Source organism: Tamandua tetradactyla, chromosome X, assembly GCF_023851605.1.
Source record: "Tamandua tetradactyla isolate mTamTet1 chromosome X, mTamTet1.pri, whole genome shotgun sequence".
Taxonomy (NCBI): domain Eukaryota; kingdom Metazoa; phylum Chordata; class Mammalia; order Pilosa; family Myrmecophagidae; genus Tamandua; species Tamandua tetradactyla.
Window position 1 is genome coordinate 111,827,264 of NC_135353.1, and position 72,089 is coordinate 111,899,352.

A 72,089-nucleotide genomic window follows, 5' to 3' on the forward strand; every position below is an offset into this window, starting at 1 on the left:
CAGCCACTATGGAAGACTGTTTGGCAGTTCCTTAGGAAACTAAATATGGAGTTGCCCTATGACCCAGAAATAGCACTACTTGGTATATACCCAAAGGAGCTGAAAGCAATGACACAAACAGACATTTGCACACTGATGTTCTTAGCAGTATGATTCACAATTGCCAAAAGTAGGAAGCAAACCAAATGCCCATCAATAGATGAGTGGATCAACAAAATGTGTTATATACATGCAATGGAATATTATGCAGCAGCAAGACAAAATGACGTCCTGAAGCACATGACAAGATGGATATAATGCTGAGCATAATTAGCCAGACACAAAAGGATAGATACTGTATGATTTCAGTTTTATGACTAACATAAAGGTATAATCAGAGACTTATACTACAGAATATAGGGGACTTAGAAGCTAGAGATGAGGTTGCACTCTAATGTAAGGGAATAGATAAGAGTGTAGGTGGTTCTCTAGTGGGTCTATAGGTAATATTATCATATTGAAGATGAACAAGATTGAAAGTGTTGTATAAACCTACATGTCCCACTGCTTAATACTAGAAATATGAATTCGTTCCGGCAAGAATTACTTCAAATATATGATTCTTGTGCAAAGAGTATTTAAGTCCAGGGTATGGGGGAAAACTGCTATTGCATGCTATGAGCTATGTTTAAAAGGAAACCATCAGCACCACCACAGCAACAGTAGAGGTAAATAATGGGGAGAGGGACAAGAGTTAAGAGAAGGTTTAGATTTCCTATTTGGCAAGGGTGTGTTTATTGGTTTTCTTTCTCTTGAGAACAATGAAATTATCTAAAATTGAGCATGTTGATAGACTGTGGGCTTTGGGCCCTCTACATGATGCCCGATGAGTGCAGGTGGCTGAAGTGTACACTGATGGAGAAGAAGATTGGTGAACAATGGTATGTACTTATGAACGAAGGTTGTGTTGCTACAAAAAGGAACAAGGTTCTGAGGCATGCATTGGTATCAATGAACATGTGGAACACTTGGTGAGACAAAATAAGCCATAAACAAAAAAACAACAATGGTATGGTCACCTTTAGAAAATGCTTAGAAAGCAGGGGCCTAGATTGTAAGCTTTTAGAGAAGACACATTAAGTCCGGAGTGGTGATTATTATTTCTGGATTTTGAGAGGCTGTTTTATATATATAACCTGATCTTTAAAGATAAGAACAAAGAACAGGTTGGGGTTCAAGTAATTCAGAACATAAGGGTAAGGAAGACAGTGTCCATATTTTAGAACCACACATACTCTTTGAGACCAAAGGAAGAAAGGTTTATTTAGTTTGGAACTGAAATTTCTGTAGTGCATAATCTAATTCAGCCTATCTCTATAGCTCATTTGAACAAGTGAAACATAGGGAGCACAGACTAAGAAAGAGGTCTTTTAATCGAGTGTAGATTATTGCAATGCCTGGATACATCATAGAGTATATTAAGAAGATAATCAAAAAGTATTGGCAATGTTCCCTGAGGGATGGGAGAAAGAATATGGAATTATTAAACCTTACCATCAGGGAATCCCCTGATACTGTGTTAAACTTTAAGGAAACTGAAGTCAATAGGCCATGCCCTTGATCATGAGGTTTACTCTTGGGAAGCTTATGTAGGTAACGGAGAAGCTTAGACTACCTATAGGCATGCTTAAGAGTTACATCTGGAAGACCTCTTTTGCTGCTCAGATGTGGCCTGTCTCTGTAAGTCCAACTCTGTGAATGGAATCATTGCCCTTACCATGGGACATGACATCCAGGGGTGAAATTCTCCCTGGCGACATGGGAGATGACTCCCAGGAATGACGCCAGACCTCACACCATGGGGATAAATGATTCTATCCTGACTAAAATGGGGGAAAGAAGTGTAATTCATTAAGTATCAGTGGCAAACAGAGGTCAAATAGAGTTGATAAACTACGCTGAAAGTTGCTTTTAAGTAAGGTTCAGTTAGACCTTGTTACTTATAACCAGCCAACTGCCAACCAGGACCATTCCAGCCAATCATAAAGAACACCTAAGGCAATATATAAGATTCCACAAGGGTTCCATGTACTAGAGTAACTTTCCAGAAACCTACAACCTCTAGATGGGTCTCTGGTCCAGATAAGTCCTGAAACCTAGCCCGTCCTCCCCAGAACATCAAATAGTTCCATCATCTCCCTACCCCATATTAGTGATGAGCCCTTCCAATATGAAAAATTTAGAATTACCATAGCCCAAACAGTCCTAAAGAGAGGGATGGAAAGATCAAAGGTGATAGTGGAATTATACAGAGAAGATAGGATTTAACAAATGAGTATGAATGTTGAATCATTAAATTGGTATCTCTTTTAGTCTCCAGTATTTTAGAACAGCTAGAAGCAAAAACTTAAAATTGTGGAATTGTAGCTGATGTCAAAGTCTGAAATATTTTCTACAACTAATTGTGGTGGTGTGCTTCTGAATTTGTAGCTTTTCTGAGTATGTTATTTTTCACAAAAAAGAAGGAAAAAAGGTCAATTGTGATAATAAAAAAAATATTTAAGCCCTCTAGCCTCCTAAATTATGGAACAGCTAGAAAGAAAAATATGAAAGAATCATATGGTAGCCCACGACAAAGTCTGGGATCTGTCCTGTAACTACTTGTTGAAGAGTGCTTTGAATACTATGACTTTTTTATTTCTTTAGTTTGTATATATGTTATACTACACAATAAAAAAAAGTAAAAAATAAAAAAGAAATGATAGGCTAAGCTTGGGGTGTGAGTGTAGTTCAGTGGTAGAACTCTTGCCTGTCATGCAGGTGACCTGAGTTCGATTCCTGGCCCATGCACTTCCCAAACCAAGACAAACAAGTGAAACAAACCAACAATAACCCAAACCAAACAAAAATTCAACAAATGGTGCTCCAATAAGGGGATTCTCATATGGAAAAAGAATGAAATGTGACTCTGGCCTACAGTATACAAAAGAAAAGAAAATAGGCTAAGCATACTTAAAATGATGCCTAAGAGTCACTCCCAGAGAACCTCTTGCCCAGATGTGGCCTTTCTCTCTAAGCCAACTCAGCAGGTCAACTCACTGCCCTCCCCCCTCTATGTGGGACATGACTTCCAGGGGTGTAAGTTTCCCCTGCAACATGGGACAGAATTCCCGGGATTCACTGGACCCAGCTTCATGCGATTGAGAAAGCCTTCTTGACCAAAAAGAGGAAGAGAGAAACGTGACAAAATAAAATTTCAGTGGCTGAGAGATTTCAAACAGAGATGAGAGGTTATCCTGGAGGTTATTCTTATGCATTACATAGGTATCCCTTTTTAGTATGGTATATTGGAGTGGCTGGAGGGATGCACCTGAAACTGTTGAGCTGTGTTCCAGTAGCCTTGATTCTTGAAGATGATTGTATAGCAATATAACGTTTACAAAGTGACTGTGTGATAATGAAAAACTTGTGTCTACTGATCTTTTTATCGAAAATATATGGATAATAAATAAATAATAATATGGGGGATAAGGGATAAAATACTGGTGGTCAGTGAGAGGGAGGGTAAGGTGTATGGTATGTATGAGTTTTTTTCTTTTTCCTTTTTATTTCTTTTTCTGGATTGATGCAACTGTTCTAAAAATGATCATGGTGATGAGTACACAACTATGTGGTGATACTGTGAGCCATTAATTGTACACCACGTATGAGCTGTGTGTGAAGATCTGTCAATAAAAAAATTAAAAAAATATGAAACTTAGGAATAAACTTAAACAAGGAAGTGCAAGACTTATATGCTGAAAACTATAAAACATTGTTGAAAGAAATTATCAAGAATAAAAGAAATTATCAAAAAGACAAATAAATGGACAGACATCCTGTGTTTATGAATTGAAAGACTAAACATTGTTAAGATATGAAAATTACCCCCAAATGAACTACTGATTCAATGCAATTCCTATCAAACTCCCAACTGACTTCCTTGTGAAAACTGACATGCTTATCATCAAATTCATTTAGAAATTCAAGGTACTCAGACTAGCAAAATAATTTTGAAAATGAAACACAAAGCTGGAGGACTCATGCTTTCCAATTTCAAAACCTACTACAAAGCTACAATGTGTTACTGGCATAAACGTCACATTTATGGTCAATTGATTTTGAACAAGGAATGTGAGATAATTAAATGGGGTAAGAATCAAATGTTGCTGTGGTAACTAGATATCCACATGCAAAAGAATGAATTTAGATCCCTACATAATGCCATGAACAAAATTAACTCAAAATGAATCAATGAGTTAAACGTAAGAGCTGAAACTATAAAACTTGGAAGAAAACATATGTGTGAACCTTTATGACCTTTGATTAGACAGTGTTTTCTTAGATATAGAACCAAAACGAAAAAAAAATAAACTGGGTGTCATCAAATTAAAATGTTGTACTTAAAAGAATACTATCAAAAAAGTGAAAAGATAGCCACAGAATGAGAGGAAATTTTTGAAAATTATAGGGGACTTTTATCTAGAATATATAAATAACTCTTAAAATTAAATAATAAAAATACAAAGAATCCAATTAAAAATGCACAAATGCTCTGAATAGACATTTCTCCAAGGAAGATATACTAATGACCAATAAGCACATGAAAAGATACACAACGTTTTTTGTCATCAGAGAAATGCAAATCAGTACCACAATGAGCTACCACTTCACACCCCACTAGGATGGTTATAAATCAAAATGACAGAAAATAACAAGTATGTCGATGAGGAGTGGAGAAATTGGAAACTTCCATACACTGGTGGTGGGAATGTGAAATGATGTAGCCACTTTGGGAAATAGTTTGGCAGTTTCTTAAAAGGTTAAATATTGAGGTCTGATACAACCCAGCAATTCCACTCTTCTATGCATGCCCAAAACAACTGCAGACAGGTTTTCAAGCAAAAATTTGTACATCAATGTTAATAACAGCACTATTTACAATAGCCAAAAGATGAAAACAACCTAAATGTCGATCAACTTATGAATGGATAAACAAAATATGCTATATCCCTATAGTGAAGTACTATTTGACTATGAAAAGGATTGAAGTACTGATACATGCTGCAACATGGATGAACCGTGAAATCATTATGCTTAATGAAAGAAGTCAACCACAAAACAGCAATATTTTATGGTTCCATTGATATGAAATGTTTAGAAGAGACAAATCCATAGAAACAGAAAGTAGATGGGTGATTGCCTCAGTTTGCAGTGCAAGAGATTATAACGGAATGATGACTAACTAGTGTGGGGATGCATTTTGGGATGATGAGATGTTATATATATATATATATATAAACTTGTATTCTTTAAATAGGTGAATTTTATGGTATGTGAATGATATCTTAATAAAGCTTTACAATAAACACAAATTTATTACTTTGTTATTTTGGAGGCCAGAAATCCTGAAATCAAGGTGTTGCCAGAACTGCATTCTTTCTGGACCGTCTAGGGAAGAGCCATTTCCTTGCCTTTTCTACATTGATGAGGCTACCTGAATTCCTAGTCTCATGACCCCTTTCTCTATCTTCAAGTCTAGAGGTGTAGCATCTTCAAATCTCTCTCTCTGATCTCTACTTTCATCTTTACCTCTTTTCTCTGACTCTGACCCTCCTGACTCCCTCTTCTAAGGACTCTTGTGATTATATGGGGCCTCCCTGGATAACCCAGAATAATATCCCCATCTTAAAATCCTTAACTTAATCACAACTTCAGTGTCATTTTGCCTTTCAAGGCAACAAACTCACAAGTCCAGGGAATGGGGATAATCATTCTATGACACCAGACTTAGATCAGAAATTCTGGGGTGGGCCATGGTAATCTGTTTAACAGGCTCTTCTCATGATTATGCTGCACACTAAAGTTTGAAAACTATTACTTTCTAGGAACCAAATAAAGGCCTGTCATTCAGTCATGACAGGCTATTTACAAGACAGACAGACTTTTATATAAGAAAGATCTTAAATTCAGAGTTAAAAACAGGTATTGAGGGCAGGTGATGGTGGTGCAGTGGCAGAGTTCTTGCCTGCCATGCCAGAGACACAGGTTGAATTCTAGGTGCCTGCTCATGCAAAAAAAACAAAAGGTATTGAACCCCAGTGATGGAATATAACAACCTGTGACCTAGCATTATCATCATCTCCATTTTACAGCTGAGGAAACAGACTGAACAGAAAAATGACTTGTTTAGTCATATATCTGAGGACCAAAGAAGCCTGGTTTCACAGCAAATCCTCCAGTGGTAAATTGCTCTTTTCATTGTGTCATACTTCTTTTTAGTTTACATATATTATAACATATAGAATAACAATGATAACAATTACAAATGAAAATTTGGACTAATAAGCACTAATATTTTCACTATATTTAACAATACTTTAATTTTGAAACTAAATTCATAGACAGCAACTGTAACCCAGCCTTCAACAATATTTCACATGCAATTGTCTCACAGCTTTAATGAAAGAATAACCAAGCATTTCCCTAAACTATTACTACCAGGTACACAATAAACCATACTCTGTCCATTCTCACTCAAGTCTACCTCACATCTGTGTTTTACTGTTACCGAGGCACCCACATGTGGCCTTAAAGATGATCCTCACAATTTATAGGACAGCTCTGTTTACAACGTCACAAATATTTCCACACTCTTATTCTGAATCCTAACCAATACCTGTGAAGTACTCAAGGTAGATATTGTTTCCACCCGGCACACATATATAATAATGATTTTGAGGAGAAGTTTGGCATTAGCTAGTACAATTGAAGATGTTCTTTCCTTATGAGCTAGCAATTCAAGGCATATGCATCAGAGAAACTCACATGTGAAGGAGACATATGGAAGGATAGTTATTGCAGCATTTCATAGCTAAAAAAAAAACCCTCAACCTGAAAATGATCTAAATATCTAGCCTTTCAGAATACATAAATTGTAGTGTGCCTATACTATCCAATGCCATGGAACCTTCTATATCCACATGGAAAGGACACAAAAATTAGTTTAAAAAGCAGAATACATAAGAATCGATAGAGTACACAATTTAGGTAAAGTTTTAAAACATAAAAAAACAATTTTATAATATACGGGGGACACGTGGTGAAACTATAAACATGAGTAGGAAGGACAAACAATCCAGGAGCAAAGGGGAAAATAAGAAACAGATACAATAATGGTTACAAATGTATCTTTAACATTTTATTTCCTTAAAAAAATGAAGGAAAATGGGAGATGGAGTGTAGGTTGGTCTTGGAGTATGGAAATATTGGTTTAAGGCTTGATTCCTGTGGAAACTTACTATGTTACATTAAATTCCTTTCTCTCTTTGTACCTGCTTCATACTCTGTATGAATGAGGAGGTGAACTAGGTAATCCCCAAAGCCCATGCAGTTTTGGAATTCTATTCCTATTTTCTCACCCATGGCACTTATTTGTATGTGCTTAAAACCCTAATCAACCATGAATCCAGTTAACAATTTTCTATTTCTTGAATTAGCAAACTGACATTTCACCTACTGGTTCATAAGGCGTCAGGGAATTAAAGAGAAAGCTAAAAGAAAATACTTTACTCAAAATCTTTTTGTTTGTAAGTGATAGAAAAAATCACGACTTATTGGTTAACACAGTTGAACAAAGGAAGAAGGGGTCTAGATCCATAGATCCACATCTCTCAATCCACATATTCAAATGATATAATCAGTATATAGATTTATTGTTTTCATTTTGTGACTTTGTTTTCCTTTGTGGTGCTTTCACTCTCATGCATGCATTCTCAGCATACCTTCAAAGGTGACCAGTTACAAGTTCAGGTTTTAAAAATATTAATGAACTTAAACTACCAATGGATAAAAAGGCCCACCCCCACAAATGCTAATCAAAACCGCAGTGAGATATCATCTCACACTTGTAAGAATGGTTGTAATTAAGCAAACGTGAAACTAAAAATGTTGAAGATGTAGAGATATTGGAACATGTAATCACTGTTGTTGGGAATGCAAAATGGTACAGCCACTGTGGAAGAGATTGGTTGTTCCGCAGAAAATGAAATATTGAGGTACTCTATCACCCAGCAATTCTGCTATTCAGTATATTCCCAGAATATCTGAAAGCAGTGACATGAGTAGACATTTGCACACTAATGTTCACAGCGGCATTATTCACAATTGCCAAAAGATAGAAACAATCCAAGTGTCTATCAACAGAGAATTGGATAAACAAAATGTGGTATATACACATGATGGAATATTATGCAGCAGTGAATAGGGATGAGGTCCTGAAGCATGCGAAAACACGGATGAGCCCTGAGGACATAATGCTGAGTGAAATAAAGCAGGCACAAAGGACAGATATTGTATGATTTCACTAATAAGAACCACCTAGAAAGTGTAAACTCAGAATCTTAATATGTAGAATATAGGGGACCTAGAGATAAGTTTCTGCTAGAAAAGGGGGAACAGTTACTTAATATGTACACAATTGTTAACGAGGCTGAACTTAAGTCTTTGGAAATGGATAGAGGTGATGCTAGTTTATTATTGGGATTATAAGTATTGTATTGAAGAGGAATCTAATTGAAAGTGGTTGAAGTCATGTTTCTCATCAATTAACACTACAAACAAATAAGTTCTTGCATGAACTACTACAAATGTATGACACTTGTATGAAGAGTTAATAATAGATTGGTTTATGGGAAAAATTACCTATTGCATGCTATGGACTATATTTAACAGCAATATCTTATTATTACCACACCAAAACTAGGGGTAAATAATTGGGGGGAGGATAGGAATATGGGGTCTTTTGGGTTTTCTTTTCTGTGTCTGTATATGTATGTCTGATATTTTTCTCTTTGGAGCAACGAAAATTGTCTAAAATCAATGATGATTAGACAACTAAGTAATGATACTGTGAGACATTGCTTACATTGGATAGAATATATGGTATGCAAATATATTGTAACAAAATCTTCAGATTCAAATAACAAATAAACAGAAAGACACAAGTGTTGGAGAAGATATGGAACAAGGTATACCTATTCAGTGTTGGTAGTGAAGTAGAATGGTGCAGCCTTTCTGGAGGGTAGTGTGGCAGATCCACAGGAGGCTAAATACAGGGTCTCCATTTGATCATACAATCCTGTTACTAGGAATACATTCAGAAGAAGTGAAAGCAGGTACATGAATAAAGATTTGTACACTGATGTTTAAGGCAGCATTGTTCATGATTACCAATGGATGGAGGAGGCCATAGGGTCCATGGACTGATGAGTGGAAGGATGAACTGTGGTTTATATATACAATGGAAGATTGTGCAGCTACTGAAAGGAATGAATTCATGAGGCATCAAGGTCTATGAACCCTGGGGTCATTATGTTGAATGAAATAAATAAGCCAAAACAAAAGAACAAATATTGTATGATATCCTTTAGAAAAGAGTTATACAAAAATTAAGGCCCAAATAGTAACCTCTTACAGCAGTCACATTTATTCCTGAGTTTTAACTGTTATTTCTAAATTCTGAGATGTTGCACTCTATGTGTATAACCTGGTAGTTCCTTGGAACTTCTGAGTACTCGTGTGACATCTAAAACTCAGAGTTAAAGTTCTACAGCTCTGAAAGTCAGCATTACTCCATACAGCGACTGTTAAAGAAGATGAAAAGGAGAACAGACTTTAATTAGGGATATGAATGAAGCCAATCTGGTTAGGACAAAGGGAAATCTAAATATAGGGGAAAGCATAATATTGTCTGTATTTTAAAACTTCAACTTCTGTGTGAGACCAAAGGAAGAAATGTCCAAAATTTACATTTAAATCTTGTCCAAAATTTAAATTTTCTGTAGCATAGTATCTAATTTAATCACTCTGGTCAGTTTATTTAAACAACTTAATTTTAATTACATGGAGCCTAGAATAGGGAATGAGATTTGTGATTTTGTATAGCTTAATGTAATACCCTGGCACATTCTAAAGTATTTTGGGCAAAAAATTAAAAGAGTATCTGCAAAGTCCTTTGAGGGAATGGAGAAAAAAATATAGAACTTTAAAATTTCCCCACCTGGAATTCCTGATATTCTTTCAAGCAATAATAACTTCCATTTTAATAAGCCAAGCCCTCAATCTTGAGGCTTGCATTTATGAAACTCATTTCTATAATAGCAAAGCTAAACCTACTTATAGTTATGCCCAAGAGTCACCCCCAGAGAGCTTCTTTTGCCGCTCAGATGTGGTCTCTCTCTCTAGTCAACTCTTCAAATAAACTCACTATCTTTCCCTCTACATGGGACATGGCTCCTGGGGGTGTAAGTCTCCTTGCCAACATGGGTCATGACTCCCAGGTATGAACCTGGCCCTGGCATTATGGAATGGAGAATGCTTTCTTGACAAAAAGGGGGAAAAGGAATGAAACAAAATAAAGTTTCAGTAGCTAAGAGATTTCAAATAGAATCAAAAGGTGATCCTGTAACCAGATATTGCAAATTGCCATGGTGTGCCAAGGCCCAACTAACAGTATTCCTGAAAACCCTAGTGAATACCTTGGATTCTAGCTAAGACTCTATGAAAGTTTTACTTATTAAGTTTATTTTTTTCAGAAACCAACAACCTGCAGATTGTTCCTATGCCAGATAAGCTGTGAAACCTAGAGGTACCAATCTCTCCAAGAACATCAACCAGTTTATTCCCCTTCCCATAATGTTGACACTCTTTACAGCATGAAGAAATTAGAATGGTCATTGCCCAAATATCTCTGAGAAAAGAAGTTGTGATCAGAAACAGATACAAGAGGCTTCTATGGTGTCAGCAATGTTGTACCTTAGACAAGTGTTTGCTCTGTAATTATTTGTTAAACAATAATTTAAAATTTGTTCTTCAAGTGCTTGCTAAACTGTATTTTGAAATTTATCACTTTTCTGCATTTGTTGTATTTCACAATAAAAATATATTTAAAAAAGGCCCACCCCCAAAATACAGCACTAAACTCTCTTAAAATTCATATCACAGCATGGACAAGCTTATTGGACAGCTGCAATATCTGCAAATATTAAACCTGTTTCTGACTTTTACACTTAATATTATTTCTGATCTGCATTTTCTTGCAACAGTAACATTTACTTGCTGATTTATAATAACCTATTTACACTTTCATATCCCATTATACTTAACAAGTATTCCTTTGCCCATTGTGTGATTAGAGCATTATGAAAAGTCTATAAGTTGCATAGCACATGGGTACTACATACCACCATTACCTCCCTGTGCCTTTAAGTTTGTTTCAAAAATGAGGGGTCCAGAAGAAAGAGAATCTTATCCACTTCCCTCAATTCCCACAAGTAATTGTTAATAAAACTGGAATAAGAAGGCTTCCCAGCACCTGTTGCTCCTCTAAGGGTTTCCCCCGGATATGTTAAAAAAAATACAGCTCATTGACAAGAGAGAAATCCTACTCATTGTCCTGAGACTGATTAGAGACAAATGCTTGAATCCTAGGAGAGTCTTGTTCTTTTTACCATATCCTCTCAAGGTCAATAGGCTCATGCTGGACAACACCTAAGGCCATGATTTGGACCCTGACAGCTTGAAGCAACATCTGGAGAAACCTCTGATCTTTCTGTGTTCAGGTCAGGCCTGAGCTGCAATTATTATTCAAATTTAAAGTACAATGTGGAGGGCAGGGGGAATGTGGCTAGAAGTTCAGCGTCTTGTATCAGGAGCACAGATCCAATGTTGATTGGCTGTGGACCTAAGGGGACCTACCACTTCCCTTCTCAGGTTCCTCTTGTAGACAATGGGAGGCAAACTCCTGACCTCACTAAGGCATTAGCCAAATCATCTGAGTAAATGGTGATAAGAGTGAACTGCTCCTATCCTCTCCTGTGCTTCTGTAGACCAAACTGATAGCTCCCTCTCTTCCTGGTTTGTGAGGAAAAGACCCAGGCCCACACTGCCTCTCTAAGTCACCCAGTCAGTTGACAAACACTTCTTGTTGCCCAAGAAGTAATCTCATCTGTGCTGGGCAAAGTATAGGACAAAGTGAAGACACTTCTGAGGGCATCTGCATCAGAAATATTCTGTATTCCATGACTAAATACTGGTAAGAAGACTGAAATCACTGAAAGATGGCATATGAGAAGGGTTTGGCTGTGTGTATGTAACATAGGGGAGTGATGTAATAGAACCCCTACTGAACTACAGCTCTTCTTTCACTGGCCTTGACTTTCTTCATGCTTAGTCAACTGAGTTTTGAGCTGGGCTCTGACTGCCAACTTCTCCACTCACTTTGTGACACTTACCAAACCTATCCTATTTTCACATGCTGTGTCCTTTCTGCTATCTGCTGTGCTGAGGGGTGGGAAGATAAAACATAAAAAAATAAACCTCTTACCTTCTAGGTGTTTCCTGTCAGACTGCTGGTCACATTCATAATATTGGGGCAGGTTGAGTGAAACTACATTGTCCCTGAAAAGCTTTCCACCTTTAGAGTTTCTGAGGAAGGAGTGAGATTAGGGTACTCAGTTCAGTGGACATATTAATTTAGTACAATGAAAAGTAGGTCGAAAAAGGACAAATTCCACTTACTTTGAATTTTGAATGATGAAACAGGCTGGAGAACAATGCCACAAATGCTGAATTGAAGAAACAGAAAAATCTCAGGTAGGAGAAGTCCATCTCATACCACCAGTTAGTTTCCACTTCCCCTTATCCTCACTCAGTCTTGCATGGCTCAGGAGCCACACAGAGGTAGCATGGACTCAGGTTCCTCTCACTGCAGACCGAGACTCTAGACTGAATCACAGAAGTCAGTTAGAACTCCACACATACCCAGGCACAGGGTCCTACGTCCCCAGAGACTCAAGGAAGAATACATGTGACTGAGTAGTGCTGTGTAAAAAGAGCCCTAACGTATGTGCATGTGTGGGTGGTGGTGGTGTTGGTGCAAATGCCATAAAAAGTCTGGTAAGAACTGTTATGACCAATCCAGTTTCAGTTGGCTAGACCACTTAAATGCAAAATGGAATTTTCCGAACTGAACCCCCTTTTCTGGATTGACTCCATCAGGTTCACTGAGGCAGGATAATATAATGGGAAAAAAAACTGAGGCAAGAAAGCCTCACAGAGGGTAAAAGCATGGATGTGGGTAAAATCACTACCATGAGATAAGACAGGCCTCAGAAACGAAAAGTGTAAAGAAAATAGGACACTGAGTGAGGGAGAGAATTTAAACAAATCATAGAGGCTGGAGAGAAAAGTCTGCATATAACATATAACAAATGAAGATTCCCTCTAGAAGGAACAGAGAAAAGGAAGCTCTATCAAGGATGTGAAACAACTGCACAAAAAGTGCAATCTGAAAAGTTGCACCACATATCCAGGGTAAGAATCAGATGAAGAAGAGTTGAGAAACCTGAACAGTTAAATATGTGTTATTCTAAAGGTCTAGGATAGATTAGTCCAAGCATCAAAGAAGAGCTTTAAGACAAAGTCAATCTAAAAGAAAATCCTAGACAAGAGAGAGAAACCAAACTTCACCAAGAGGATCAGATGCCTAGACATCAGCAAAAAAATCATATCACACTAATAAACAGGAAGATATAGCACAGCCAAAGAACAAGCTAAAACTATAGAGGAGACCAAAAGATGGAGCAACTAATCAAAGATGTTCAACTAAATCTCCTAAATCAATTTAAGGAGAAAAAGGTACGTATGCATAAAGAAATAAAGGACATTAACAAGACAATGTATGAGCATAAAGAAATTATTCTTTGAAAGTATAAAAGTATAAAAAGTAAAAAGCATAAAACTATAAAAGTATAAAAAGAAACATAACAGAAAATATGGAGATGAAAGACAATAGTAGAGAATAAAAATACACTAGGTACCTCATTCAGCAATTGTTAAAAAAGTTGAAAAAGTGATCAGACTTCGGCCAGAGACATAAATGAAGTTTATCTAGTCAGGACTAAAGTAAATCAAAATACAGGGTAAATGATGATATGGTCCATATTTTAAAACTTCAACTTCTGTGTGAGATCAAATGGAGAGATGTTTATTTGTTGCAAAATTTATGTTTTGGGTAGCACATTATCTAATTTAACTTGTATGGCCAGTTTATTTGCGCACCATAATTACATGGAATTTCGAATAAGGCGTGTGATCATCTTAGTTTGTACAGGTTAGTATGATGCCCCAATATATACCAGAGTAATTTGGGCAGAGAATAATTCTTGATATCCTCACAAGCAGTAGGAATAAACAAATCAATAGGTTGAGCCCTTGATCTTGGGGTTTGACCCTATGAAACTTACTCATAGAAAAAGCTAAGTCTACTCATAATTATGCCTAAGAGTAACCCCAGAGAGTCTCTTTTGTTTCTTAGATATGGACTCTCTCTCTATGCCAACTTAGCAGGTGAACTCACTACTCTCCCCACCTACATGGGTCATGACCCCAAGGGTTGTAAATCTTTCTGCCAACATGGGACAGGACTCCCAGAATAAGCCAGGACCCAGCATTATGAGAACAAGAAAGCCTTCTTGACCAAAGGGGGTAAGAAAGAAATGAAACAAAATAAAATTTCAGTGGCTGAGAAATTCAACAGTGGAGAGGTTATCCTGGAGGCTATTCTTATGCCTTATAAAGATTTCCCTTTTTAGTTTATGGTGTATTTGGAGTGGCTAGAGGGAAGTACCTGAAACTGTTGAACTGTGTTCTAGTAGCCTTGATTCTTGAAGATGATTGTATAACTATATAGCTTTTACAATGTATCCATGTGATCATGAAAAAAATGAAATACTAATAGTCAATGAGAGAGAGGGATAAGGGGACATGGGATGTATGAGGTTTTTTTTATTTCTTTTCTGGAGTGATACAAATGTTCTAAAATTGATCGTGGTGATGAATACACAACTATATGATGATGTTGTGAGCTACTGACTGTATACTTTGTACGGACTGTATGTGTGGGATGATATCTCAATAAAAATATTTAAAAAAATACACTAGAGGTATGTAAGAGCAGATTTCAACAGACAGAATAATTAGTGAGCTAGAAGACACTGCAATTGAAATTGGACATTCAGAAGAACTAAAATAGAGAAAAGAATAAAAAAATTGAGCAGTAACTCAGTAATTTCAGTGACAGCAAGAAGGCACAACCATAAGTATCATGCATGTCCCAGAAGGAGAAGAGAAAGGAAAAGGAGCAGATAGAATGCTTGAGAAAATAATGATTGAACACTACCCAACTCTTATGAAAGACATAAGTTTACATGGTCAATAACCTACAACATATTCCAAACAATAAATTGCAATAGACCTATTCCAAGACACATAAAAACAGAATGTCAAATGCCAAAGATAAAGAGAGAATTCTGAAAGCAGAAAGAGAAAAGTGATTCAACACATACAAAAGATCCTCAGTATGACTGCCAATTTCTCATCAGAAACCAAGGAAGCAAGAAGGCAATTATGTGATATATTTAAGGTACTGAAGGACAAAAATTGCAAGTAAAATTCCATATGTGGCAAAACTGTTCTTCATAATGAGAAAGAGAGTTTATAGTACTCACAGATAAACAGAAACTGAGAGTTTGTCAACTAGAGACCTACCCTACAAAATTACTAAAGGTATTTCTGCAGGTTGAAAAGAAAAGATAGGAGAGAGTGGCTTGGAGTAGTATGAAGAAATGAAGATCATCAGTATGGGTAACTAACAGGGTAAAGGCAAAACCCAGTAGTATTGTATCCTCAAAATAAAACACTACTCTTTATTCATATAATAATCTTAATGCAATTGAATAAGAAAAAAGTTTCTTGGTAATGGACAAGCAGAATACAAAGTGGGAAAGTGGGAAAAAAACAATACAGAGAGGGGAAACATAGGGATATGGAAGCATAGAACATGTATGCTACTGAAGCTTAAGTTGGTATATTTTCAAAATGGTAGATTACAGATTTAGGTAGTATAATATAAACCCCAGAGTAACCATAAAGAAAGCATTTAAAAAAAATAAAGACACAAAAATGAGAAAGGGACACCCAGATACATCACAAAATATCAACCATGGAGAAAAAGAAGTTGCAATAAAGGAAAAGAGAGACTAAAAAACATATTGCATATAAAAACCAAGGGACAAAATGACTGAAGTACTGCATTTACAGAAATAACATTGAATTTTAATGGATTAAATTCCCAACACAAGCTTGCAGAGTGAATAAAAATACATGATCCAAATACATATTGTTTACAAGTAACTCACCTTTAATCCAGAGACACAAACAGGTTGAATGCCAAAAGATGGAAAAATGTTCCATGTAATAGAAAATGAGCTGGGGTAGGTATACTAATACTGGACTAAACAAACTTTAAGTCTGTTATAGGGAGGCAGGGCAAGATGGCGGCACAAGGAAGTGTGAAATTTAGATAATCCTGTAGGACAATCAGTCAAGAACTGTCTGGAACAACTGTGTGGGGGACTTCTGTGACTGGACACACATCATAAACCAGTCTGGACTGGGTGGATGGGCTGAAGACACAGCACAGAACTGTAAGTAAAGTCTCCCAAACCATGGAGACTAGCACCCCTCCCCCACTGGCATGGCAGGCTGCTTTGGAGACACTTCTTATTGGGAAAAATGGGCGGCAGTCTCTAGTAGGAGCAAAGCAAGGAGAGTTTAAGCAAGCTCCAACTGCAGATTTAATTAACAAATTCAGACTGGGGAATACAAGCTCTGAGCATAGATAAACCCAAAGCAAGCACAAAAGGAACCATAAGTTCTCCCCTGGTGTAGAGGAGGTGGGACTGTTGGAATCAGCTGAACTGGAATACAGGAAAAGGGCTGTGTCCCAAGAAAAGGGGAACATAGACCTGGGTGCCAACTCTGGCTCTTGACCGGAGAACTGGGGATACTAGGGACCAGTGCTGAAGAGAATGTTTTCTTTTTTCTTTATTTAACTTTCTTTAGCAGCTTGTTAAGAAAAAGCCTCTTATATAAATAAGATTCTATGCACTAGGGTAACTTTCCAGAAACCTACAACCTCCAGATGGGTCCCTGGACCAGATAAGTTCTGAAATGTAAAGGGACCAGCCTCTCCAGAACATCAGCTAGTTCCATCCCCCATCCCTCATTATCAACAGCCCTTCCAACATGAAAAAGTTAGAATGGGCATAGCCCAAATACCCTAAAGAGTGGGAGAAAGATCAAAAGAAATGGTGGAGTTATATAGAGTAGGCAGGGTTTAACAAATGAGTATGAGTGCTGAATCATTATGTTGATACTTCTTTTAGTCTCCAGTATCTTAGAGCAGCTAGAAGTGAAAACCTAAAATTGTGGAATTGTAACCCATACAAACTCTGAAATCTGTTCTACAACTAATTATTGCAATGTACTTTGAAATTTATTCCTTTTTTGTATATGTGTTATTTTTCACAAAAAAGTTTATTGTGATGACGAATGCAAAGCTATATGATGATATTGTGAACCACTGATTGTACACACGAGATGATTACAGGTATGTGAATATATAATATACATCAGTAAAAATAAAAACTTTTCAGGAGACAAAATAAAGCCTCAGGCATTTTCAATTGTCAACACTGACACAAGCAAGGGCATAGTTAAGGTATATCTGAAAGACAAAATAACAAGTCAAGTGAAGGAGATAATTCCTTAAAGGATATATCTTCCCCCCCCAAAATGGGGGGGGAGGGGCAGAGCCCAGCAGAAGTGGTGGCTTACATTCAAAGAACTCAAACCCCAGGGGCTGAAAAACAGAAAAAAGCTTAAACTTGTTTCTATGTCAGCTCTTTCTTAAGCACACCCCTGACAGGGTCACAATCTGCTGAGAATTAAAGATACCACTTTACCTCAGAGGATAGCTGTGACAAGCACCATCTGCTGAGTGTGATAGGAAAAACAGAGTCAAGAGCTTCTCAGAAAAGACTGGCAACCTACAGATTTCATCCTCAAGGAATCTTGACACTTACACCTTCTCCCAGAGAACTGCACCTGCCTGGCCTGGAAAAATGTGATTGGGATTGATCATATCTGGGAAGACTCTCCTCAGATAAAAAAAAGTTCCATAAGCAGAGCAAAAACCAGAAAAATAAGAGCTGAGAAATCCTGATCAGTTGGACAGAAGCTACACAAGGAGACAAGAATAAGTTGAACTGAATACCAACAAAGACAGAGGACAAAGGAAACGAAGAAGAAAACCCTAAGTGTAAAGCAGAAAATGATTTCCAGAATAAATTAATCAAGGAAATTAGATGCCCAGAAATCAGCAAAAAATCATGAGTCACACCAGGAGAAACTGAGATATATCCCAGTCAAAGGAACAAAGTAATACATCAAAGGAGATACAGGAGTTGAAACAATTAATTAAAGATAACCAACAAATCTTCTAAATCAGATAAAAAGTCAAATCAACGAGGTGAAGGAAAATATGACAAAAGAGTTGAAGTATATAAAGAAGACACTGTGTGACCATACAGAAGAACTCAAAAGCTTGAAAAAACAAATGGCAGAACTTATGGGAATAAGAGGCACAATAGAAGAGATGAAAAACACAATGGAGGCATACAACAGCAGATTTGAAGAGGCAGAGGAAAGGATAGAGCATCTGAAATCATATACACTAAAGAATAGATTAAAAAAAGAATGGCAAAATATGAGCAGGGTCTCAGGGAATTGAATGTCAACAAGAAGTTCATGAATATACATGTTATGGGTGTTCCAAAGGAGAAGAGAAGGGAAAAGGGCAGAATGAATAATAGAGGAGATAATTACTGAAAATTTCTCACTTTGAATGAAAGACATAAAATTACAGATCAAAGAAATGCAGTGTACCCCAAACAAAATAGATCTAAATAGACTTACTCCAAAACACTTACTAATCAGATGGTCAAATGCAGAGACAAAGAGAGAATTCTGAAAGCAACAAGAGAAAAGCAATCCATCACATACAAGGGAAGCTTGATAAAACTAAGTGTGAATTTCTCAGCAGACACTGTGAAAACAAGAAGGCAGTGGTATGATATATTTAAGATAATGAAAGAGAAAAACTGCCAACCAAGAATGCTATATTGAGCAAATCTGTCCATCAAAAACTAGGGGGAGTTTAAAATATTTTCAGACAAACAGACATTGAGAGGGTATATGAACAAGAGACCTGCTCTGCAAGAAATACTAATGGAGAACTACAGGCATATGGGAAAAGACAGGAGAGAGAAGTTTGGAGAAGAGTGTAGAAATGAAGATCATTAGGAAGGGTAAATAGAAATAAGACATGACATAAAAAATCTTATAGGCAAAATGTAGAAGAAAATACTGACTTTACAGTAATAACACTAAATGACAATAGATTAAACTCCTCAATCAATAGACATAGACTGGCAGAATGGAATAAAACACAGGACCTACCTATACGCTATCTATAAGAGACTTACTTTAGGGTCAAGGATGAAAATAGATTGAAATTTAAGGTTGGAAAAAGATATTTCATGCAACAACAACTAGAGAATAGAGAGGGTAACTATACTAATTTCAGACAAAAGGCTTCAAACAACAAACAATTTAAGATAAAATGAAGAACACTATATATTAATAAAAGGGACAATTCATCAAGAAAACATAACAATCATAAATATTAATGCACCAAGCCAGAGTGCCACAAAATTCATGAGGAAAACACTGACAATGCTGAAGGGAGAAGTAGATATTTTCACAATGATAGTTGGACACTTCAGTATACCACTAGATGACAGAACATTAGACAGATGATCAATAAGGAAATAGAGATTTTGATTAGTATGATAAATGAGCTAGACTTAACAGACATTTACAGAACATTATACCACACAACAGCAGGATTCACATTTTTTCAAGTGCTCATGGGTCATCCTTCAAGATAAACTAATGTTGAGTCAAAAAGCATGTATCAATAAATTTTAAAAAATGGAAAATACACAAAACACTTTCTCGCATCATAATGGAATGATGGTGGAAATCAATAACAGGAAGAAGGCTAGAAAATTCTAAGTTATAAGGACACTAAATAACACACTTTTAAACAGCCAGTGGATCAAGGAAGGAATTAAAAGAGAAATCAGTAAATATCTCAAGGAAATGTAAATGAGGGCACAACATATCAAAACATATGGGATCCAGCAAAGGCAGTTCTGAGAGGGAGATTTTTGCCATAAGTGCATATATTTTAAAAAGAAGAAAAAGCAAAAATCAAAGAAATAACTACTCTCCTGGAGAAAATAGAGAAAAAGCAGTAAACTAACCCCAAAACAAACAGAAGGAAAGAAATAACAAAGATTAGAGCAGAAATAAATGAAATTTAGAACATGAAGATAATAGAGAGAATTAACAAAACCAGAAGTTGATTCTTTGATTAAAATCAATGGATCCTTTGCTAAACTGACAAAAAAGAAAGAGAGGATGCAAATAAATAAGTGTAAGTCTCTTGTAAAGGGTGCACAGGTGGTTCCCTGGTAGAATGTGGGAGACATGGGTTCAATTCCTGGACCATGCACTCAAAAAGTATCAAGCTAGTGCAAACAGCCTAAGGTGCCCCCTTTCCAAATGGAGGCCTGGAGTCCTCAGGAGTGCATTTACAGGAAGACGGGGACAAGGAAGTAAACCAATCTGTGTTCCTGGAACATGCTACTCTCAAGCGTGCCTCCCCCACCCCAAGACTCCCCCCACATCCCACACACCTGAACCCCATCATCCACCCACCTCCACTGTGCTCCAAGCATCCTCACCCAACCTGGTTCTCCATGTATCCCCACCCCATACCTCCACATTGCACATGAACACAAGCCTGTCCCAGCCCAACCCACCTCTCCCATGCAATCACCCACAAGTCCATGCATTGACCTTGTGACCCCTGCACCCACCCCCCCTTCTCCATAAGGTACACAGACTTGCCCCACTCCCCAGCCCAAGCACATTTCTCCCACACCTGGCAGGTGCTCTCGTGCACATCTGTGTCACATAGCCCCCACCCTGAACATGCAGGGCAACCTTGCCTCACCCCACACCTGCACCAGTGCACCAGTTCCAGGGCCCCACCCACCTGAAATCACCCACAACAGATACATATCCCACAACCTCTGTGACCTGTGCCCTGCCCCTTTACACTCAGGCATCTACATCCCGGCCTCCCTAGACTCCTTCCCTTGCACAAGGACACACTTGCACCCTGCCCTCCCTGTGCCCTAACTTCTGTGCCCTGTAATCCACGCCCTGACACCCACGACACACACACTGCACGTGCACACTTGTATCCTGCCCACATACGAGCAGCACATCTGTACAGTCCCCCATCCACTTCCTGCCAAACCCTACTCCTGTACCCCCCTCTGCTCCTGCACTTCAAGGCCTGCCTGAGCTGCACCTTCCCCCCTGGACCCTGCACTGTACCTCCATGACCCTGCAACCTGCACCCCATACTGACAGGCACCAGCATAAAGTCCCAGATCTGTGTATATACTTGTGCTGCTACCTGTCACTGTGCTGTTGTGCCCCTCCTCACGCCCCACATCCTGCTCCACATTCATCCCATAAATACAAAGATTTAGATTATTGAAGGAAAGAACTTCCAAAGAAACCCTAACAAGTACTTACATGTGCAAAGACAACAGAAGATCACTAACCATATGAAGATACAAAAAGATATAGCCCAGTCTAATTACCAAATTAAAACACTAGGAGAAACAGACTTTGAAACAACTCCTCAAAGATGTTCATATAACTCTACTATATAAAATCAGTGGGATGCCTAATGACATAAAGTAGATCAAGAAGACAGAAGATCCTAGAGGGCCATAAAGAAGAATTTGAAAGAATAAATAGAAAAATAGCAGATATCACATAGATTAAAGATGCTGTAGATGAAATAAAAAAATATACTAGAGATACAGAACAGCAGATTTGAAGAGGCGGAAGAAAGAATAAGAGAAATAGAGGACAGGACAATTGATTTTGAACACATAAAAGAGCAAATGACAAAAAAGATGGAAAAATTTGAATTGGCCTCAGGGAAATATGGACAAAACAAAGCACTTAAAAAGAGAAATCTTCGGTGTCCCACAGGAGAAGAGAAGAGTAAAGGGCTAGGAAAAACAGTGGACGATATAATGGGGAAAACTTCCCAACCTTTATGAAGGACATAAATATGCAAATTAAAGAAGATCAACAAACTCCAAATAGAATAAATCCAAATTGGCCTTCCCCAAGAGACATACTAATCAGTCTGTCAAAAGTTGAAGAGAAGCAGAAAATCCTGAAGAGGCATGAGAAAAACAATGTACTACTTACAAGGGAAACCACATAAGACTGAATTCAGACTACTTAACTGGCACTGTGGAGGTGAGGAGGCAGTGGTACGATATATTTAAGATCCTGAAAGAGAAAGACTTCCAGCTAAGAATTCCGTACCCAGCCAAGTTTTCTTTCAAAACTGAGGAAGAGATTAAAATTTTCACAGACAAATAAAGACTGAAAGAATATGTCAACAACAGACTGGCTCTACAAGAAATACTAAAGGGAGATGTGCAGGATGAAAAAAAAATAGAAGAGGGAGATCTGGAGGAGGGTACAGAACTGAAGAGTACAGTAAGGGCAACTTAAAGGATAAAAACAGAAAGAGGGAAAAGAATATGTAGATCCGATAAATAAAAATCAAAGGATAAAACAGTGGATTCAAGAAATGCCTTTACAGTAATAACCTTGAATGTTAATGGACTAAACTTACCAATTAAAAAATATAGATTGGCAGAATGGATTAAGAAATGTAATCCAGCTATATTCTGCTTATAATAGGCTCATCTTAGACACAAGGATACAAATAGATTGAAAATGAAAGGATGGAAAAAGATGTTCTGAACGAGCTATAACCAAATGAAGGCAGGAGTAGTGATACTAATATCATGCAAAATAGGTTTATATGTAAAGACATCATAACAGACAAAGAAGGGCAATATATGTTAGTAAAAGGGACAATTAATCAAGAAGAAATAACAATCACAAATGTTTATGCTCCCAATAAAGGAACTCCAAAGTATATGAGGCAGACATCAACAAAATAGAATAGAGCAAATAGACATTTCAACAATAATAGTAAGAGACTTCAGTACATCACTCCCTTCTATAGATAGAATAGCCAGACACAGGATCAACAAAGAAATAGAAAACTTAAACAATTTGTTAAATGAATTAGCCTTAACAGACACATATATATTGTTACACCCAAAACACCAGGATATACATTCTTCTGTAGTTTTCATAGAACATTCTCCAGGATAGAACATATGCTGAGTCACAAAACAGGTCTTTATAAATTTTAAAACATTGAAATTATTCAAAGCACTTTGACCACAATGGAATGAAGTTGGAAAGTGATAACAACCAAAGAATGAGAACTTTCACAAATATGTGGAGATTAAATAACGCACTCTTAAACAACCATTGGGTCAAAGAAGAAATTGATAAAGAGCAATCAGTATCTATCTGGAGATAAACAAAAATAAGAATACAATATATCAGAACTTATGGAATACAGCAAAGGCTATGTTGAGAGGGACAATAATTGCCTTAAATGCCTATATTGAAAAAGAAAGAGTGAAAATTGAGGAATTAACTGTTCAACTGGAGGAACTTGAGAAAGAAAAGCAAGCTAACCCCAAAGCAAATAGAGGAAGAGGAATAACAAAGATTAAAGCAGAGTTAAATGAATGGAAGAACAAAAGGACAATAGAAGGAATAAATAAAACCAAAAGTTGGTTCTTCGAGAAAATCAATAAAATTTATAGACTACTAGCAAGTCTGATAAAGGAAAAAGAGAAAGGATGCAAATAAACAAGATCAGAAATGTCAGGGAAATCATTACCACAGACCCTGAGAAAATTAAAAAAATCATAAGAGTATACTATAAACAAATATGCCAACAAACTAGATGACTTAGATGAAATAGACAAATTTATAGAAATGCACAAATAAGCTACACCAACTCAAGAAGAAATAGAAAATCTCAACAAACCAATCACATGTAAAGAGATTCAATCAGTTATAAAAAATTTTCCTACAAAGGAAAGCCCAAGGTTAGATGGCTTCATAGAGCAGTTCTATCAAATGTCACACAAAAAACTAAGACCAATCCTACTCAAACTTTCCCAAAAAATTGAGGAAAAAGAACCACTACCTAACTCATTTTACGAAGCTAACTTCACTTTAATACCAAAACTGAGTAAAGATGTTACAAGAATGTAAAACTACAAACCAGGGGCGGGCCGCGGTGGCTCAGCGGGCAAAGTGCTTGCCTGCTATGCCGGAGGACCTCGGTTCGATTCCCGGCCCCAGCCCATGTAACAAAAACGGAGAAACTGAATACAATAAAACAAGAAAATGTTTAAAAATGTTTCCCTTTCTTCCTTCCTTCCTTCCTTCTATCCTTCCTTCCTTCTCTCTGTCTTTCCTTTAAAAAAAAAAAAAAAAAAAAAAAAAAAAAAACTACAAACCAGTCTCCCTAATGAACATAGATGCAAAATTCTTAACAAAATATTAGCAAATCGAATTCAACAGCACACTAAAAGAATTATACACCCGACCAAGTGGAGTTTATACCAGGAATGGAAGGATGGTTCAACACAAGAAAACTGGTTAATGTTATATAACAAAAGAAAACCAGTTAATGTAATACAAACATTAATGAGTCGAAAGGAAAAAATCATATGATCATCACGACTGATGCTGAAAAAGCATTTGACAAAATTCAGCATCCTTTTCTGATAAGACACTTCAAAAGGTAGGAATCAAAGGTAAGTTCCTCAGTATGATAAAGGGCATATATGAGAAACCCATAGCCAGCATCATACTCGATGAGAAACTAAAAGTGTCTCCCCCTAAAATCAAGAATGATACAAGGATGCCCTCTTCTCAAAACTACTGCTCAACATTGTACTAGAAGTTCTGCCAAGAGCAATCAGGCAAGAAGAAGAAAGAAAAGGCATCCAAATTGGAAAGGAAGAAGTAAAACTTTCATTATTTGCAGACGACATGATACTATACTTGGAAAATCCTGAGAAATCTACAACAAAGTTACTTGAATTAATAAACAAATTCAACAAGGTGGCAGGTTTTAAAATTAATATGCATAAATTAGTCATGTTTCTATACACAAGCAATGACCTAACAAAGAAATCAATTAAGGAAAAATTTCCATTCACTATAGGCGCTAAAAGGATCAAGATCTAGGAATGAACTTAAATAGGTATGTGAAGGACTTGTATACAGAAAACTACACAATGATGCTAAAGAAATAAGAGAAGATCTAAATAGGTGGAAAGACATTTCCTGCTCATGGATAGGAAGGTTAAATGTAGTTAAGATGTCAGTTCTACCCAAATTGACACAAGGCAGTACCAATAAAAATTCGATTAATCTACTTTGAAGACTTGGAAAAGCTAGTTATCAAATTCATCTGGAAGGGAAAGAGACCCTGAATACCTAAAAGCATCCTAAAAAAGAAGAATGAAGTGGGAGGATTAACACTCCTTGATTTAAAAACTTATTATAAAGCCACAGTGGTCAAAACAGCATGGTACTAGCATAGAGAGAATCATTGACCAATGGAATCGAATCTGGAGTGCAGAAATAGATCATGAAATATATGGTCAAATGATCTTCAACAAGGCCTCCAAATCCACTGAACTGGGACAAAAACAGTCTTTTCAATAAATGGACATGGAAGAACTGGATATCATTAGCCAGAAGAATGAAAGATGACCCTTACCTTACATCCTAAATAAAAATTACCTCAAAGTGCATCAAACAACTAAATATAAAAATCAGTACCATAAAGCTCCAAGAAGAAAACGTAGGGAAACATCTTAAAGACCTAGTAATAGGACATAACTTCCTAAACTTTACACCCAAAGCACAAGCAAGAAAAGAAAAAATAGATAAATAAGAACTCCTCAAAATCAAATGCTTTTGCACTTCAAAAGACTTTGCCAAAAAGGTGAAGAGGCATCCAACCTAATGGGAGAAAATACTTGGAAATCACGCATCAGATAAAGGTTTGACATCCTGTAAACATAAAGAAAACATACAACTCAACAACAAAGAACAAGCAACCCAATTATGAAATTGGCTAAAGATATGAATAGACATTTTTCTGAAGAGCAAACACAGATGGCTAAAAAGTGCATGAAGAGATGCATATTTTCATTAGCTATAAGGGTAATGCAGATCAAGACTACAATGAGATACCACCTCACACCTATAAGAATGGTTGCTATTAAAGAAACAGGAAACTAAAAATGTTGGAGAGGATGTGGAGAAATTGGGACACTTAAGCACTGGTGGTGGGACTGTATAACAGTACAGCCACTATGGAAGACAGTCTGGTGGTTCCTCAGAAAAACAAAAATCAGGTTGCCCTATGACCCAGCAATAGCATTACTCAGTATATATCCAGAAGAGCTGAAAGCAATGACACAAACAGACATTTGCACACCAATGTTCATTGCAGCATTGTTCACAATTGCCAAAAGATGAACCTTGAACCCACACCATATACAAAAGTTTACTCAAACTGAATCAAAGGCCTTAATGTAAGAGTCAGGACTATACAACTCTTAGAAGAAAATGTAAGGAAGCATCTTGAGGCTCTTGTATTGGAAACTGTTTCTTAGACTTTATACCCAAAGCACAAGTAATGAAAGAAAAATTCAATAAATGGGTCCTCCTCAAAATTAAGAGGTTTTGAACATGACTCTGCCTGCTCATCTTTCAAAACATATCTAAAGTCTAAATACTTCTCATCACCTCCATTGTTACAATTCAGATATCATCTCTCAACTGTTTTCAAAATACCCTAACTGGTCTCCCTGCTTCTGACATTTTCCTACTATAGCACATGCTCAGTAAAACACAGAGCTTCTTTAAATACATTAGTCAGATGAATCCTTTGCTCAAATTCTGCAATAGCTTAATAGACACAGAGGTTTCCCTTCACGACAGACTTAACGCCCACCTTCAACGGTCATCCTCTTTCATACCCTTTAGGGATTGCCTCAACTGCAGAGATCAGTTTCATTCAAATTCAGAACCTTTCCATGGGCATCCCACATCTAATGGCTGATTAGTATAGGAGTTTAAAGGGCAGTCCATCTTGCTCCAACTTTGAAGTACCATTCTTGCTCCAGAGCTCCCAGTGGGTATGGCTGACACCGTTACTGAGTCTATCAGATTGACCTCTCCCTTAACATGCTTCTGTTTCTTTTCCAATTTCTTCCACATGTATAACCTCAAGAACACTGCTTAATATGCATTCTGCATGCTTAACTTTGTTTCAGATTTTGCTTTTTGGTGAACCCAACTTGTAACAGTCTCCCCACTTCATTCAGTAAATGCCGAAGTCTCTACAATGTCTTAAAAGGCCTTATATGATTTGGCCCCTTATTACTTCTCTGATTAGTCTTATATCTCCTCTCCCTTACTATGAAGCTTCAGTCAAACTTGCCTCCTGGGTGGTCTTTGAACATGCCAAGGATATACTCATCTTAGGGCCTTTCCTCTAGCAGTTCCTCTTCCCCGGAATTCTCTTTCTCTAGAATTTAGAGATTTGGCTAAATCCATTCTGCGATTCCCTCATTCCTTTACTTAAATCTCACCTTCATGAAGTCTACCTTAATCTCCACTAACCCATCCCCCTTACCCTGCTGTAATTTTCATTTTTTCATAAAATTTATTGCTTGTTGATATCCTATATAATTTACTTACCTATTTTGTTTATTGTTGATTGTCCATCTCCCTTTGCTAAAATATAATCTCAATGTAGGCAAGGATCATTAATTGTTTTGTTCACTGAAATATTACAAGTGCTTAGTTTCAGTGTTTGGAAAAAAATAACCACTAAATAAATTTGTTGAACTACTAAATGAAGTAGCTTTAACAGTAAGACCAAAGTGTGTGTTGGGGAGGGTGATAGAAAAGGAAGGAAATAAGTTAGGGGGAAGATCACAACTGTGAATCATTTTGAAATAGTAAACATTTTATGCAAATGTTAGTAAAAACAATAATTACAGTAGCATTTGTCATCAGTAGACCTAGGTTCATGTCCAGTTCTCTTACTTAGCTGTGTGATCATGGTTTCCTTTTTTTCTTGAAGCCCGATTTACTTATCTATAAAGTGGTAATGCTCAGCTCCTAGTGTTATAATCGGCCTGGCACATACTAGGTGCTCCACAAATGCTGACTGTCATCACACCACCATCCAGAGATGAATGATATAAATTAAGTAGCAGAAATGTCTTATAGTCTGTGCTTGAAAATGTTACCACAAAAATAGACATACACATTCATTATATCATGTATGGGCTTTTCAATTCCATGTTGTGTACCTGTTTCATGGATTTGGGTTAGGGGCAGAAATTTGCTCCATTTCTGTTTAATCAGTGACTTCTCTTAGTTCTTTCATTTACTATCTAGAATCTGAATAGCAACTGCAAAAAAGCGGATTATTTGTTATGTCTTCTGACTTTCAAATAAGAACAAGACAAAGTGGGCCTGCTGAACAGATCAGTTAGAGAAGAATCATGAGCTATGGGTCTCGGTGATAAACAGATGTCTGAGTTAATAACCATGATTAAGTGACTTCAGCTATCCAAGACTTTCAGCTTGTTATTCTCTAGAACACTTCTCCCACAAATCATTGCATGTGTTTGTTGGCTTTCTCACCTTTCAATTATCTGCTCAAATATCAACTCAGATAGACCATTCTCTGACAACCCCTAGCTGAAGTAGCCCCCTATTTCATTTACTCTCTATTCCATTGCTTTGGGTTTTTCTTCATAAAATGTATCACTCTGAAATTATACAGGTCAATTATTTACATCTTTATTGTCTTTCTTTTACCTACGAGAATTCAAGGTCTCTACGAGTTATAGGCCTTATTTATCTCTTTCATCAGTTATTGGCCAAAACATCAAAAAGGCCTTGGCTTATAGTAGTTGAATGAATGATTGAATCTACAAAATATCCTGTCCTCCTCATCACCCTTGAATGTTATGAAGACTAATGAGCTCCCTGGGACAGTGTTCTCAGTTTCATAAGGAAAGGTAGAAGCTATGTACATCCAAAGATTTAAAGTCATGTTTCAGTAATAATAGAACTCATGGAACTATATTAACTAGTTAAATGTCCACTGGAGCATTGCTAAATCTTAGATATGGATATAAAGGTCAACCAAAATGACATGGGCTCTATTCCCTAGGGTAATTCCTCTATACTAAAGGGAATTCATCTTTATTAAGTACCTGTACTGCACCATGTTATGTGCTAAAGATATAGTTTCTCATTTAGTTTTCAACAGAACCCAATAAAACAAGGATTATTACCCTCATCATCAAGATGATAAAATAGCCTTGGAAAGATTAAGTCACTTGCCCAAAGTCATAGAACTAGTGGAGTCTAGAATTAATGCCAAATCTGCTAACCTGTCTCTTTCTTATTGCATAATCCCTTGGGGAACATGCCGTCCCTGAATCTAGTTTTTTTAGGCCAAGGCCAAGCATACTATCTCCATTGTTGAAACTAGCCTATCTGAAAACAGTGAGTGAATAAAATAGAGCTTTGCTAGTTTAGTTACAAGTAGCCTGAAATCCTAGTTGAAACAGATCTGTATAATCTGGAGCCTCGTAAGATTGGAAAGCCTAAATTCTTACCGCAAACTAAGCTTAGTGACAGCAAGAACAAGGAGATGGGAAACTTATCACAAGATAAGTTTGGGAGCAAGAAAAGCCTAATCACCTAGATCAGTGTTTCCCAATCATTCCTGATGGTAAGAATCACCTGGGGTGTTTGATACTGCTTTGCCAGGTCCCTTCCTAGGAGATTTTGATTCATTAAGTCTAGGGTAAGGCTCAGGAATTCATATTTTAACAAGTACTCCTGGTAAATCATATCAGATAAATTTATGAAATAATGACTCTGGCCTCACTCAATTGACACCCACAAGTCTGTGATTCTCAATGTGGAGCCCCTACCCAGCGGCATCAGTTTCATGTGGGAACTTGTTATAAATATAAATCCTTAGGCCTCCCCTAGACCTTTCTCAGAATCAGAATCTTTCTCAGTGGAGGCCAGCAATTTGTACCTAAGTTCACCAGTTGATTCTGATGTATGCTAAAATTTGAGTGCCTCAATATTAAAGAAACTCCAAGCCTGGCAAACAACAACAATCAAACTGTGATTGTTAAATCCCCAGAACAATCCCCAGGCACAAGAAATGGCATAAAATGAAGCAGACTGGTAAAGTTGTACAGCCCTCAGAAAGAGAGACCTTCCCAGAGAACAAAAAGAGGCTGGCTGACCAGAGTGCCCACTCCATTGCCAGGGGCATAGAGTTTTTGTCTAACAGGACATGATATATGCTTTCAACCAGAAACTACTGTATATTGTTTTCTATTTCCTCCTCTGTCCAAATAGCAGTTTTTATTACGGTTCTTCAATCACCTCTACGCCAGTGTATATAAGATGTTTTGGGGTACTGGGTAGTCTATAATTTTATAATTTAACTATAGATCACCAGAAGATGCATCAATCTGAAGATGACTGCCTATCAACTAAAGATCCTGAATTTGCTAGATGCAGTCACTGGATAATAATTAGATTTTGTACCTATGGGAACATTAAATCCATTACGGTGTAGGTGTGGGCATTTTTGAAAGTGGATGTTTGGGAAGAAAGATGTCCATGGATGCCAGGTATAATAGCCATTGGTTCATGGCATTCCCTCTTCATTTCTCTCAAGCCCTTGACTTTACTAGGAATCCATTTGGTTCAAGGGAAATAATTCCCAGAGTTCAGGGATGGAACATATGCCCCAGGCTAAACTTAATATCTGCAGATATTATAGCTGTCCAATAAGCTTGTCCATGCTGTGATAAGAATTATGAGAGCTTAGTGCTGTATTTTGAGGGTGGGCCTTTTTAAAATATATTTTTTCTATTATTGAATATAACACAAATGCAGAAAAGTGATAAATTTCAAAGTACAGTTTAGCAAGCACTTTTAAGAAGATTTTACATTATAGTTTAACAAATAGTATTTTATTCATGGGACTTCAATGATTGGTCCAGGAGTAGGTATGTGAACTAAGCCATTTCAGAGTATGTTACAGGACGTAGGCTCTCTATCCTTCTCTGGATTGGAACTGCTAAAGCCTGTTACTTTTAGTCCAATATTGCTCCCAGGAGGAAGTATGGCCTGAGCATGAAACTGAAGAAGAGAAGATCTTTAAGAATTGAAGACACTGAACCTGAGCACTAATCAAACTGTGCCTGGAACCTACATGACCGCTGAATGTTTTTAGTTACTTGAATCAATGATATTCGGTAACTGTTTAAGTTTGTTTGAAATGGGGTTCCTGTTAAATGCCGAAAGGCATTCTGTTAGAAAAAGCAAATCCAAACTGTATGTATTTGCATGTGGCAGTACAAAATGAATAGAAAAAATAAACGTTCATTTCATTTGTGGAATATTGATTATATAATTTAACATTTTCTCACACTTTAATTTATAGCTGATTTTCCATTTAACTTCCGTCAACAAAAATTATTGGCTTCTCTCAAGGAGTTCCTCCCACAAAATAAGTCATTTTCACATGCATTCCACATTCTACTATTCAGAAAATTTTTGCTGGCAGAAATGGTGGGTTTGCAAGGTCATTTAAGTTCTCATTAAACTGGGTTGGAGTTTGAAAGTTTGAATTAATCACATACCCTTTCCTTCCATTTCTGAACTAATTAAAATATACACAGGAATCAAATAAGGATTAAAATATGAGCTTTAATATATTGTTAAGTAAAAAAAAGCAAGCTTCAGAACAGCATTTATAATATCCCACCATTTGCATAAAAAACTGATACACACAGATACCCGCACACATATATGCTTTTAAATACTATGGAATATCTCTGTAAGGATATGTAAGTAACTGGTATCAGTGGTTACCTTTGAAATATCTCAGAAACATCACACCTCAATGAGCGCGCCCAAAAGGGTGCGACAAGAGCTGTTCAAGTGGAATGAGGCCAGAGTTGAGAAGAAGGAAAGCAGACTTACTTTTAACTTTAAACCTTTTTGTGCTGTTTGATTTTTAACATAGGTATGTGTTATTTTTTCCAAAAATGATTTAAATATTAAAATTAATATATTAAGTTAATATATTATATATTAAAATTAAAAAGAAAAAATTCATATTGACTTTATTGCTGGTAGAGCTGGATAAGAGAACATGACTTGGACCTGAGGCTGAAATGAACTTCCAACTTCTAACCTTAAGCATATAGACATTGAGATTTCCCAGACATGCAGGAAGAGCTAGATCAACAAAGCAGATGATTAACCCAGTCAGGTAGTGAAGGACTGCAGTATTTCCCATACCTCACTGTAAGCAATGAGCTCAAGCACCAAGAGGGGCATAGGTCTGTAATAACCTCTTTCTCAATCTCATCAGCTCACCTCCCACATGGAAGACTGAATGAGTGGCAAGGAGATCTTGGCAGAAACTTTCTTTGAAGTATATTTAAGAGATATAAGTTCTTTTTTGTTTTCTTAAGTCAGAAACTTAGAGAGAGGCATGCCATTATTGTCTGATGATTTTGCCCTCTTAAGCCACAGGGGCTAACACCCAAGATTCTGGTTAACAAACAGGAGTCTTGTTGTCCCCTTTCAGGAATACCAGCAGTGTTTTTGGAAAGCCCTGTTCCCACCTCTGAAAGGCCAGTGTGCAGTTTTGCTATTGCCCCTAGAAGGCTCTGGACTGAGGCAAAAGAGGCCATTAATTAAATTAACTCTAAAGCTATGTTATACCCTGGGCTGAAAATTCATTCAACGTTTTATACCCAATTTAAAATTATACCCAGTCACATTATCCAACATAGCTTACAAAGATTCTATAAGTGCCAAAGACAGCATAAATAATAATTATTGAATTATTCCAAATAATTCAATGTCAAAAGCACAATGAAAAAGTCTTAATTTGAACTACATGAAACCCCCTCTAACTATTAGATTCCAAGGGAAAGTTAATGCCTCAAATTAAATTTCTAAGTTAAAGTTCAAAAGAATTAAAGTCCAAAATTCTGCCCTTCTCAATTTCTTGTTTTTCTTATTTCAGCCATAAATATCTCACTGAGATGTTGTGAACAAATGAGATTCCTTCAGCTGGTGCAACCTGGGTGGTCTTCCTCTTGAATGGGTGTAGTTGCTTCAGGACCTCAGGAGCTGAATTAACCCAACCCTACAATTGCGTGTCCATTTTTAGAGTCCAAGGAGTCAACAGGACATAAAATTATCACAGCATCAGCCTCACATCCAAAAAATTAGAAAGTATGCCAATTTCCAGCTACTAAAACAATTATCCCAAGCCAATTTTGTTCCCAGGACTTAGAACATAGGACAATATGATACAGACCCACAATTCTGTTGTCAGTCAAATATCATAGCAGAGGCTTAAAGTCATCAAAAGGAGGAGAAGTAGCAAAGAAAACATGAGAGAAAAGATAATATCCTCTTGTTTTCATCCTCATAAGGATGCCAGTCTGTCTGTGCTTGTAGTCTGGACTTCATAACCTGTAACCAACTTAGAAGGCACTCCCAAGTGGCTGGTTGTACTGCCATTAAAACCCAGCTCCAAATGTGCAGAAGTTCAAGACTTTACTAGACTGTCACTGTTACTGGAGCTTGTATCAGGAAGCTCCTCTCCAAAACCTTGCTTATTTTTCAACCTTTATTTCCTAGATTTTGGTTAACTTTCACTAATGCCTTCAATAATGCCAGGTGCAAGACCCTTCCATTACTTACTTTTCTGTTCTTGTAGCGCCCACTCCTATCTGCACATGAGTTTCTTAGAGCCAGCTAAGAAACAGAATAAAGATTAAATGCAAAGCACTGATACAAATATCTATTATATTTATTGATAGAAAGAACAAAGCCAGCACTTGGAACATCATTAACATTAAATATCATTTAGCACTGATTGTAATCCATGTGTTCCGCAATCTTTCTGGGACACCATAATTGATGAGACAAACAGTTCCTACAAGGAAACAAAGCCTGCTTTCAGCTTTGCTTGGTTCTATCAAGTAACTTGCTCACCTCATATGCTGGGACTCTGAAGTACCTAAGAATCACATCTAAAACTTCTCAGAAGTATTCTCTGGATTAACTTAGAGTCTCTCTTGGCATAGGAAAGACATGTTACCTTGGCCAGATTCCAGATTTCTGTCCTTTCATTTTGAGATCCTGGTCAGATCTGACAATCCTTGCTAAACCTGGCCTTTGGCTTGTCACTGAGGACTTTAGCTAGAAGAGCCTGGCTTAATGTTTCACTGTGCTGACACAGCCTACACAGTCTACATTTGTTAAAATAACTACATGTCTGTAGACACCAGCCAGAGCTACTGCAGGCAAAAGAGACCCTAATGCCACTGATGACCAAAGCCTCCCATTGGTGCTTCCCCAGACACCTTGATCTCTCCACTTGCTTAGTCCCCAAACGCTTGCCCTCTAATCAGTTTTGTAAGGTTTCCCAGCCTATGCTTATGCACAAAAATGCAAAGTAATTACCCTCTTGATTCTGAACCAGTTGAGAAATAGGTACAAGAATCAAAAAGGGAGAAAATTTCAGCCTTATTTTAGTTCAGTTAGACTTGAGAATACAAGTTGGACAGGAGAACAAAATGAGCTTTTTCCTCCACAAATTAGACTTTTGAAGTCACCTGGCCAAGGGTGCTGGGGCAGGGGAAGAATTGGGACCTCAAAGATACTTACACAACCAGCCACATGGAATAACTTAGGAAGCTTCTCACCTCAATGAGTAAGTTCAAGTGCCCAAAATGGTGAAGAAGAGGTGTTCAGCTGCCTTTAACCTCCCAGTATAAATATCTTCCAATATTAAAATATTGGTCAATGGATGCCAGACTTTACTCTTCTTAGTAATTAGATAAATCAGTACTCCTTCTGTAGGGGGGAGCAGTGAAAAGGGTAGAGAGAAGGGCAGAAGCTTTCTTGCAGAAATTTCTGTGAGGGCAGAAGTCCCAAATTTTTTGACAGGCAAAATCCACAAACAACCGAGACTTCTTGCATTCACAGATTTTATACATAAATAGTCTCACATAGTTCGCAAATTTCATGATGACTTCTAAGATGTTTTTACCAAATCGTAGACATAAATATGGAAATCATCATCAAACTTGATGAAGTACACAGAGGGCTTAGCTTCTACCTGATGAATGACCATGCCAGTTCTCTTGGAGCCATCATCTTTGGCATATTCAACCTGTCTGCCTACTAGGCTGTCTAGGACTTCTCCTGGCTCCCTCTCTGCTGGAGAAGAATCAATGGAATCTTGTAGGATGCGGAGGTCACCATCCTTATAATCATTTAAGAGCTGGTACATATACAGTACAGGATCTTTCTCATAGGTAATGTAAAACCATGTATTCATGACTGGTGCCTGACCTAAGATCATCCCCCGCCATTCATTTTTGCAACCTTCCTCTGTCTCAAAAATGTGTTCCACAGCTTTGCCAATCATTATTTCAGCTAAGTGTGTTTCACTGATTCTAGATGAGGCAAGTCTATTAGGAAGGACTTCAAGTGATGACACTCTTTCATCTCTGTGAAGTTCCAATCCATAAACACAGTCAAATCCATCATATTTGATAAGATAGAGAGGGATTTACAGGTACCTGATCCAAAACTGTTCCCTTCCACTGTGTCAGAGGTTCATTTCCTTCTTTCCATCCATGCTGAATTCTGCAGCCCACGATGTTCCTCCGAGCCTGGTTGGTGGGTCTACCCCGATGATTCTTGTGCATAGTCTTCCTCTTCATCATGGTAACAGACACACCGGAGTGTCCCGCACCTGCCCTGGACCGCTGCCCTGCTGCCGCCTTTCAGAATGGTGTCTTCATGCCTGAGAGCAGCCCAGTCCACGGCGAGACGAGGAAAGAAACTAAGAAAATATAAATTCAATCCATCACACGGTGAACCTTTTCTCATTATCAGTGCACCCCGTGTGTCCGCGCCTAAGTTTTCCCCGCGAGCCTGTACATAGCAAACCTGGAAATCGATGCACCCTGACTACCTGCCAGCAGTAACCTCCTTAGCTCCTGGCTAGCTAGCCGGAGGGAGCTGCGGCTACGGCGGATGAAACAGGGGTTCCCTCCATTTCTCCTTCCCTATGTGCAACACTATTCCAACCAAGGGGCGTGCGCTCCCCACCGCCCGGGATCGCGGGCCTCACGCGTCCAAATCCGACACCTGGCAGCAGCCTCCTCTGTGAGCCTGCGGCAAAGGAGGACCAGCAGCCGACGGGTCCAGTGCTTCCAAGAGCTGGGCGGGAAGGATCCGTAGGCGTCTAGGAAGGCGGAGGGGCACGGGATGAGATAGCGGAAGGGTCCCCAGCTCTCTGCTCACTCGTCCTCAGCCTTCAGTTGGCGGTGGCGGCACCTCTGCCACGTTGGGCTCCTAACCGCTGCTGTTCCCACCACAGTCTCCTCCCTTTCCGTGGCGCAGCTTCCTGCCCAGAGAGAGGCCTCCCCTTCCTGCCAGACACCCAGCAGCCCCCCACACCCTATCCCCCGCCCTGTTTCTTCCTCCAATCCGGAGTAGAGGAGCCCAATCTCCCCAAATCACACTTTCTGTCGCCCCACCCCATCGCAGTTAAGAGCCGCTTTGCTCCCCACCCCCACATCCACCTTCACCCCCTCAGCATCCTTTCCCCGTCTGCTTTCCATATTCCAAGAATTTGCCCTTTCCTTCCCACCCCCACCCCCACCCCGTAGCCTTATATCTACATAAACTTACCTTACCTGTAAATTAAGGGGATTTGGGATAGGGCCAGAGAAATGCGCCAGTACTTAGTCTGCCATTTTGACCGAATCTTTAAATTATTTTTCCCCGTCTAGTCATTCTCAGACTTTCATTCTTGAGGGTGTTATTTTCTTTTTCCTTTTCCCTTTTTTTCCTCAAGCGACAGAATTGCATGCACAAAGTGGACGCTAAATTTCATAAGATTGTCATGAAGAAGAAAACAATCAACTGTAATCCAATCTCTCATTCCCCAGGGCTCACAGCAAAATATTAACAGGTTAATTCCTTTGCATTTCTTTCTAAGCTCTTTCAAAGCTGTGCTCATTTTTCATATGAAAATTCACGCTTTGTCATTTTCCATGTAAAATTAGCATTTTTTCACGTTATTAGTATTATCTGAAAACATGGCTAGTACTTTCATAAAATTCATTGTAAGGATTTTTTTCATAATTTAACCGTTCCCTGCTATTGTTAGACGTTTACATTTTTTAATGCTTATAAATGATGCTTCTATTAAACTGTTGGCTTGAGAATAAATAGGCTAGACACAAAACTACAATGACAATTCAATGAAGAAAGACTTATTTTAAAAGTGATTCAAGAATAACTGGTTAACTATCTAAATTGTGGTCAAGGTGATTTTAAAAAGTCAGAAGAAAGAAATAATTTATTTTGCTCTATATAGAAAGGGCAGGACACTAACAAAAAATGCTTAAAAGGCATAGAAAAGTCATTAAAAAATCAAGAAATCTGAATGCATGAAATAGTAAAATGTCAGAAACAGAAAAAATAATAGTTTATTTCTGCACACCAAACTTCATTCCTTTGGTCTGTGGGTCTGTCCTTGTGCTGGTACTATACTGTTTTGATTACTATGGTTTGTGATAAGTTTTCAGGTGGAAAGTGTGAGTCCTCCACCTTCCTTCTCCTTTTTCATGTGGCTTTGACTATTCAAGGGCCCTTGTTCTCTCATATAACTTTGGTGACTGGTTTTTCCATTTCTCCAAACAAAGCTGTTGAAATTTTGATTGGACTGCATTGAATCTGTAAATCACTTTGGATATAATTGACATTTTAATAATATTTAGTCTTTCAATCTATGATTGTGGAGTATCTTACCATTTATTTTGGTCTTTATCATTTTTCTTAGCAATGTTTTATAGTTTTCTTTGTAGAAGTGCTTTATGTCCTTGATTAGATTTATTCCTAGATATTTGATTCTTTTAGCTGCTAAAATAAATAGATTGTATTCTTGATTTTTGCCTTCTGATTGTTCACTATTAGTGTATAAAAACACTACTGATTTTCATATGCTTATCTTAGACTCTGCCTTTTTACTGAATTTCTTTGTTAGCTCTAGGAGCTTTGTTTTGGATTTTTCAGAATTTTCTGTATATAGTCTCATGCCACATGCAAATAAGGAAAGTTTTATTTCTTACTTTCTGATGGATGATTTTTCTTTTGGCAGTTTCTTTTTTTTGTCATGAACAACAAACAAACATACAAGCATTCTTGACATGGTTACAATCCATGGCTCACAATATCATCACGTAGTTGTGTATTCATCACCATGATTATTTTTTTGAACATTTGCATCTCTCCAGCAAAAGAAAGAAAAAAGAAAAAACTCATACATGCCCTACCCCTTACTCCTCCCTCTCATTGACCACTAATATTTCAATATACTAAATTTATTTTAACCTTTATTCCACTTATTATTTGTTTATTTCTTGTCCATATTTTTATATAAATATAAAATAATATATTTTATATAAATATATGTTCCGTAATAAAAGGAGCGTCAGACACAAAGTTTTCACAATCACACAGCCACACTGCGAAAGTTATATCATTATACAATCATCTTCAACGAACATGGCTACTGCAGTGTAATTCTACAGTTTCAGATACTTCCCTCTAGCCACTCTAATACTCCATAAACTAAAAAGGGGATATCTATATAACACATAAGCATAACCTCCAGGATAACCTCTCTACTCTGTTTGAAATCTTTCAGCCACTGACACTTCATTTTGTCTCATTTCTCTCTTCCCCCTTTCGGTCGAGAAGGTTTCTCAATCCCTTGGTGCTGAGTCCCAGCTCATTCTAGGATTTGTTTCACGTTGCCAGGAAGGTCCACACCCCTGGAGTCATGCCCCACGTAGGGAGGGGGAGGGCAGTGAGTTGGCTTCTCGTGTTGACTGAGAGAGAGAGGCCACATCTGAGCAACAGAAGAGGGTCTCTGGGGTAACCCCTGGGCTTAATTTTAAGTAGGCTTAGCCTATCTTTTGCTGGGATAAGTTTTATAAAGGCAAACCCCAAGACTGAGGGCTCAGCCTATTGATTTGGTTGTACATCAGGAATTCTCCAAAAGAGGAAGTTTAATTTTTCCCCTTTCTCCCCATTCCCCCAAGGGGACCCTGCAAATATCTCTTTATTCACTATTCAAATCACCCTGGGATTTATTGGGACATCACACTAATCTGGACAAACTAACAAAACCTCATGTCCTATTCAAGGTTGTATGTACTTATGGTGTTCTATTAAACTGTCCATATAAGTTAAGTTAGGAAGTGCACTAGTCAAAATATAAATTTTGTACCAAATAAATATTTCTTGCTTTAGTCTCATGCAGAAGTTGAAATTTTAAAATATGAATGACCATCCATTCTCAACACCCTGCAATATTGGCATTCCTTAGTTCTTCCTCATGCAAAAGCATTTTTTAATTTGTATAATTTAGTCACTATCATTGTACATTCTAAGGCATTTCTAGATTATACCATCTCAGTCTTTATCATCTGTGTTTCCTTCTGGTTTCATATGTGCCTCCAGCCCTTCTCCCTCTATCATTCTCACATTCAGCTTCATTCTGATGGATGCTTTTTATTTCTTTTTCTCGCATGATTGCTCTAGCTAGAACATCCAGTGCAATGTAGAATTACAGTAGTGTTGAGATGATTCTATATGTTGATGCTATGAATCAGTGGTCCACAGTATCATCATATAGTTGTGCATTCTTCACTACAATTAATTTTTAACATTTTCGTTACTTCAAAAATACATTTAAGAAAATAAAAATGGAAAAAGAACACCAAAAACATCCCAAACTCCTTATTTTCTCCTATTATTTATGTATTTACATCCTTATTTTTTACTTATCTTTCCATACACTCGTTAAAGGGAATATCAGTCACAAGATCTTCACTATTGCATGCTCACACTGTAAAAGCTATATACTATGCAATTGTCTTCAAGAATCAAAGTTACTGGAATACAGTTCGACAGTTTCAGGTATTTCCTTCTAGCCATTCTAATTCACTAAAAACTAAAAAGGAATATTCATATAATACATAAGATTAAACCGATAGAATGATCCTTTGATTCTATTTGAAATCTCTCAGCCACTGAAATTTTATTTTGGTTCACTTATCTCCCTCCTTTTGGTCAAAAGGGCTTTCTCAATCCCAGGATACTGGGTCCAGGCTCATCCACAGGGTCATGTCAACAGAATGTTTAAGAGGATTGATTGTATAGATCCAGAAATGGATAGCACAATAGTATCTGATAGTGCCACAATATTGTAAGGGCACTGAAAAAAGAAGAGTGTGAGTATGATTGAAAGATGAAGGTTAGAGGCATGTATAATGCCAGAAGTAAAGATAGTAAAGACCAGGAGTGTATTCTTAACTTTTTGAGAGGTTTTTGATACAGGATTGTATCATCTAGAAATAGGAAAAGTTTTACTTCTTTGTTTCTAACTTGGATCCTTTTATTCTTTTTCATGCTTAATTTCTCTGACAAGAACTTCTGGTACAATGTTGAATAACAGTGGTGACACTGGGCATCCTTGTCTTCTTCCTCATCTTAGAGAGAAAGCTTTCTTTCTTTCACCATTAAGTAGGATGTTAGTGGTGGGCTTTTCATATATGACCTTTACCATGTTTGGCAACTTTCCTTCTAATATTTCTATTCTTAGTGTGCTAAATGTTTTTACCAGGAATGAGTGCTGGAGTTTTCCATATGCCTTTTCTCCATCAATTGTGATGATCATGTGTGTTTTTCCTTTCATTGTGTTAATGTGATATATTCCATTAATTGTTTGTCTTATATTGAACCAACCTTCCATACCAGGGATAAATCCCACTTGATCATGGTGTATAATTCTTTTAAAATGTTGTTGGACTCTGCTAGTATTTTGTTGACGTTTTTGCATCTATATTCATAAGAGTTATTGTCTTGAAGTTTTCTTTTTTTGTGGTATGTTTATCTGGCTTTGGTGTGAGGGTGATAATCACCTCATAAAATGAGTTAGGGGGTGCTCTTTCTTTAAATTTTGGAAGAGTTAGAGCAGAATTGGAGTTAAATATTCTTTAATGTTTGGCAGAATTTACCTGTGAATCCATCTGGTCTGCAAATTTTCTTTGTGGGCAAGTTTTTTTTTTTATTACATATTCAATCTCTTGATTAGTAATTAATGTGTTAAGATCTTTTATTTCTTCTTGGGTCCAGAACACCTCTATCAGCTGAGAAGGCATGTGGCTGGCCTCTGCTGGTCCTTTGACTTCTGGTTTCAAGCAGCATCCCTGGAGGCATTTTCTTTCTGCATGTCCAATGTCTCTCTGTGTCAGCTCTGAAGTTTTTTCCAAAATGATTCCCTCTTAAAGGACTCTAGTAAGCAGTTAAAGACGACCTTGAATGGGTAGAGATACATCTCCATGGAAACCACCTAATCGAAAGGTCCCACCCATAATTGGGTAGTACATTTCCATGGAAACAACTTAATTAAAAAAATCTCACCCTACAACATTATATCAGAATTAAAGAACATGGCTTTTCTGGGATACACAACAGTTTCAAACCAGCACACCATATTTTGCTTATCCATTCATTGCTTGGTGGGTATTGGATTGATTCTACTTTTGGCAATTGTGAATAGTACCAATGTGAACATTAGCGTGAAAATATCTGTTTGAGTACCTGCTTTCAATTCTTCTAGATATACACCTAGTAGCAGGGTTGCTGGACCATATGTTAATTCTAAATTTACCTTCTGGAGGTACTGCCAAATTGTCTTTCACAGAGATTGTACCATTTCACATTGCCACCAGCAGTGAATGAATGTTCCTATTTACTCACATCCCCTTCAACACTTGTAGTTTTCTGTGTTTTTTTATAGTAGCCATTCCAGATGGTGTGAAATGATATTTCATTTCAGTTTTGATTTGCATTTCCCTCAATAACTAGGGATTTTGAGCATCTTTTCCTGTGCTTTTTAGTCATTTGTATGTCATCTTTGGGGAAATGTCTATTCAAGTATTTTACCTATTTCAGAAATTGGGTTGCTTGATTTTTGCTGTTGAGTTGTATGATTCTTACTTATTCCAGATATTAAGGATATTAAACCCTTATCAGATCTGTGGTTTCCAAATATTTTCTCCCATTGACTAGGTTGCCTTTTCACTTTCTTGGCAAACTTTTAAAGCTTAAAACTTTAAAAAGTTTTTTATTATTTTGAGAAAGTCCATTTATTTATTTTTAATATTATTATCTATGCCGTGGGGGTATAAGTGTTGCCTACTACAAGATCTTGAAGATATTTAACTACATTTTCTTCTAGGCGTTTTATAGTCCTGGTTCTTATAGTTAGTTCTCTGATCTATTTTGAACTATTTTTATATATGGTATAAGATAGGGGTCCTTTTTAGTCTTTTAAATATGAATATCCAATTCTCCCAATACCATTTGTTGAAAAGATTGGTCTTCCCCAGTTGAGTGGACCTAACCATCTTGTCAAAATCACTGGGCCACTCCCCCCTACATGGGACATGACATCCAGAGATTAAAGTCTCCCTGGCAGCATGGGAGATGACTCACGGGGATGAGTCTGGTCCTGATACTGTGGGATCAACAATTCCATCCTGACCGAAAAGGGGAAAATAAGTGTAACTGATGAAGTATCAGTGGCTGAGAGAGTTCAAATACAGTCAAGAGGCTACTCTGCACGTCACTCTTTTGTCAGGTTCAATTAGACATTGCTACCTATCATAATTTGCCAAACTTTAACCAAAACCATTCCAGGTAATCCTAAAGAACACCTAGGGCAGTATATAAGATTCCACAAGTGTTCCAGGCACTAGAGTAACTTTCTAGAAACCTACAACCTCCAGATGGGTCTCTGGACCAAATAAGTCCTGAAACCTAGAAGGTCCAACCTCTCCAGAACATCAGCTAGTTCCATCTCCCTACCCCATATCATTGATAGCTCCTTCAACATGAGAAAGTTAGAATGGACTTAGCCTCAATATGCCAAAAAAGTGGGATAGAAAGATCAATGGTGGAGTTATAGAAAGAAGTTAGGGTTTCACAAATGAATATGGTTGTTGAATCATTAAATTGATATTTCTTTTAGTCTCCTGTACTTTAAAGTAACTAGAAGTAAAAACTTAAAATTGTAGAATTATAACCAATACCAAACTCTGAACTCTGTTCTACAACTAATTGCCATGTTGTGCATTGAAATTTATTGCTTTTTTGTATATATGCTATTTTTCACACGCAAAAAGAGAAAAATAGAAGTCGATTGTGATGACAAAAAAATCACTGGGCCATAGATGTTATATCTATTTCTGGAACCTCAATTCAATTGTATTTGTCAATATATCTATCCTTTTGCCAATACCATGCTATTTTGACTACTGTAGCTTTGCAATATGCTTTAAAGTCAGGCAATATGAGTCCTTCAACTTCATTTTTCTTTTTCAGGATGATTTTGGTTATTCATGGCCCCTTAATTTTCCAAATAAATTTGAGAATTGACTTTTCCATTTCTGGAAAGTGGACTATTGGAATTTTGGTTTGGACTGCATTGGATCTGTAAATCATTTTAAGTAGAATTGACATCTTAATGAAATTTAGGCTTCCAATTCATGAACTCAATGGCAGAAAATACATAGAAACCACATATCTGATAAGGGTTTAATATCCAGAATAAATAAAAATCATATAATTCAACAACAAAAAACAATAAACATTTCTCCAAAAATGATATACAAACGGCTAAAAAGCACAGGAAAAATGAATGTCCTTTTATTTATTTAGACCTCATTTGCTTTCTTTTAGTAATGTTTTGTACTTTTCTGTGTTCAGGTGCTTTACATCCTTGATAAGGTGTGTTCTTACATATTTGATTCTTTTAGTTGGTATTATAAATGGCATTAGTTTCATGGTTTCCTCTTCAGATTGCTCATTACTAGTGTAAAGAAATACTACTGATTTTTGCTTGATTTTTCTTATACCCTGCTACTGTGCTGAATTTAATACCTCTAGTATCTTTGTTGCCAATTTTTCTAGACTTTCTATATATAGGATCTGCAAATAGTGAAAGTTCTACTTCTTCCTTTCAAACTTGAATGCCTTTTATTTCTAGAACTTCCAATATAATATTGAATAACAATGGAGATATTGGGCATCCTTGTCTTGTGTCTGATCTCAGAGGTAAAGCTTTCAGTCTTTCTCCACTGAGTATGTTGTTAGTTGCATGTGTTTCATATATGCCCTTTGTTATATTGTGGAAGTTTACTTCTAACTTATTTTTCTATGTGTTTTTTTTTCAATAAAGGACGCTGAATTTTGTCAAATGCCTTTTCTGCATCAATGGAGATAATCATAAAGTTTTTCCTTTATTTTCTTAATGTGTTGTATTACATTAATTGATTTTCTTATATTGAACCATCTTTGCATAACTAGGTTAAAACTCACTTGATCAGGGTATATAATTCCTTTAATCTACTGTTGGATTTAATTTGCAATTATTTTGTTGAAGATGTTTGCATCTATATGTATCAGAGTAATTGGTCTGTTAATTTCTTTGCTTGTAATTTCTTTATCTGGCTTTGGTTTTACAGTGAGATTGGTTTCATAGAATAAGTTAAACAGTATTCTTTCTTCTTCAACTTTTTGGAAATATTTTACCATGATTGGTGTTAATTCTTCTTGGAATGATTGATAGAATTCATTTGTGATGCCATCTGTACATAGTCTTTTCTTTATGTGGAGGTTTTCGATGACTGATTCAATCTCTTTTTTTGTAATTGGTCTGTTGAGGTCTTCTATAGTCAGTGTAGATTTTTCTTGAGTTTCTAGGAATTTGTCCATTTCATCTAAGTTCTCTAATTTGTTGGCATACTTTTCATAATATCTTCTTATGATCCTTTTTATTTCTGTGAAGCAGTGGTAAAGTACTCCCTCTCATTTCTAATTGTATTTATTTGTGTCTTCTGTTGTTTCTTTGTCAGTGTAGCTAAGGGTTTGGCTCTTTTTTTTATCTTTTCAAAGGACCAACTTTTTTCCTTTTTAAATTAAAATTATTTATTGAAGTGTAACATACAAACAGAAAAGTACATAAATCTTATGTGTACAGTTCAATGAATTTTCACAAAGTAAACACATCCATGTTGCCCTCAAGAACAAGAGAAAGAATCTTAACCACAAGCCCACTTGTATCTCCTCTCAATCTTTAACCTCCACTGCATTGTAAAAGTATCCTCTATCCCAACTGCTAACATCACTAACTTAATTTTGATGGTTGTTGCACATTATATATATGGAAACATAAAATGTGTATTTTTCTGTGTCTGGCTTTTATTTTTCAATATATAATTCATAAAATTCACCCATATTATTGCATGTAATAATAGTAGTTCATTCATTTCCATTGCTGTACAAATATTCCATGATTTATTTACTCATTGTATTTTTGATGTTCATTTGGGACATTTCCAATTGGACCTATAACAAATAATGCTGCTATGAACATCCTTGTATATGTCTTTTGGTGAACATACATATGTATTTGTCTTGGATACAGATCTTTTTATAATTATAGGTACTGTACAGATATTGTCCTACTCAGTGGTTTGCCTCTTCATTCTCCTAATGGTATGTTTAAATTGAGTTGCTAATTTTAATATAATTAATTTACCAATTATTTCATTTATATTAGGAAATACTTTTATGACCGTTGAAATCTTTGGTTTTCCCAAGGTGATGGTACCTTTCTGCTATGTTATCTTCTAGAAAATTTATTAAAAGTTATCTTTATAGTTTAACCCTTCACATTCAGGTTAATAATTTATTTGGAATTTATTTTTATGTATGGCCATTCTGTAGGAGGACAAAATAATGTTTTCCATGTGAACAGCTAATTGCCAAGAACAATTTACGGAGAAGACTCTCCTTTACACCAAGCCCTGCTGTGCTGTCTTTATCACTAAGTGTGTGGGTTGGTTTCTAGATTCTCTTCTATTCCATTGTTCTATTTGTCTGGCCTTACACCAATAATGTCTGACTTAATGTAGTTTACAAATCTTGATGTCTGGCAGCATAAATCTTATAACTTTGCTCCTTTACAAGAGTATCTTGGCCTTTAGTTTTCTCATATACATTTTAGAATCAGTGTTTCAATGCACACATGCCCACATATACAGTTTCTATGATTTTGATTGGGATTTGTATTAATTCTATACACCAATTTGAGGAGATCTGATATCTTTAAAATGGTGTATCTTCCAATCTATGGGCATGATATATCTTTCCATTTATTTGGATCTTCTTTAATATCTTTCAATAGCTTTTAAAGTAAAGTTCTGAGATTTTTCTTAGATTTATCCATAGATATTTGTTGTAAGTGGTATCATTTTGGTAAAGTCCTATTTATCAGGTTGTTTAGTTTTTATTATCTTGTGTTTTTGTTTTCAAGTATAAATTCTTTGCATAACGAGGCCATGAAGAGTTTTCTTCTTTTTTTTCTGAGAGTTATAAGTTTGCTTTCTTCTCTTTTAATATAAGCATTTAATTGCTATAAATATTCACCTAATCACTGCATTAACTGTGTCCCATAAATTTTTATGTTGTTCCTATTTTTATTCAATTCAAAGCATTTTCCAATTTCTCTTGATGCAAGTTATTTGAAGTATATTGTTTACTTCTTTGAAGTATATTTGTGGATTTTCTAAATTTCTGTTTTTCATTTCTCTTTAAATCTTTTGCAGTCAGAGAACATATTTTGTATTATTTTAATTAGCTTAATTTAATTATAAGGGTTGTTTTGTGGTCCAGAATATTCTCTATCTTGGTAAATGTTCCATGTGCACTTGTAAATGATGTTTATTCTGTTGTTGGATGGAGAGGATGTTTGTAGTAAACTGAATTATACATCTCAGAAAAACATATTCTTAATCTTAATTCATTCTTGTGCATGTGAAACCATTATAAATAGGATCATTTGAAGATATTATTTTAGTTAAGATTTGGCCAGCTGTTTTCAAGATGAATCTTAATCCTACTCTTGGAGGCCTACTAGAGAAACCCACAGAGAGAAAACCTTCAGGAGTAGTGAAAGTTTGATGTCAATGGAACCTGTAAGAGAAAGGAAAGAACTGAGCTATGGGAATTGCCATGAGACAGAAAAGCCAGGGACCCAAGAATCATAGGCAGTCAAGTGCAGAGCACAATAGTTTTTGGTGAGAAAGCAATCGCCTTGCTGGTGCCTCAATTTGGACTTCTAGCCACAAAACCACAAGCCAATAAAATCCTGTTGCTTTAACAACCCCATGTTGTGGTATTTGTGATCTCAAATGAGAAACTTTGTGATCTCAAATGAGAAACAACAAATGAGATGTTGTTCAGGTCGATATTTTTACTTTTTGTTTATTTGTTCTATTTTGTTACTGTGAGAGAAGGGTTGAAATCTCCAATGACAACCATGGATATATCTGCTTCTCTTTTCTTTTTATCTACTTTTATTTTATATATTTGGAAACTCTATTGTTAAGGGTATACACTCTTACAATTGTTACAGTCTTCTTGATGACTTTACTACTTTATCATAATGTCTCTCCTTATATTTGATTATTTCTCTAACAATGAAGTTTATTATTTTTAACATTATAAATTAATTAACTATTTATCTTATTTTTTGTAATGCGGTTTTATTGAGATATATCCACACACCAAACAAACCATCTGAAGTATACAATTACTGGCTGACATCATTACATGGTTGTGCATACAACCCTATGACCAATTTTAGAACATTTTCATTACTCTTGAAAAGAAATAAAAAGAAAAAATAAAGAGGTATCTTCCCATTCCCCTAATCCCTCCCTACTATTTACCCATAGTTTTGGGTAATATATTTGTTATTGTCGATGAAAGAGTATTAAAATATTACTATTAACTATAGTCTATAGTTTGCAATAGATATATTTTCCCATAACCCCCTCTATTTATTAACTCCTTTTAATACTTTCATACATTTGTTGTAGTTCATGAAAGAATTTTTCAATATTTGTTCAGTTAATCATGGGCATTGTCCACCACAAGATTTACTGTGTTATACATTCCCATGTTGTAATCTCCACTATTTCTTCTATTGACATATCTGACTCTAAACTTCCTACTTCCACCACATTCACACACCTTTCAGTGCTGTCAATTAATCTCACAATAACGTTCTACCATCACCTCTGTTCAATTCCAGACATTTAAATTCAACCTAATTAAACATTCTGCACATATTATGCAACTGCTCCACATTGTTTAGCCTCATTCTATGTCCTAGTAACCTGTTCTATATTTTAGGTTTGTGAATTTACATACTGTAATTAGTTCATATCAGTGAGTTCACACAATATTTCTCCTTTTGTTTCTGATTTATTTCACTTATCATAATGTCCTGGGTGGGGCAAGATGGCGGCATAGTGAGGTATGGAATTTAGTTAGTTCTCTAGGGCAGACAATAAATAGCCAGAAACTGGCTGGAACAACTGTTTGGAAATTTGAATGACCAGACACACACCATAGGCCAGTCTGGAATGGATGGAAAAGCTGAGACCCCATGCAGAACTGTAAATCTCCCAAGCTGTGCAAGCTAGCACCCTTCCTCCATTGGTACAGCAGGCTGCTTGGATTTGGTTCACTGAGGAAAAAGAAGCTATCTACTAGGAGCAAGGGAGGTAGCTCAACCAAGCTCCAATTGCAGAACTAATAAACAAATTCAGACTGCCGAAATCAGGCTTCGAGCACTGATAAGCCTAAAGCAAGCATGAAAGGAAATGAGACATTTCACCACAGTAAAGAGGAGGAGAGGCTGACAGAAAAAAAAACAGAGCCTTTTGGGCTTAAACAAACTCAGAATACTGGAAAAGTGTTGGCCCTCCAAAAAGGGGCATATGGACCCAGGTGCCACATCTGGCTCTTGATTGAAAAGTCTGGGGGGAGGGGATTGCTTGGGGTCCAGCTCTGAAAAGTGCTTTTTATCTTTTCATTTTTTTCTTATCTCCACTTATTTTTACTACTTAAAAACCCATTATATAGAACTGCAAGCATGCTCAGGCTTCAGAACTGCTCCAAGGAAGGACAGAATTAAAGTATGTCTAAGAGACAAAATAATTAATCAGGTGAAGGAGATAATTCCCTGAAAGGCATCCTTTTAGTAGTCTCTACTGGGAGCAAAGGAAGGTAGCCCAACCAAGATCCAATTGGTGCTTTAATCCCAGCAGAGAGGAGGCTGGGCTGATGGGAAAAATAAAATGAAACTAAAAAAAAATAAAGATGTAGGATTTTAGAGAAAGCTTATTTCAGGGGACTGGAAAGGGACTAAGCAAGAATAAAGATAACACATAGGGCTGGGCACCAACACTGGCTCTTGAGTGGTGAATCTTGGGGTCTGGGATATAAAGAAGACATTGGGCAACCTGAAAGAAGAACTCAAAATATTGTAAAAACAAATGGTAGAACTTATGGAAATTAAAGGACAGTAGAAGAGATGAAAAACACAATGTAGATGTACAACAAGAGATTTGAAGAGGCAGAAGAAAGAATTAGTAAACCAGAAGACAGAACATCTAAAATCCTATGCTCAAAAGAACAGATAAAGAAAAGAATAGAAAAACATGAGCAGGTTCCTATTTAATATCAATATGACATGCATGAATATACATGTTATGAGTGTCCCAGAAAAGAAGATAAGGGAAAAGGGGCAGAAAGAATAATGGAGGAAATAATTTCTGAAAATGTCTTATCTTGAATGAAAGATGTAAAATTACAGATGCAAGAAGTGCAGCATACCCCAAGGAGAATAGATTTGAGTAGACCTACTACAAGACACTTACTAATCAGATCACCAATTCTGAAAGCAATAAGAAAAAGGGACGCTTCACATAAAAGGGAAGATCAATAAGGCTATGTGTGGATTTCTCAGCAGAAACCATGGAAATAATAGTTTTGATGTATTTAAGATACTGAAAGAGAAAAACTGCCAACCAATAATTCTATATCTAGCAAAACGGTCCTTCAAAAATGAGGTAGAGTTGAAAACTTTTCTGACAAACAAACACTGAGGGAGTTTGTGAATAAGAAACCAGCCCTACTAGAAATACTAAAGGGAGTTTTTCTAGTTTTCTAGCTGCCAGAATGCAATATACCAGAAACTGAATGGTTTTTTAAAAAGGGGAAGGGGAGTTTATTAAGTTGTTAGTTTACAGTTCTATGGCCATGAAAATGTCCCAATTAAAGCAAGTCTATAAAAATGTCCAAATTAAGGCACCAACAAGAGTTTACTTTCATTCAAAAAAGGCTGATGAAGTTCAGGGTCTGTCTCTCAACTGGAAAGGCACATGGCATACATGGAAACATCTACTAGCTTCCTCCCCAGACCTCTTGCTTCATGAAGCTCCCTCAGAGTCATTCTCCTTCAGCTCCAAACATTGCTGGCTGGTGGACTGTGGTGTTCTCATGTCTTTGCTGCTCTAGTCATTCTTGTGACTCTGCTCTGTTGCTCTCCTATTATTCTCAAGCTTTCTACAAAATGCTTCCTCTTCTAAAGACCTGCCTAGAATAGGTGGAGTCACATCTCCCTCTAATGCAAAACAAGTGGGTGAGTCACAGCTCCTTGGAGATAACCTAATCAAGTTTCTAACTTATATTATTGAATGGGGATTAAAAGAAATGGTTGCTCCCACAAGATTGATTAGGATTAAAACATGACTTTTCTAAGGTATAGAAATCCTTTCTAACTGGCACAGGCATACTACAGGCAGATAAGAAAAGGCAGGAGAGAGAGGTTTGGAGAAGACTGTAGAAATGAATACTATCAGGAACATAAAAAAGACAAAAAAATAAGATATGACATATAAAATCCTAAAAGACAAATGGTAAAAGAAAGTACTGCCTTTACAGTAGTAATGATAAATGTTAATGGATTAAACTCCTCAATCAAAAAACATAGACTGGGGGGGGGATCCAAGATGGCGTCTTAGTAAGGTACATGTGTCTTAGTTCCTCTGACTCCAAATCAACTAATAGGTGAACAGAAACAGTACAGAACAGCTCCCGGGGCTACAGCAGGGAATGGACACACAGCGTAACCCACTCTGGGCTGGTTAGTCTGACTGCGAAACTCGGCTGCGGTGAGTGAGATCCCCGAGTGGCGGGCGATTTCCTGAGCAGCCGCAGCTGCGGCGGTCCGAGCTAATCCCTCCCTCCTTCCCGGGCTGGCTGAGGGACGCGGAGAGACAAGCTTCCCAGCCAAGGCGGCCGGCGCCACACTTTTGCAGGCGGCTTCGAGTCTCGGCTTCGAGTCTGCGACTACGAGTCTCGGATCAGAAGGCTATCCAAAGTCTGGGCTGGCAAGTCTGACTGCGAGACTTGGCTGCGGCGAGACCCCCGAGCAGCCGCAGCTGCGGCGGTCCGAGCTAATCCCTCCCTCTTTCCCGGGCTGGCTGAGAGACTCGGAGAGACAAGCTTCCCAGCCAAGGCGGCCGGCGCCACACTTTTGCAGGCGGCTTCAAGTCTCGGCTTCGACTCCGCAGCTACGAGTCTCGGATCAGAGGGCTATCCAAAGTCTGGGCTGGCAAGTCTGACTGCGACTCTTGGCTGCGGCGAGACCCCCGAGCAGCGCGCGATTTGCCGAGCAGCCGCAGCTGCGGCGGTCCGAGCTAATCCCTCCCTCCTTCCCGGGCCGGCTGAGAGTATTGGAGAAGCAAGTTTCCCAAGCCGAGGCAGGCGGCGCCCTTCTTTTGTGGGCGGCTTCGAGTCTCGGCTTTGAGTCCGCGGCTATGAATCTCAGATCAGAGGGCTATCCAAAGTCTGGGCTGGCTAGACTGACTGCGAGACTCGGCTGCGGTGAGACCCCCGAGCGGTGCGCGATTTCCCGATCAGCGGCAGCTGCGGTGGTCCAAGCTACTCCCTCCCTCCTTTCCGGGCCAGCTGAGAGTATTGGAGAAGCAAGTTTCCCAAGCCGAGGCAGGTGGCACCCCTCTTTTGCAGGCGGCTTCGAGTCTCTGCTTCGAGTCCGCGGATACGAGTCTCGGATAGGAGGGCTATCCAAGCCGCGGTAGCCCCGCCCCCCACGGGAGGCTTCCTGGTCTGGTGGGGAATCCCCCAGGCCCGCAGCGGCCCACAACCAGCCACAGGGTCCCCTCAAGCCGCGGCAGCTGATGCCCCCACCACGCACGGCCCCTGAACCAACGGAGAGAATTGGATCCAAAATCCCCAGGCCACGGAGATCGGTGACTGGGGGAGACCCATTCCAAACACTTGAGACAAACATGTGCCACGTGCGCCACGTACTGGGCAAGATAAGAAAAACAGATCCCAGAGATTTCACAGAAAAATCTTACAACCTTGCTGGGTCCAACACCAAGAGAAATCTGAATAAATGCCCAGACGCCAGCAGCAGAAGATAACTGTCCATGCTCAAAAGATTGAGAATATGGCTCAGTCAAAGGAACAAACCAATAGCTCAAATGAGACACAAGAGCTGAGACAACTAATGCTGAATATACGAACAGAAATGGAAAACCTCTTCAAAAATGAAATCGATAAATTGAGGGAGGACATGAAGAGGACATGGGCTGAACACAAAGAAGAAATAGAAAAACTGAAAAAACAAATCGCAGAACTTATGGAAGTGAAGGATAAAGTAGCAAACATAGAAAAAATAATGGATAGCTACAATGATAGATTTAAAGAGACAGAAGATAGAATTAGTGATTTGGAGGATGGAACATCTGAATTCCAAAAAGAAACAGAAACTATAGGGAAAAGAATGGAAAAATTTGAACAGGGTATCAGGGAACTCAAGGACAATATGAACCGCACAAATATACGTGTTGTGGGTGTCCCAGAAGGAGAAGAGAAGGGAAAAGGAGGAGAAAAACTAATGGAAGAAATTATCACTGAAAATTTCCCAACTCTTATGAAAGACCTAAAATTACAGATCCAAGAAGTGCAGCGCACCCCAAAGAGATTAGACCCAAATAGGCGTTCTCCAAGACACTTACTAGTTAGAATGTCAGAGGTCAAAGAGAACGAGATGATCTTGAAAGCAGCAAGAGAAAAACAATCCATTACACACAAGGGAAACCCAATAAGACTATGTGTAGATTTCTCAGCAGAAACCATGGAAGCTAGAAGACAGTGGGATGATATATTTAAAACACTAAAAGAGAAAAACTGCTAACCAAGACTCCTATATCCAGCAAAATTATCCTTCAAAAATGAGGGAGAAATTAAAACATTCTCAGACAAAAAGTCACGGAAAGAATTTGTGATCAAGAGACCAGCTCTGCAAGAAATACTAAAGGGAGCACTAGAGTCAGATACAAAAAGACAGAAGAGAGAGATATGGAAAAGAGTGTAGAAAGAAGGAAAATCAGATATGATATATATAATACAAAAGGCAAAATGGTAGAGGAAAATATTATCCAAACAGTAATAACACTAAATGTCAATGGACTGAATTCCCCAATCAAAAGACATAGATTGGCAGAATGGATTAAAAAACAGGATCCTTCGATATGCTGTCTACAGGAAACACATCTTAGACCCAAAGATAAACATAGGTTGAAAGTGAAAGGTTGGGAAAAGATATTTCATGCAAATAACAACCAGAAAAGAGCAGGAGTGGCTATACTAATATCCAACAAATTAGACTTCAAATGTAAAACAGTTAAAAGAGACAAAGAAGGACACTATATACTAATAAAAGGAACAATTAAACAAGAAGACATAACAATCATAAATATTTACGCACCAAATCAGAATGCCCCAAAATACGTGAGGAATACACTGCAAACACTGAAAAGGGAAATAGACTCATATACCATAATAGTTGGAGACTTCAACTCACCACTCTCATCAATGGACAGAACATCTAGACAGAAGATCAACAAAGAAATAGAGAATCTGAATATTACTATAAATGAACTAGACTTAATAGACATTTATAGGACATTACATCCCACAACAGTAGGATACACCTTTTTTTCAAGTGCTCATGGATCATTCTCAAAGATAGACCATATGCTGGGTCACAAAGCAAGTCTTAACAAATTTAAAAAGATTGAAATCTTACACAACACTTTCTCGGACCATAAAGGAATGATGTTGGAAATCAATAATAGGCAGAGTGCCAGAAAATTCACAAATACGTGGAGGCTCAACAACACACTTCTAAACAACGAGTGGGTCAAAGAAGAAATTGCTAGAGAAATTAGCAAATACCTCGAGGTGAATGAAAATGAAAACACAACATATCAAAACTTATGGGACGCAGCAAAGGCAGTGCTAAGAGGGAAATTTATTGCTCTAAATGCCTATATCAGAAAAGAAGAAAAGGCAAAAATTCAGGAATTAACTATCCATTTGGAAGAACTGGAGAAAGAACAGCAAGCTAACCCCAAAGCAAGCAAAAGGAAAGAAATAACAAAGATTAGAGCACAAATAAATGAAATTGAAAACATGAAAACAATAGAGAAAATCAATAAGGCCAGAAGTTGGTTCTATGAGAAAATCAATAAGATTGATGGGCCCTTAGCAAGATTGACAAAAAGAAGAAGAGAGAGGATGCAAATAAATAAGATCAGAAATGGAAGAGGAGACATAACTACTGACCTCATAGAAATAAAGGAGGTAATAACAGGATACTATGAACAACTTTACGCTAATAAATAAAACAATTTAGAGGAAATGGACGGGTTCCTGGAAAGACATGAACAACCAACTTTGACTCAAGAAGACATAGATGACCTCAACAAACCAATCACAAGTAAAGAAATTGAAGCAGTCATTCAAAAGCTTCCTAAAAAGAAAAGTCCAGGACCAGACGGCTTCACATGTGAATTCTATCAAACATTCCAGAAAGAATTAGTACCAACTCTCCTTAAACTCTTCAAAAAAATCGAAGTGGAGGGAAAACTACCTAATTCATTCTATGACGTCAACATTACCCTCATACCAAAACCAGGCAAAGATATTACAAGAAAAGAAAACTACAGGCCGATCTCTCTAATGAATATAGATGCAAAAATCCTCAATAAAATTCTAGCAAATCATATCCAACAACACATTAAAAGAATTATTCATCATGACCAAGTAGGATTCATCCCAGGTATGCAAGGATGGTTCAACATAAGAAAATCAATTAATATAATACACCATATCAACAAATCAAAGCAGAAAAATCACATGATCATCTCAATTGATGCAGAGAAGGCATTTGACAAGATTCAACATCCTTTCCTGTTGAAAACACTTCAAAGGATAGGAATACAAGGGAACTTCCTTAAAATGATAGAGGGAATATATGAAAAACCCACAGCTAATATCATCCTTAATGGGGAAAAATTGAAAACTTTCCCCTAAGATCAGGAACAAGACAAGGATGTCCACTATCACCACTATTATTCAACATTGTGTTGGAGGTTCTAGCCAGAGCAATTAGACAAGAAAAAGAAATACAAGGCATCAAAATTGGAAAGGAAGAAGTAAAACTATCACTGTTTGCAGATGATATGATAATATACGTCAAAAACCCGGAAAAATCCACAACAAAACTACTAGAGCTAATAAATGAGTACAGCAAAGTAGCAGGTTACAAGATCAACAATCAAAAATCTGTAGCATTTCTATACACTAGCAATGAACAAGCGGAGGGGGAAATCAAGAAACGAATTCCATTTACAATTGCAACTAAAAGAATAAAATACATAGGAATAAATTTAACTAAAGAGACAAAAAACCTATATAAAGAAAACTACAAAAAACTGCTAAAAGAAATCACAGAAGACCTAAACAGATGGAAGGGCATACCGTGTTCATGGATTGGAAGACTAAATGTAGTTAAGATGTCAATCCTACCTAAATTGATCTACAGATTCAATGCAATACCAATCAAAATCCCAACAACTTATTTTTCAGAAATAGAAAAACCAATAAGCAAATTTATCTGGAAGGGCAGGGTGCCCCGAATTGCTAAAAACATCTTGAGAAAAAAAAACGAAGCTGGAGGTCTTGCACTGCCTGACTTTAAGGCATATTATGAAGCCACAGTGGTCAAAACAGCATGGTATTGGCATAAAGATAGATATATCGACCAATGGAATCGAATAGAGTGCTCAGATATAGACCCTCTCATCTATGGACATTTGATCTTTGATAAGGCAGTCAAGCCAACTCACCTGGGACAGAACAGTCTCTTCAATAAATGGTGCCTAGAGAACTGGATATCCATATGCAAAAGAATAAAAGAAGACCCATATCTCACACCCTACACAAAAGTTAACTCAAAATGGATCAAAGATCTAAACATTAGATCTAAGACCATAGAACAGTTAGAGAAAAATGTAGGGAGATATCTTATGAATCTTACAATTGGAGGTGGTTTTATGGACCTTACACCTAAAGCAAGAGCACTGAAGAAGGAAATAAATAAATGGGAACTCCTCAAAATTAAACACTTTTGTGCATCAAAGAACTTCATCAAGAAAGTAGAAAGACAGCCTACACAATGGGAATCAATATTTGGAAACGACATATCAGATAAAGGTCTAGTATCCAGAATTTATAATGAGATTGTTCAACTCAACAACAAAAAGATAGCCAACCCAATTACAAAATGGGAAAAAGACTTGAATAGACACCTCTCAGAGGAGGAAATACAAATGGCCAAAAGACACATGAAGAGATGCTCAATGTCCCTGGCCATTAGAGAAATGCAAATCAAAACCACAATGAGATATCATCTCACACCCACCAGAATGGCCATTATCATCAAAACAGAAAATGACAAGTGCTGGAGAGGATGCGGTGAAAGAGGCACACTTATCCACTGTTGGTGGGAATGCCAAATGGTGCAGCCACTGTGGAAAGCAGTTTGGCGGTTCCTCAAAAAGCTGAATATAGAATTGCCATACGACCCAGCAATACCATTGCTGGGAATCTACTCAAAGGAATTAAGGGCAAAAACTCAAACAGACATTTGCACACCAAGGTTTATAGCAGCGTTATTTACAATTGCAAAGAGATGGAAACAGCCAAAATGTCCATCAACAGACGAGTGGCTAAACAAGCTGTGGTATATACATACGATGGAATATTATGCAGCTTTAAGACAGGATAAACTTATGAAGCATGTAATAACATGGATGGACCTAGAGAACATTATGCTGAGTGAGTCTAGCCAAAAACTAAAAGACAAATACTGTATGGTCCCAATGATGTGAATCGACACTCGAGAATAAACTTGGAATATGTCATTGGTAACAGAGTTCAGCAGGAGTTAGAAACAGGGTAAGATAATGGGTAATTGGAGCTGATGGAATACAGACTGTGCAATAGGACTACATACAAAAACTCAAAAATGGACAGCACAATAATACCTAATTGTAAAGTAATCATGTTAAAATACTGAACGAAGCTGCATCCGAGCGATAGGTTCTTGTTTTGTTTTGTTTTGTTTGTTTTGTTCTTATTATTATTACTTTTATTTTTTTCTCTATATTAACATTCTATATTTTTTTCTGTTATACTGCTAGTTCTTCTAAACCGATGCAAATGTACTAAGAAACGATGATCATGCATCTATGTGATGATGTTAAGAATTACTGATTGCATATGTAGAATGGTATGATGTCTAAAAAAAAAAAAAATGGTCAGCACAATACTGCCTAATTGTAATGTAATTATGTTGGAACGCTGAATGAAGCTGCATCTGATCTATAGTTTTTTTTGTTTTTTTTTTCTTTCTCTTATATATTTTTGTACTTTTTATTTTTATTTGTGTTTTCTCTGTGTTATCACTTTATTTCTTTTTCTGTTGTCGTGCTATTTCTTTCTCTAAATCGATGCATATGTACTGAGAAATGATGACCATACACCTATGTGATGATATTAAGAATTACTGATTGCATATGTAGAATGGATTGATTTCTTATGTTGTGTTAGTTAATTTTTTTTAATTAATAAAAAAAAAAACATAGACTGGCAAAATGGATTGAAAAAGGACCCATCTATATGCTGTCTAACAAAGACTCATGTTAGACCCAAGGACAAAAGTAGAGTGCAAGGAACAGCTGAAAAAAGAGATTTCATGCAAGCAACAACTAAAAATGAATAGGGGTAGCAAATGTTTATACACTGATCTGAGTGCCCCAAAATACATGAAGCACAAACTGACAAAGTGAGAAATAGACAGCTGTAAAATAATATTTGGAGATTTCAATTCACCACTCTCATCAATGGACAGAACATCTAGGCTGAGGATCAATAAGGAAAGAGATGTTAAATAGTACAATAAATTAATGAGATGTAATAGATATTTATAGACCACTAGACCACACAAAAACAGGACACAGATGTTGCTAAAGTGCCCGTAGTTCATTTTCCAGTGTAGACCATATGTAGGCTCACAAAGCTAATCTATATAAATTTTAAAAGATTGAAATTACACAAAGCACTTTCTTGGATCATAATTGAATATAGTTGGAAATAATAGCAGGTGAAAGGCTGGAAAATTCACAAATATATGAAGGCTAAACAATACTTACTTGAACAACCAGTTGAGTAAGGAAGAAATTACAAGAGAAATCAGTAAATATCTTAAAGCAAATGAAATGGAAAAAAACATATCAAAATTGATGGGATGTAGCAAAGGCAATGCTGATATTGTCCTAAATGCTTATATTAAAAAAAGAAGAGAGAGCAAAATTTGATGAACTGACTGTTCACCTGAAGGAGCTAGAGAATGAATAGCAAACTAACCCCAGAGCACCCAAAGCAAACAGAAGGAATGAAATAGCAAAGATTAGAACAGAAATAAATGAAATTAAGAATATGAAAGCAATAGAGAGAATCAACAAAACAAGAAGATGGTTTGTTGAGAAAGTCAATGAAATACATGCACCTTTAGCTAGGCTGACAAAAATAAAGAGAAGATGCTAAAATAAAATGAGAAAAGGGAGAGGGGCATTACTGACTCCAGAAAAATAAAGGAGATAATGAGATGATACTATGTACAACTACATGCTAAAAAACTAGACGATGGGGATGAAATGGACAACCTCCTAGAAGAGCATAAACAATCAACATTGACTCAAGAAAAGATAGATGACTTCAACAACCCAATCAAAAGTAAAGAGATTGAACCAGTCATCAAAAAGCTCCCCAAAAAGAAAAGTCCACGACCAGATGGATTCACATGTAAATTCTACCAAACATTCAAGAAAGAATTAGTACCAACCCAGCTCAAACTTTTCAAAAACATTGAAGAAGAGGGAAAGCTACCTAACTCATTCTATGAAGCCAGCATACCTGTATGAGTCAAGGTTCTCTAGGGAAACAGAACCAACAGGAGATATCTGTAAATATGAGAATTCATAAAAGTGTCTCGGGCAACTATGGGGGTGCACGAGTTCAAATTCTGTAGGGCAGGTTGCAAGTTGACAGCTTTGATGAAAGTCTTCAATGAATTCCTCAGGAGAGTCTGGCTGTCTGAAGCAGAAAAAGAGACTCGCTCTTCTGACTTCTCATTTAAAGCTTTGAACTAACTAGATTAAACATCACTACTATGGCAGATACTCCTCCTTGGTCAACTACAGATGTAATCAGCCATGGATGCAATAAAAATTCTGATGATTTAATAAACCAACCTTCTGGTTTGTTAGTCAGTCACAAAATGTCTTTGTAGTAATGGTTAGTCCAGTGTTTTCTTGACCAAAGAACTGGACACCCTCACCTGGCCAAGTTGACACATGAACTTAACCATAATAGTTCAACCCTTATCAATTTGGCATCTATACACATCACATTAAATCACACTTAATTTCTAATTAGAACACAATAATAGACATATTTTTCACCTAACAATATTCAGCCGTCCTGTGTGCAGCCTGAAATGCACCAAATCTCTCCAGAATAAAGTACAAGTCCTTGGGTAACATTCATTCTTAAAATTGATATTCTATAACTTAAATGATACAACATGGCCAGTACAATTTGTGTCATATGATGAAAGGATAGGATAAAGAAGGAAACAAAGATATTAGGTTTATGTACAAATGCAAATGTACTCAAGCAAAACAAGGAATAAATTTTCATACCATTGCAGCCTTCATTTCTGTAACTCATCACGTGGTCATAGTTCAAATTTATCATTACCTACTTCAACTACCCATTCCATATACCCTTTACCCTCAGCAAGAACTTTAGCTGGACATGGTTCTTTGCCTGGTGGGGTGACACAAACCTTCACTCTTGAAGTTTCTGAGCCATTGTTTATCCTGCCTGGATTGGGTTGTTGCAGTTTTCCATTAACTTCAATTACAGGGCATGGTAATACTAAGTGACTCCTTGGGGATCTCCTGTATTCCAGGAAATTTTCTCTACCTCCGTTGTGAAGCTGCAGCCTTATTTCTGCTTGATAGCCAAGATCAATCACACCAGTCAAAACAATAATCCCCTTACTTGCCTGTTGATTCAGAAGCATGAGAAGCAAAACGTGGCCAGGTGACAATCTTCCAGTTCAATGGAATCATTGTTGTGTCTCCTGGTAGGAACACTCTTCTTTTTGGAGCTAAGACCTGGTGACCAGCAAAGTTTATGGTTGCAGTTATGGGAAGCAAAAATTTTTCTAGTGGATCACTCGGGGTGAAGGTGGGCCCAGGAAGCCTGGATACAGGAGACACAGCACCATAGAATGGATGGAGGGTCAGAGCATAAACAGCCTATCAGAGAACATTTTCCAGACCTGCAAGGTATTACCACTTAGTTGCTGCCATGATTGAGACTTCAAGAGGTCATTCCACCATTCTATCAATCCAGCTGCCTGTGGATGATGGGGAACATACTAAGACCAGAGAATTCCATGAGCATGTGCCCATTGCTGCACTTCATTTACTGTGAAGTGGGTTCCTTGATCAGAAACAACTTTGTGCTGAACACCATGATGGTGGGTAAGGCATTCTGTAAGTCCATGAATGGTAGTTTTGGTGGAAGTACTGCATACAAGGAATGCAAACCCCTACACAGAATACATGTGTATTCCAGTTAGAAAACACAACTGCCACTTCCATGATGTAAGTAGTCCAAAGTAATCAACATGCCACCAGGTAGTAGCGTGATCACCTTGGGAATGATGGTATACAGGGGGCTGGGTGTGGGTCTATGCTGCTGACAGATTGGACACTCAGCAGTGGCTGTAGTCAGGTTGGCCTTGGTGAGTGGAACCCAATGTTGCTGAGCCCATGCATAACCTCCATCCGTACCACCATGACCACTTTGTTCATGAGCCCATTAGGTGATGACAGGAATGGCTGGGGAAAAAGGATGACTGAAATCCACAGAACGGGTCATCTTATCCACTTGATTATTAAAACCTTCTGTTGAAGTCACCCTCTGGTGAGCATTAATGTGGGACACAAATATCTTCATGTTTTTTGCCCACTCAGAAAAATCTATCCATGTAATACCTCCTCTGAAAACCTTTCTGTCACCAATGTTCCAGTCATGCTCCTTTCAAATCCCTGACCATCCAGCCAAACCTAGACACTGGCTAAGAAGTGACATTAATTCCAAGAGACCCAAAATGTCGCTCTGGTCCACAAGTCAGGGCAGGGGCTTATGGAGATCAAGTGATCAATGGAGTTTTAGCTCAGGTCCAATGTGTCCATAGACCCATTCTGTGGTTATTTTCCCAGTTCTAGAATGCATACCTGGAATCAACACACTCAGAAATTGGCAGAATCCCCATATTATTTTCCTGACCTGTGGAGTGAAGGCTATAATGGCAGCAAAGGCAAAGTGGAAGCCACTGGAACTTCCCCTACTTAACAAAATAGTAAATAAGAAATAATGCTGGATTCCTCGAGGGATTGTGGAGACTAGTGTCACTCTAGGACTTAAAAGATGCAGGGGTAGTGATTCTCAACACATCCCCATTCAACTTTCTATTTGGCCTATCCAGAAAATAGATGGGTCTTAGAGTATTACAGTGGATTATCATAAATTTAACCAGGTGGTGACTTCAATTGCAGCTGCTGTTCCAGACGTGGCATCATTGCTTGAGAATATCAACACATCCCCTGCTACCTGTATGCATTTGCATTATCAATAAGTCTAAGATGGAAATAAATCCAACAAACATACAGAGGTCTTCCACCTCAGTGAAATTTCTACGTGTCCAATGGTATGGAGCATGTAGAGGTATCCCTTCTTTGATGAGGATAAGCTGTTGCTTCTGGCCCCTGCTGTGACCACAAAAGAGGCACCATGCATAGTAGGTCTCTTTGGATTTTGGAGACAACATATTCCTCTTTTGCATGTGCTACTCTGGCTCATTTACTGAGTCACTAGAAAAAATGCTAATTTTGAGGAGGGACCTGAACAAGAGGAGGCTTTGTGACAGGTCCAGACTTCTGAGAAAGTTGTTCTGTGACTTCAGTCATATGATCCAACAGATCTAATGGTGTTGGAAATGTCAGTGGCAAATAGAGATGCTCTCTGGAACCTATGGCAGGCCCCTGTAAGAGAATCAAGACACAGGCCCTTAGGAGTTTAGAGTAAGGCCTCACCATCCTCTACAGATAGCTAATCTTCTTTCCTCAATATACAGCTACCCCAGTAAAAAGTTGTAGTTCTTCTTGAGGAATGCTGGGAGGTAGATTAATAGTATTCATTTGTGGCAATGTAACAGGGTCCATTCCCAAGGAAACCTGGACTTCCCTTCATTCAAGATGCCTCTGAGTCTGTGAACTGCCTCAAGTCTGGGAATTTTAAGGGGCCATGGGTGTGTTTTTGTAATATAAGTTAGGTTTTTGTTCACTTGACCTAGAACTCTTCTGATTATACTGATCTAATGAGAATTTAGTAGACAGCCCATCTATTTAACTTCAAGGTTCCCCATGATCTACTTGCAATGCCATAAACCTCTGTGAGTCAGATTATTTTTTACTGCTTCTTTGAGTCTGATCCCCATTGTGGAAGCCACACCCACTTTGTCCACAGTGATTAAGCTTCTGCCAACTCAGATCCAATAATCCCCATGTGTTCAAGGATTCCAGCTCAGTGACAGCAGTTTCCACAGTAATATATGACCTATGGAGAAGGACAACTACAGAACCCTTCAGGAATGATGGGGCTAATCTCACAAATGTATTCCTCAAGGTCCTGTTAAAAGGTGTGTCCTCTGGACAATCCTGGGGTGTGTGAGCAGTTCTTCCATGATAAATCCACTCCAACCTTCCAATCTCTTTCAGCTTTTGGGTCCCCTCCTCTACATTATTCCAGGACAGTTCTGGCATTTTGACCTCAGGTAATGTTAGCCACCTTTTAATCCATGTTTCAGCCAACCACCCAAACAAACAGATAATGCCATTTCTAACCCCTTGAGCTACAGCAATGAATGCAGAATCTCTGCTTAGTTGGCCTATATAAAAAAATCAGCCTGTTCTAAATTTATATTTCTTCCACTGTTATCTCACATACTTAATATCCATTCTCACAAATATTCCCCTGATTTATATAATATATAAATTAGAAAATTCATGCAGTTCTTTTTGTGTATAGTGTACTTACTCATGGGTCACATTTTTACCACAATTAGGGGTTGTTGGGACATTAGTTTAGACTTCAAGGTCTCAAATTAGAAGGGGTGGGTCATGAAAAGAATTAGAAGTGTCCTTCAAGCCAATTACCTTGGCAGTTCATTGACGTTTCATCTGTTGAAATAATATTAATCTCTCTAGACAGAGGAATGAGGGCTGTTTCCCCAGGGATGTTGGTTACAGATTTAATAGATGTGAAGTGTTCGTCTCTTTAGGTGGAAGTTGGATGGCTGACTCCTCAGGGGAGATCAAATATATAGGTTTACTATTTTTGCCTATTAGTAATTGCTTCACATGTGTAACATTTTAGTAGAGATGTTAAATGGTGGGTGAGTACTCCTGGATAAGATAGGAAAAACAGAGTCTAGGGCCTCCGCAGGAAAGTCAGACAAACTGTTGAGTTTCATGCTCAAGGAAACTTGATACTGATTACACCTTCTTCCCAAGACCTGGGCCTGCTTTGTCTGGGAAAATCAAATTGGAGTTGATCATATCTGGGAGGGATCCACTGTGCTGGTTTGAAATGATTTATGTACCCTTAAAAAACCATGATTTAATCCTAAGCAATCTCGTGGGAGCAATGGTTTCTCTTAATCCCCTTTTAGTACTATAGGTGGGAAATTTGACTGGGTTATCTCCATGGAGATGTGACTCAATCAATGTGAGTATGAAACTTGATTAGATAAAGATGTGTCTCCACCCATTCTTTGTGGGTCTTGATTAGTTTACTGTAATCCTACAAAACAGGTAACATTTTGGAGAAAGTTGGAGATTTCTGAGAGAGCAGAGAATGACATAGCCATGAGAATCAGAGAACCCATCAGCTAGTGACCTTTGGAGCTGAAGAAGAAAATGCCTCCTGGGAGTTTCATGGAGCAGAAGGCCTGGAGAGAAAGCTAGAAATCTAGAACAGATTTTGATACAGAGAGTGGGGTGCTGCTGTGGTTTGCAAACACCAAACATGTTGGAACGGCTTTTTAACTGAATAAGAGGAAGATTTTGGAGGAGTTGCGAGGAGCTTGATAGATGTCATGGTCATGTTCATGTGTCAACTTGGTCAAGTTGTGGTACTTGTTTGTCTGGTCAGGCAAGCTGGCCTGTCTGTTGCAATGAGGACATTTCATAGAATTAGATCATGATCACGTCAGCTGCACCCACAGCTGATTCCATTTGTAGTCAAAGGGAAGTGTCTTCTGTAATGAGTGATGCTTAATCTAATCATGGGTAGCCTTTTAAGGAGGATTCAGAAGAGACAGGTACTATTCCTGCTTCGGCTGGTGAGCCTCTCCTGTGGAGTTCATTCAGACCCTCCATCGGAGTCGTCAGCTTCACAGCCTGCCCTGCAGATTTTGGACTCTGCCTTCCCGCAGTCATGTGAGACACTTCTATAAATTTTATATTTGCAAGTGTTCTCTGTTGATTCTGTTTCTCTAGAGAACCCTAACTAATACAATAGAGAAGGCCTAGAATGCTTTGAAGAGACTCCTGGTGGAAATAAGGACTCTAAAAACACTTCTGATAAGGCCTTAGACATATATGAGGCACATTTTATTATACACTGGAAGGAAGATGAGCCTTGTTTTAAAATGGCAGATAATCTGGCCATATTGACTAGTGGTTTTGGCTGGAAGGCAGATTTTAAAGCCATGAACTTGAATATTTAGCAGACTAGATCTCCAAATTAAATGTGGAAAGTGTAGCTGGCTTCCCTCATGGCTTATAGTGAAATGTGACAGGAAAAAGATAAGCTGAGAACTGAACTCTTGGGCACAAAGAAACCTGAAACTGATGTCCCAGAAAATTCTTGGCTTCCAGGAGGGAAGACCCCAGAAGGTGGTGCCCCATGTAAGGATTTGGCCAAATGTGGAACCTGTCAGCCATTTCAGAGAAAGTACGTGGAGAGGATGAGTTTTCCCCAAAGGCAGAGGATGGGCCTTCCAGCTCATTGCAGTCGAAGTCATGTTGCCTCAGGCCTCAGAGAGGGTGAAGCACATTCTCTTGGGTTTAGGGAGAGCCTGGCTGCCACCACATGGAGGTGTTGAGCATGTGCCTAAGAGATGGCAGAGAGCTTGGGTGCAGCCCCAATCATTGGAGTGTGTGGAGTCGAGAAAAAGGTGATCTCCCCGATGTCTCCCAAGGTTGCATTCAGAGAGAAGCAGGACTCTGTATAGGCCCTTGGAAAGGGTGGGACTGCCACTTTTTGAAGCCCAAAGATTAATTACTCTCAGACTTTGAAATCTTATGGACTTTGCCCTGCAGGTTTCAAAACTGCTTGGGTTGGTGACCCCTGTGGTCCTTCCTCTCTATGGAAATGGGTATATGTGTCCTATAACTGTTGCTCCTTTGTATGTTGGCAGCAAATAACTTGTTTCAGTTTTACATGCCCAGAGCCAGAGGGTAATTTTTCCTGAGAACAGACCACACCTGTAACTAACTTTGATGAGACTTTGTACTGGTTTTATCCTTGTATTGCATTTGTTGTTACTGAAGTGCTTTGAAGTTTTCTGATATTGTGATGGAATGAATTTATTTTGTATATGGATAAAACATGTCTATTTTAGGGTCCAGAGGGTGGAATGTGCTGGTTTGAAAGGATTTATGTACCTTAGAAAAGCCATGATTTAATCCTAAGCAATCTTGTGGGAGCCACCATTTGTCTTAATCCCTATTCAGTATCATAAGTTGGAAATTCGATTGGGTTATCTCCATGGAGATGTGGCTCAGTCAATGTGGGCATGAAACTTGATTAGGTAGAGATGTGTCTCCACCCATTCTGTGTGGGTCATGATTAGTTTACTGGAATCCTATAAAACAGGTAACATTTTGGAGAAAATTGGAGATTTCTGAGAAAGCAGAGAATTACATAGCCATGAGAATCAGAGAACCCGCCAGCTAGAGACCTTTGGAGCTGAAGAAGAAAATGCCTCCTGGGAGCTTCATGGAACAGGAGGCCTGGAGAGGAAGCTAGCAAACTAAAACTCCCACCTCAAAAAAAATCCCATATAGGCAGGGCAAGAAACAGAAAAAACAGAAGCTGAAAACTTATTAACAGTGAAATAGAAACTATGGTAGATGTCTAGAATAAGTTGAACTGAACACCAAAAAAAAAAGGTAGAGAACAAAATCAACCAACAAGAAAGCATTAGGTAAAAGAGTGAAAGTAACCTCCAGAATAAGCTAATCAAGAAAATCAGATGCTGAGACACCAATAAAAATTATGAGTCACACTAGGAAAAATAAACACATAGCTCAGTCAAAGGAAAATAGCAACACTTCAAATGAGATACAGCAGTTGAAGCAACTATTAATGTTCAAGCAAACATATTAAATCCAGTAAAATTCTAACCAATGGGTTGAGGGAAAATACAGCAGAAAAGATGGAGGATATAAAGAAGACATAGGGAGACCATAAGGAAGACATAGGGAGACCTTAAAGAAGAACTCAAAATCTCATAAAAACAAATGGCAGAACTTATGGGAATGCAGATGCAAAAGAAGAGATGAAAAACACAATGGTGACAAACAACAACATATGTGAAGAGGCAGAAGAAAGGATTAGTGAACTAGAGGATAGAACATCTGAAATCTTACACACAAAAGAAACAGATAGGGAAAAGAATGGAAAAACATGAGCAGAGTCTCATGGAATTAAATGACAGCATGAAGCATGCAAATATTTGTGTTATCAGTATCCCAGAAGGAGAAGAGAAGGGAAAGGAGCAGAAAAAATAATAGAGGAAATAATCACTGAAAATTTCTCGTCTCTTATAAAAAACATAAAATTACCAATCCAAGAAGCACAGCACACACCTGTGGGGCCTGAAAATCTTCTCATTATAAACAGCCTGCTAAGATGGCCACAATAATTTCTTCCAGGTCTGAAGTTCCAGGGGAGCATGAGACAGCATAGCTTATGTAACTGTGATTCATCACCTGTTATGTAACCAATGATGTAGCACACATGTATCCAATCATATATTCCACAAATGATATCACCTGTGGGCAAAATGCCACTTTTGTGTGATTTAGTATATAAGGGACTACTACTCTGTCAGCATCAGAAATGGAGGGAACCAGTTAATGATGACCACTCTATCAGTGGTTCCCTGTGCTTTCTTTTAATTTGCTACAAGACCAGAGTAACTGCTCCTTCACCTGGAACCTGACATTTGGCACAGTGAGCAGGATTTGGTAAGTGGCCCCTCTGCCATGGAGGAAGCCAGGCCAGATGGAATGTGGCCCCCAACAAATTTGTATTATCCCATAGCAGCTGTCTTGCTGCATTGGTCTGCTCCAGAGGTTTGGGATCATGTGAATCCCACCCCATAAGGGATTGCCCAGGCTTTAAAGGACCTTAAAGCTGGCATCCAAGTTCCCCAGTGTGGTATAGTGGGGAAGCTGTCATTTTTTTAACCATGATAAAAGAACAGCATAGAGAAGCTTTAGCAGCACAAATGCATGTCTGGATGCTGCAGCAATTGCAAGAACTGGAAACCCAGGCCCGAGCCCTGGAAGAGGAAACAGCAGTGCTGAGGCTACCTGAAATGGAGGTAGTTGGGAATAAGTCGGCACCATCCCAGGAAAGAACTCCCCCCTTATTTCATGGCCACCCCATAGTAAAACAATAGATTTAGCACGACCAACCCTTGGCTCCAAGGGTTGGACTGGTGGGCCTGCCACAGGTCCATCAAGAGATGACATACATGGCATATACCCGAGAGGGACTCTGAGATCTCACGAAACAGGTATGGGAAAACCTGGTGAAATACTCTCAACATGGCTGTTATGCCTGTGGAACAACGGGGCCAACAGCCTGGAACTCTCACAAAGTGAAATTGCACAGTTGGGGGATGTGGATGTGTGCAAACAGGAGAAGAGAGTGTGGCTGATAAAGCAAGGGGTGGCGCTCCCATCAGAATGGAAACCACCCCAAGAGCAAAAAGGGATTAGTAAAACTGGCGACCCCACCAAGGTATCTTGTTTGCAAATGTGGGTCAATTTAATAGTTGCAGGGGTGGATCCAGAGAAAATTGATCAACAGCCCAATGAAGTATTACTGGCTTTGTGTAGAGTTGCCCTGGGAGCAGTGATTCACTAAGCTAAAAGGGGAAAAGAAGGTTGAGCACCACCCTTGTGCTTACGTGATGTTTTATGCTCAAGCAGCAGGGATGACATGGACTTGCTTAACTGATGTGTTGTCTGAGGAGCCCAATGATGGGGGAACTAGGGGACCAAAGGCCACATGTAGAATTTTCAATATACTGTCTACCCACAATGTACAGCGTGTCTTGGCCCTAGTGGACATGGGAACAGAATGCACGTTGTTGTGTGGAAACCCAGACCGGTTTTGATGGCTGTGATTCACATTGATGGATATGGAGGGTGCACAGCCCTTGTGAGACAAGCTATAGTAGTGCTGGTCTTCAGATGGCACATGGAGGATGGCTATTTATTATCAAGAGCTCAGTAAAGTCACTCTACCTATGCATGCTATGGCACCATTGATGACTGATATAATGGATCAACTGAATCTTTCCTTGAGGCAGTACCACTATGTGGTGGACTTGGCAAATTCATTTTTCTCCATTAATCTGGCTCCAGACAGCCAGGGCCAGTTTGTATTCACATGGGAAGGGCAACAATGGACTTTCGTGGAGCGGCCACAAGGTTATTTACATAGCCCTACTGTTTGCCATGGGTTGGTGACATAAGACTTGGCCACCTGACAACATAAGGTTATGGTGCTTTATATTATTATATAGATGATGTTATGCTACCTCTGATTCTCTTACAGATCGAAAGGAAATGAGGACAGCCTGCACTATGCACTATACACCTGGGGCTGGGAAATCAATGAGGCCAAGTTGCAAGGGCCTGGACTGTCTGTCAAGTGCTTGAGAGTTGCCTGGTCAGGTAAGACCAAAGTAAATTTCTTGGGAGTTGTCTGGTTGGGTAAAACCAAAGTGATCCCAGAAGCTGTGATAGATAAGGTCCAAGCATATTCAAGACTGACCACAATAAAGAAGCTACAAGCTTTTGTAGGTCTTTTGGGGTGCTGAAGAGTGTTTGTCCCCCATTTGGCCCAAATTTTATGCCCTCTATATGCCCTTGTTAAAAAAGAATACCCTGGGATTGGGGGGATGACTGGGAATGTGCATTCACAGCTGCAAAAAGGCAGTAGCTCAAGCCCAATCACTACAGATGAGGGATAAGGCAATTCCTTTTCACCTGGATGTGACCCTGGTCAAGAAAGGCACCTACTAGGACTGGAAGCATGAGCAGGAACACACTTTTGTGGTAACAAAAAAGGCAGTAACACAGACCCAGGTGCTACAGGTGGAGGATAAGGCAGTTCTTTTCCACCTGAACATGACAGCCTATGAGGTAGGCTTTCATTGGGGACTCTGACAATATCAAGGTAAATGCAAGGTCCCCATAGGATTTTGGTCCCAGCAATGGAAGGGAGCAGAGATGAGATACTACCCCATTAAGTGGCAAGTAGCTGCTCTCTATGCTACCCTGCAAGTGAGTCCTTTATGGGCCTGTAATTGAAGACCAGCAGAAATTGCAAATGGTAGTGGCAACAGCCTCCCCCCACACCATTGAGTGACAGTAGGTTTCTGGTCCAGGATTGAGTCAAAGGTCTGGATATACAATGGACACAGCATGTTTCATATAGACCACAAGCTGCAAGAAAGATATGAAAGGTACAATGGCCTCCTGAAAAAGGAACTTTGGATTTTAGCTCCAAGAGAACTGACATTGAAAAGGTGGGCTACCCAATTGACTACTGCTCTTTGCTTATTGAATGAACAGCCCTGGCACACAGGGTATTACCCTTTAGACTTGGTAATAAGGGGAAGGGCATTGCCCTTGCACATAGAAATGGAAGGAAGCGATGTGTTAGAAAGACCCACGTGTGGGGAGGAGGGTTATTATTACCAGACCCCCGTGTTTTGCACCAGGAACAATGGATGAATGGACCTGGCCATGGAAAATATTGACCAAAACCACTTCCTGGATGGTATGCCTTTTGCCCTGGGGAGACGGTGTCACCTGAGGTTTGCAAGTACAAACTTGGCTACTGCAGTGGCCAGCTCCTGTATATGTCCTTACTCAATGATGGGAAAGGCTTTATGCTATAAGGAAGGTATGCCCTACATTTTTGGCCCATACCTCTTATGCCTGTGGAACTTCATCTTGATCCTGCCAGTATAGGGAACCTAGTTTGGTATTCTTGCCCAGGGCAGAAACCCTGGTTGCCACTATTCTCTTGTAGGATGAGCAAGTCCTTGCATTCTTCCAGAGGGAATGGATTTGCCTTTAATGGTTTCTAAAGTTTATTATCTCTTCAACCAGGTTGATTTGGCTAATAACCTGGCAGCATGGGCACACACCTACACTAAGGTCTACAATGTCTTTCACTGCTGGGTGTGTACTGAGATTTCAGCAGATGCAGATGAAGGGCTCCCATGGCAGACAGCACCAGCTACTGAAAAAAACTGGACATGGCTAGAATGAGATAATTGCAGTTCTCCAGCTTGGGAAAATGTACTTTTGGGGTACATTTTTGGGTGTACTATCCAAAATATATTGGGGATGGCTTATGGCTGAACATGTGGATTTAAGAGAAAAAGCACCACAGTGCATTGAACAATGTTGGGGAGAACCCCATTGAGTAACAGAGTAGACTCCAGAGTCTTTTTTTACATATATGATTTATTAGAGAATTTGAAGGATTACAGAAAAATCCTACAGAAAATAAAGAGTTCCCGTATTCCTCACCCCCCCATTATTAACATCTTATATTACTGTGGTACTTTTGTTACAATTGATGAATGAATATTATTATAACTTTATCAACTATAGTCTGTGGTTTACATTATGTTCGCAGTTTGCGTTGTACAATCCATTAAAAAATTTTATTCTAGTAATATGTTTACAACCTAGAATTTCCCCTTTTAACAACATTCATATATATAATTCAGCATTGTCAATTACAATATTGTGCTACATCACCAGCATCATTTTCTTAAATTTTTAAATTGTATAATATAACATACACACAAAGCAAAGAAAGAAAAAAGCAAGTTTTCAAAGCACTCTTCAACAAGTAGTTCCATGACAGATTCCAGAGTTTTCCATGGGCCATCATGCCATCATCTCAGATTTTACCTATTAATGCTCCAGAACATTGGAGACTGGAAGGAATATATATATTTTTATCAT

General features: G+C 38.1%; 1 pseudogene across 1 annotated transcript; it reads right to left on the reverse strand.

Moving 5' to 3' along the window:
* Nucleotides 1-6,464: 6,464 nt before the first annotated feature.
* LOC143671122 (spindlin-3-like) lies at nucleotides 6,465-36,017 on the reverse strand (annotated as a pseudogene). The gene is made up of 4 exons (XR_013169493.1): nucleotides 35,793-36,017; nucleotides 12,598-12,644; nucleotides 12,404-12,504; nucleotides 6,465-9,662 (listed from the first exon to the last, which is right to left on the reverse strand). The product of XR_013169493.1 is annotated as a spindlin-3-like (transcript).
* Nucleotides 36,018-72,089: the final 36,072 nt, after the last annotated feature.